We start from the raw sequence: 72089 nt of genomic DNA, 5'->3' as shown, positions 1-72089 counted from the left end.
ATTGAGTTTATGTCATCTTCATATCTTAACATAAAAGAATTTAAGAGACCCATAGAACTCATTATGAATCCCGTTTTGATGATATAAATTTTTTATTTTATAAATATCTCAATGTATATCATTCATGAAAAAGATTAGGTCAATTTAATAATTATAACATTTTTATTTTATCGTGTTTGTATCTAGAAATTGAATAATGTTAACTAGTGTACCAATTGATGATGTGACATAAGCAGTGTTTGGGAACCATTGAGATAGGTTATTTTAGCCTCAAATGAAAAAAAAGTCTTTTAGCCTCACCTATCCCATTGATTTCAAAAAATTAAAAAAAAAAAAAAAAAAAATATATATATATATATATATATATATGAAAAACAACACCTCACAGCAGCAGACAGCCTACACTGTCGCCAACACAGTGTAGGCTTTAGATAGTTAAATGACCATTTTACCCCTATAGATTAATTTTGGAAAAAATAAGATTATGGACAAATTTGTCATTTCAATCTTACACATCATTTCAAACATATTTTTTAATACAACAATCAACTCAAAAATTTAACCCAATTGCCCAAACACAAAAATTAAAATAACTTACTAAAATAGTCAAAAAACTAAAAAATCTAAAAAAATTACTTCCCAAACACCCACATAATTTAAGAGGTTTTTGGTATTTGTAATGTGATTAATGAGTGAGGTCAATAATAATGTCATAACTAGTGTTGGTACACTGGTTAGTATATTAATTAGTGCATGTAGCACCACCGCTAACAATTAGATGGTCTATTTTTTAAAATATATTTGCCATATATTTTTTTGGAAACAAATATAATAAAATAAAAACGTTACGATTATTGAAAATATACTATTTATTTTTTTAGAGGCAAATATGATAAAATAAAAATATTGCGATTATTAGGTTGAACTATTTTTCTTGTGAATGATACATTAAGAATATTATAAAATAAACACCTTACGGGCCCCACAACTTCTCTCACATTGACATATGAACATGAGATAAACCCAATACATACAAAAATTCAATACATTTTCTTATTTTTTTTTTTGTATTTATTTCTTCACAATATTTTAATTTTTAAGTGTATTTAGATTAAGTAGATCTAAAAAATATAATAATTAAAATTAATTAAAATATTTAAAAATTTCACTACGAACAAAAACATAAATAAATTGAAAACTCAAAAAATTACTTTTAAAAATTCAAATCAAACAGATTACGACATTTTTATTTTATTTTATTATTTTTAATATAAAAAATTATATTTTAGTTAAAAAATTATTTTTTAAATATACCTAATCTAAATAGGGGATTTTTTTTTTTTTTAGAGTTTCTGGTATTAAGATTTTATAGTATAAAGGACATTCAATATTTTCATAATGTCTAAGGTTTTTCAAATCGATCTAGAGAAAATTCAATTCAGAAAATTTTTCTGAAACCAAAATTTCTCTGGACTTCCCAGAGAAATTCTCCCCAAACCAGAGAAATTTGCCTCATTACGTGCAGAGAATTACTCTAGATTCAAACCAGAGAAAATTAAAATTTCTTTAGCTTTATTCACAAATTTCTCTGACTTTGTTTAAAGAAAATTAAAATTTTTCTGACTTTGTTCAAAGAGAATTTCTCTGACTTTCTTCATAAATTTCTCTATGAAGAAAATCTGTGTCTTAGCTTCTCTAATTCTACTCTAAAATTTATACCTATCAAAATAAATCAACAATTCACATAATAGCCAACTAATCATAAACTTCAAAGACCATCCGAAGTTTCCATTAACCGTATTTGAAATATTCAGTGCAATTTCTCTCTACACTTTGGGGTCTATTGGTAATAGGAAAGTTCAAATCAAATTGATTGCTTTTAAGGGTTGTCTTTTATTGAAGAGGGACTACAGTGATTGTGCAAATCAAGAACAAAAAAGCCTTTGCCTATTGATTTTTTTTTCTATAATATTGGTTTCAAGTGCTGGTTTAGACTTGTTCTTTTTTTAGGGACACTGACTATCATTGTTGATAAAAGCGAGCATATTGGCTATACATATCTGAGAATCGTATAGCTTTATCGGAGCTTTGGAGGGGACAGAGAAAGCACATAATAATTCAAATAATGTTCTGTTTTTGTCGTTTCTTATAAACTTTTGTGTGCTTTTCTGGGGTGTGGGGTTGTGGAATCATGAGATTATTATTGGGTTTGGAAGACTTGATCACAAATGGGATTTTTTTTTGATTAAAATAGTTATAAAAAAGTAAAATAGATTTTTTAATTTAATAAGATAAAATATCACATTTAAATCATAATCATTTTATTTTTTCTCTCTTAAAATTATAAAAAATTAAAAATTTTATTTCAAACGAAACTTTTTAGCCCCAGATTAAAATAGTCAAAAAGTCAACCCACATCCCAAACAAATCTTGAGAGAGAGAGAGAGAGTGAGTAAAATGAGATTTGATTTGAGAGAGTTAAATTTTTTTGTGATATATGGATGTGGAAATGAGGGATTTTAGACATTACAAAATAATATTATGAACTGCTTCCATTACTAAAAATAGGAAAGGGACCTTAGACTAATTTTCTCATCTAAATGTACTTAAAACATAAAAATAAAAATAACGTATTGTAAACAAATTGTAAACAAATTTAAAAAGAATTCAATAAATACAAAAATAAAAATGTACATTTTTTTTTTGTAATTAGTGTTTTTTTAAATATTTTCACAAATTTTGTATTTTTAAGTAGATCTAAAAAGTAAAAAAAAATATTTAAAAAATTCACGAAAAACCAAAAAATACAAATTGAAACTCAAATATTGTTTTTGAAAATATACTAGTTTAAAATTAAATGAAGTGAAAATTTATAAGAAAAGTTTATAAGATTTATTAGTTGATATAATATTTTTCTATATATTAATATATATTTGCAGAAAGAAAGTTAGACAACTAGGAGTGAAATTTGGTTTGATTTTCATAAAAATACAAGTTGCAAGACTCAAGTAAGCTGTTTAAAAAATTGAAGTATAAATCAAATCATATGAAATTGAAAATGACATCTTAAAAGAATAGCCTTGTCACATTTATTGATAAAATGAACAAATACTATTGTAACTGCTATATATAATGAAAAAATAACAACATATTTTAGTACATCCTACAAACTATTCTTATACATTCAAACTAACAATCCATTGTTGAACTCTAATAAAGAGTATCTATGTTACGACGAGCAAAAATTCTAGACCCATAAGTAGAACTAACCATATCGGCCAACAGAGGGAACTGCAAAAATGCAAATAATGTTACCGGTATGCAAGCAATTAGTGCCACGGGAATGACAACCCAAGCTAGTTGATGGCCAAGTACAATGAAAACGTTGCGCTAAAAGCTACAAGCATGGATGCTATAGAGAAGAAGAGAGTTGTAAGACCGATGATCAATCTCTTTAGTAAGGTCTCGAGGAAATCTTCTTCTGCATAGCGAGAAGTGAGGATGGACAAGAACATTGGTATAGCGGTAAATGAGGAGAACAAGGCAAATGCATCTGATATGGCGAAAAGCATGAATGTCTTGGCTTGAAGAAAATTTGGGATGCCATTGTTGTTATTGCCTCCTGGGACAGTGAAAATAGCAGCAAACATTACTGTGGTGATAAGTGCTGCGACAAGCATGGATGATGAGGCAGTGCCTTTCATCCACCTTTCCCCGGCTTTCACTAGTCCCATGTGCTCCTCGGTGAACACCATTCGGGGTGTTCGACCTTCCATGTCTCTCATCTCCTTGTATATGGTCGTACATTCTTCTCCACTTCCTTTTGAAATTGAAAAGAATTTAATCATTACACAATTAAATGTATGAGTCTTAAGTAAGGTGGTAATTAAATAGTTAGCAATGATCACATCTAAAAGTTCAAACTAGGAAAACTAGCAAGGGGTCCATAATTTATTTCTTTTCACCGGGGGCAATGAGTAAGTACTAAGAATACTATAAGGATTTTTTTTTCCACCAAAGTCAATATCTATAATTTAATTCCAATAATTTGACAAAGATAATTTAAATCTTTCAAATCACAAATTGAAGAAAATTTTAGCACATTCATATTAATTTTTTATAAAACAATATAAACACATAAAATTTTTACAATTGCCCTTGGTGAATTTTCATATTTTAAATTTTTTTCATAATCGCCTTACTATCATTACTATCAAATACAATATATTCAAAATATAATGTTGAATTGAACAAAACTTTAGAATTACCTTAAACCACAAGAGTTCTCGTTGCATTTGAAGTGCAGCACCAGAGACGATGTTAAGTCGATTGAATGGAGCCAATTTTCCAACCAAGTGTAACATGTTGGTATTGTTTGAATCTTTATAAGCAGTAATCAAATCTTTGTGAGCTCCAATGTCATAAATAAGGGTGAAGATCTTTTCTTGGCAATGGATGACAGCAATGTGAAAAATGCTCCGACTTTGCTCATCAACCTTCCAAATTAGATCAGGGTAAGAATGAAGGAGCTCAAATACAAACTCAAAATTTCCTAACTCAGCAGCAACAAATAATGGTCGCGAAGGGCTTTTAAGTATGTTTCCAATCTGTGCATCATCCAATAACAATATTTGTCCCCAGAAACGTTTCACCAACTCTAGAGATTGCATGTCTAGTAGTTTTTTTGTCATGAACTACCTTGAAACCTAACATCAGAGGAAAAGTAAATCACTCTATAGATTGTTGAAAATGTAGGTAAAAGATACAAAATGCGTGGCATACCAAAAACTTCTTCTGCGTGCTGAAGTAGTTTACTGAAGAAGCAGTTCACTGCAATTCCAATCACAACATTTGGTGAATAGAAGATTATGTTTCCAAAATATTATTTTCCAAATTGTAGCCATGTCGTTAAAGCTCAGGAAAGGTCAGTGTAATTTGCCTTAACTTATTTTATGTGTGTGTGTAACAATGTAAGGTAGATATATATATATATATATATGTGTGTGTGTGTGTGTGTGTGTGTGCGTGTGTGTGTGTAGAGAGAGAGAGAGAGAGAAGAGACAGTTACAACTGTGGATGGTTTTGCCACTCTGGTACTTGGACATAGTATAGAAGAAGCTGTGGGTCTGGGTGCAGCAGCAACTAAACTCCTTCAATTGTCCCACATGGACCGCTTTTAAGAAAAAAAATAGATAGACTTTAATTGTTTTGGCTGGTGATCAAATTTACTAACATGCTAAGCTAATCAGTTCACTAGTGGGTCACTAACTATGTTACATAGACTCGGGTACGGGTATCGGGTGCGGGTGCGTATCTAGGAGTCGGACACTTTAAAATTAAAAATTAAGGATACGTGAATTTGTATCCAAATTTGGATACGGGTACGGGGATACGTTAAATAATTTAAAAAATATATATATATTTATTATATGAAGATGAGTTATATTATATAAATAACACATAAAAATCTATGAAGATGAGTTATATTATATATATATATATATATATATATATTTATAATATTTTTATTTTAATATACATTAATTATTTAATTTATTTATTATATTTTTTAAACAATGTGTTCTAATTAAATTTTTTTATTTCATTTTACATACATGCATTTATTTATTTTTTATTAATATATATAAGTATATATTATCTTATAAATATATTATATGTTATATAATAATTATTATAAAATATATAATATATAATAATAATAGTTATTATTATAATTATTAACTATTAATAGTTATTAACTATTATTATTATTATTATATATTATTATAGTTATTATAATGATAGATAGATATACGAATAGATAGACAGATATGGTAGATCGAAAGGAGATCGAGAGCAGTACAGGAGAGAAGAGGAGATCGAGAGATCGAGAGCAGTATGGGAGAGAAGAGGAGATCGAGAGAAGATGAGATCGAGAGACGACAGAACAGGAGACATCGAGAGAAGAGGAGATCGAGAGACGAAAGAACAGGAGACGAGATCAAGAGTGAAGGATCGATTGGGGTGAGATCGAAGCCTGCGACTAGAGAGAAGTCGGCGACCAGGTTCTTGCTCTCTCCTCTTTCCTCTCTTCTGTATTTAGGGCTATTTCGTTGCTTCTCTATGTAGGGCAAAACATAGCCGTATCCATTTGTGATGAGCCGTATCCCGGCCGTATCCCGCACCCGTACCCGTGTCGTGTCGTGTCGACACGGGTACCTCCGAAATTTCAAAGAGTCCGTGTAACATAGGTCACTAATCACAATAACTATATGGAATAGTGAAATTGTAGAGTTGTCTAAAAGCAGCATGATGTATCAATTATAATTATAAAAATTTACAAAGAAATAGTGAAACTAACATGGATATATAAATCTATGCCAGACTCCCAGCCCACTTTTGGCAGAAAATGCCGAGCTTTTTCGAGCTAAAACATGAAGGGCTGTCTCCCCATTCGAATCTTGCTCAATTGCTAATCCTGGTCGACAATCAAGTATGTGAAGAGCGACATCTGCAAACAAAACAAGAGGGTTAATCACCTAGTCTGCAAACAATAAACAAGCATGTATAATATCATCTTACCATACAAATCTGAACTAATAGTAGCAACAAGTAAGCCGATGAAATCTTCTTTTGTTAGATCTTCATCCCTAGTCATCGAGCAGAGAAACAACACCATGTCTCTGTGATCTAACAATGCAGCCATGTGGACTGCTGTCAATCCCTTACTACCCCTCACAGCTGGCAAGTTAATGTTCTTTTTCACCATTACCTCAGCAATTCTCGTGTTTCCTGATGCGGCAGCAAAACAAAGCGCTGTGTTATCATGCTTGTTTTGCAATTTCAAATCCTTCATGTCCATCAATTTGACTAACTCTTCCACAAACTTGGTCTGTCTGGCTCCAGCTGCAATGTGAAGAACTGTTTCTTGCCCCTTTGTGATCCTAGCATATAGTGCAGATGGATGCAACCTGATAAATTCTTTGGCCTTTTCCCAATCACCATTAAGTGCCGCTTAGTACAGGGGCACGTACATTCTAAGATTTATGGTGGCTTTAGTCCCTGTCAAATGTTATATGAGGATAAAGAATCAAGTCATGGATTTGTGATCATGATACTTACTGCTAGCTTGATATATTGTTGTGCCCATTTAGTAATATTCTAGACTTTTGGTACAACTAGTGATTTAACAGGTATCAGAGTCTTGATTCCGTGAGGCATGAGATCAAATCTCGTTGTCTCCCCAAAAAATTAGGGGTTCTAAATTAGAATGTAAAAAATATGAACAATAATACATTCCTCTAATTTTGGAGTTCTAATTAAGCTCTAATGATGTGGTAGGGAATAAAAAAAAATTTAAAAAATAAAACCAAAATCAAAACATCACATCACAGTGGGGTTCACTCCTATTAGAAGTCATTAGAGCTCTTTTATTAGATCATTTTTCAAAAAATATTGGGCGAATGTTGTAAATAATGAAATTCTATTACTTTAGCACTTCCTCACCACGTCTCTCCTTTGCTGCAAAGGGTTCGAATCTCTCAAAGAAATTGTGAGAAACCGAAGCAATCGGCAAGGCATCTCTCTCTTTGTCTCACTCACTCTCTTTTTTTTTTTGCCCTTAATCTTATTTATGTACCATAATTATTTTTGTAAATTCACTATTTTTTTTTAAAAAAAAATACATTAGTTGAGGACATGTCTTATTAATTTAGTATTATTTTCTTTAATTATTGATTTCATTGCTTATTTATTGATTTATTTGAGGACTTGCTTAATTTTGATTTGTCATGCTTTTGTTTGTTTGGATCAGATATTGTCTTCATTGTTGGTGAATTTTGTTTTGTGGGTGTTCTCTTATTTAGTACTTTTGCATCTAAGAAGAATAATATTTAGTTGATAGTTAATTCGTTTAGTTTTTTTACAAACTGAATTTGCTATACTATAAAATAATAATATTATATTTCTGTCTTTTTATGTTCTTATAATTTTTCATATATTTTTTTTAATGTAAGTAAATTATAGTAATGTAAATACTTTTCATTTCCTATGCAAAGTTTTTTTTTTTGTTTTTTGTCATTATGGCCCTGTTTGGTAGGTTTATTTTCACCTTATTTCACTTTTAGCTTAATTTAAGCTATTTTGATGTGTTTGGTTTAGCTTAACAATACAACTTATAATTTTTTGTAAGTCAAAAATCAACTTATTCTTTGAGTGGGGAGGAAAAGCTTAATTTATAAGTCAAAAATTAATTTATGTTCACAGTTATAAGTTATAAGCTGTTAGACTATAAGTTATAATCACTTTCTCACAGTTCTGCCAAACGGCTATATATGAAAAGTTATATTTTAATGGTTCGCTTGGCTCTCCAAAAACTTGGGACCAGCCTTACAGTGTAGGAGACACATGGAACAATAGCGCGGTGGATCCTGTGAGGAGACGATTGTAATGGGAAGACTTAGGAGCTGTTTGGGATAAATTATATAAGTGTATTTTTTGATTTTTTGGTTAAAAAGATTAAAAAAAAATGTATGTTTGAGATAATTTTTTTGACTTTTTACGAAAAAATATGTAATAAAATATAATATCAACTAGTAAAATTACCAAATTACCCCTACTGATACATGCAGCAGTGTCGGTGCATTTCAATTTATGTTTTCTATGGGAATGTGTGGCTTATATTGAGCCACGCTGCATGTGGAGGAATTGTACTGCAGCATTGAGCTGCACTATTTATTTATTTTTATTTTTTTCTTTGAACCCATAAGTATAAACTTTTTTGTTTTTTTTGTTTTATGATATTTTGACTTTTGTAGGTGATGCCAAATCAGCCCTAAGTAGGAGTTTGGCATGTACTAAAAAAATGTATTTTTTTGGCATAATATATTTATTTAGGTCACATCAATTAATATCTATCAATATTTATCAATATCCCCTCTCTATTTTTCTACTCATTTTTTTTTTACTTTTTTACATATTTTTTTTTATAAAAAATCAAAAAATACGCTTATTTAAAACATCTCAAACCACTCCCCAGATTAGGAAAAAGATTGGGAGTTCTAAATATAGAATTTTAGAAGAGTTCTAATGAGTTGATTTCCACTTATGCTGTGATGTTTGTGTTTTTTTTTTTTTTTAGTTTTGTCACGTTATTAAAGCTCAAATTAAAACTCTATCTTTAAAATTCTGTATCATTTCCCCTCAGATTATAAGGGGAGTGGAATTAGGTCTCACATCCCCTAAAACTCTATCTTTAAATTCTGTATCATTTCCCCTCAGATTATAAGGGGAGTGGAATTAGGTCTCACATCCCCTAGCCAGAGAAGTTACTAGGCCACAAGGGCCATAGGCATAATGAAGACATTGCGTATTTAAGTGGGGTGCTATTAAATAACTTGGGTTTACCATTTTGTCATGTTAATAATATATGACATATAAGCACCATTAACAGAAACTTAAGTTTAACCATTAAAAGTTTTGGGGCCAACAAGTTACTGGGGGCATGGCATGGACTCAATGAAATAATAATGCTTAAACATGGATGCGAGTTTCGAATATATAACACAAGTTTTAACAAATACAGGTTTATTTTCCTCTCCCTTTTTTATATTAAAACGAATGAGAGTTTCAATCTTTTTATTACTATTTGTTTTAAAAAACACAACAAACCAAAAAGATACAGTTACGCTTCATTTGGAAATATGTTATTTTAATAATTTTTTAATTTTTTAGTAAAAATATGAATAAAAAAAAATTAGTATGTTTGAAATGACTTTTTACGAAAAGATATGTAAAAAGTGAAAAAAAAAATCTTTAACTTTTTAATATAAGTTATAGACTTTTTAATTTTTTTAATAATTTTTTAACTTTTAAACCAAAAATGTTGCAGGCCAAACGAGGCCTAAGTGTCCAAAATATACTTACTGACTCTTAGCAATCCACGGGGTGATGTGAGTAGAGAAGCAGAGGCAGGCCCGGATGTAACTTCACTTGGAACCATGTTAGAAAATGCTGCAATCACAGTGTTGGTACGGTCAGGGAGTTGTAACGAAACAACTGACCGGGAGGAGGGCTGTGGTGGAACCACTGTGGTTGCTAAATTCTTGGGTGGCATCTCAATTGTTGAAGGAAGGCTTCTGGCCGAGCTCGGTTGGCTTCTGGCACAGTTTGGTTGGCTCCTGGCAGACTTTGGAGTAGAGTTTCCTTCTGGGAAACATGACTGGATTGAAAGAGTTCGTTGCCACATAATGATCTCAAACTCTCCAAAATTAATTCACCCTTGTTAAAAAAACAAATTAACAACAATGAATAGACTGAAACAAGCAAACAATAATGAATGAACAAGCATACAGTTTTTAGCAGTATAAAAAAGAAGAAAAGTGAAGTGATGAAACAGCAAATAAACTTCCCAGCAGACAATAGGGATGAGCCAATTGCAATTACAAAGTAAATCATCCATAAAGGACCTGCCGGATTCCTGGAATTTGCTTGGTGTGGACATTAAAAAAAATTACTTAAAAAAAAAAAAAACTTTCTAGAACATTTGTACCCCATCCCATGTCGGTTCAAGTCTTTTTATCCCCTTTACATATTTATTTATGATAATCATATCACTTTTTTTTAAACCTTTTAGCAAGCTGAAAGTTATAAATCAAAAAGCAAAAACCAAATACTCCTCTCCACCTACTTCTCAACAATTAGTTTTTAATTTAATTAAATTATTTTTATCTTATAAACTGTAAACATAAATTACACCAGTCTCATTCTTTTATCTCCAATGCACTCTTAATTATGTTATCATTTGAAAATAAATTTTTTGAATTAACTTGTTGACTTTTTAATTATTTTAACTTGATATTAAAAGTTTGTTATCAGTTGACAATGGAACCAAATAGTCCCATTCTTTTATACTCAATGCACTCTTAATAGTGTTATAGTTTGACAGTAGATTTTTTAGTTAGTTTGTTGACTTTTTAATTATTTTAATCTAAAACTAAAAGTTAATTTGGATAAATTTTTTGACTTTTATAATAAAAAATAATTATAATTATAATTTAAATATGATATTTATTTTATTAATTTATTAATTTATTTTTTCTTTTTGTAAGATACATGGCAAAAGTCTCGAAATAATAAAAATGCATTAAAGTAGATGGATAAGACAAGAATCTAAGCCAGAAATTTTAATACAACAACGATAGGTGTCCCAAAAAATCATGGTTCGAAGAACCTCCTTCCCTTTCTCTCTCTCTCTCTAAAAACCTCCTTCCCCGGCCTCTTTTTTGGCCGGTTGGCCGCCGCCTTTGGCTATGGCGATCGGCTGGCCTAGCTCGTTTCGGTTTGCCTGTTAGTTTTTTCGTTCAATAAACTTGAGTCCCCTATTTTCTCCACCTAGGTGTGTCTTTCTTTGCTGTCCAGGGTCTTCTTCGGGGGCCGTCCAGGTTTGTCCTCAGTTGTTCAGATATTTCATTCGTGCGCTTTTGGCGAGTTGGAGCTTGAGGGATGCATTCTGGTTCAGAGTTTGAGGGGTCGTCCTGTTCTGTCCGGTTGTCACTCGAGCGCTCCATTTCGTGTAAGAGTTTGAGGGGTGATCTTCTTTCATTTGTTTGGTGACCTGGTGGGAGATGTTATGTGGGTGTGGTGGCAGTGGGTGTTGTGTTTTCAGCAGGGGGTGGTGATCTGTGGGTGTGGTGTCATCGGCAGTGGGTGTTGAAGCTTGGAGTCTTCTTGGCAGTGGGTGTAGCTGTCTTCAGCAGCGGAGTTGCAGTAGCTTGGAGTTTTCTTGTGTTGCAGTAGGGGTGTTGAAGCATGGAGTTTTCTCGGTGGTGGCTATGGAGTATTCTCGGCCGGTGTGGGCATGGAGAGATGGGAGTTGCAGCAGCCTAGGGGTAGCGTGAGCTAGTAGCTGAGGTGTGGGGCTTTGGGAGTTGTAGCAGCAGGTGGAGTGGGTCTTGGCAGAGGCGTGGTCTGTTGCTTTGATTTGGTGGGTTGACTAGCTTAGACTAGATTTTGTTTTGGGTGGTTGGGGCTGCTGGGGTGTTGTTTAGTTTCTATTTAGTTTGTTTTGGGGGTTTTGGTGGGATAATTATGTGGGGATTCATGTAGTTTAATTTTTCAGTTAAATTCTTCTTAACTTGGTTGTTTAAAAAATCGAGAGGCTTAAGGGTTGGTTGTATGGGTGCGAATAGCAGTAGTAGGGGTATTTTTATACTTCCGAATCTCTCTCGATGCATGTCATCTTCCTGTACCTTTAATTTCATGCTGTTAAATGAAATTTTTCTTTGCTGATCAAAAAAAAAAATCATGGTTCGAATGGTTCGAAACACCTAAAATAACGTCGTTTTGAGTATGAAACGACATCATTTTAACACATTCAAACCTTTCAAACCACAAAAATTCGGGCCATCAAACATTTTCCATTTTAATGTAAAGAGAGAATCATGATAAAATCAACATATATATTAAATTTTCCTTGTCATTTTGTGTTGACTGGCAGGTCAATCAAGAACCCTGAAATGGTTAGGAATGGGACCAACTAAACTCTATCAAAATAAATATAAAACAAAAAAAAGTTTAAAATATGAGAATGAAATTTAGGTTCGGTAAATTACATTCACACTGTTGAGATTTGTCCCTATTTCATTAGTACTCTTAACTTTCTAAAAATTAAAATTTCTTCACCAAAATTAGTAGTCGCATTACACATAACCCCTCCCCCTCTCTTTTAACCTTTCATTAGTTGACCTAACAATTTTTTGTAATGTCACCAATAGTATTTTTTTAAATGTCAATTTTATCTTGTAGATTATCTAATTTAACCAATAATGTTTTTCATCCGATTTTTTTTAAGGTGACACTTTTGGCATATAATTGTACACCATTGGAATATGCAAAAGTGAGTTAGTAATTGGTATATCTTAAACAATGTCAAATTTGACATCGCAAAAAAAAAAAAAAAAAAAGGGGGGGGGGGGAACTACACCTCAATGGTGCTAGAAAAAATAAATTACAAAAAAATGGTAAATATTATTAAAAAAAATGGTAAATTACAAAAAAAATATGTCGCTTTTTTTATTAAAAAAATAAATTATTTTAAGGGTAAATTACATTGACCTCCCTTGAAATTTAAGAAATATATAGTAAGCCCCACAAGTTTAGCATAATTACATTGGTTCCCCCAAAAGTTTTAATTCATGTAACACTTGACCCCCTTTCATCATAATTCGTTAGTTGTATGATTAAAAAATGATGTTATCATTTCTTTTGGATTAAAATGTATATTTTTCCTTGTATATCTTTATATTTTATAGCATTTATATTAGTTTTGATCACTCTAACTAGGGGTGAGCATGGTCCGGATTGGACCGGATTGGGATAAAACCAGAATCAATCCGTTATCTACGGTTCTTGAAAAATCGGAACCAATCCGATCCGTTTAAATATTGGAACCAATCCGAACCAATTCATTTCAACACGGATTGGATCGGTTTAGGACCACGGATTCACATAATTAAATAACAAAATATATATATATATATATAATACTTTAATTTTATAAAAATATAAACATAACGCTATATTAGTTCTACAATAGCAACATGTTTTTTTATAATAGCGACATAATGTTTTAGAATTTAAACAATCATAAAAAAACTAGTTTCATCATAAGTATTTAGATCATTACAAATTAAAACTAAAAACTAAAAAACAAAAGTAATAAAAGAAGATATTATACGAGGTTTAGGTTTGAGTTTAGATTTTATATAGAATAAGAGAAGATACTATGGGGGAGGATGTATAATAAAAATATAGACTATTTGTATACGGTCCGGATCGGTTCCAATCCGGAACCGTGAGGTTCAATCCGGAACCAATCCGTGGACTACGGATTTTTAATTCTTCAATCCGGAACCGAACCACGGATTCGAAAAATCAATCCAAACCTATCGGATTGGACTGGACTGGATCGGATTACGGATTTTACGGATTTCTTGCTCAGCCCTAACTCTAACTTTATTAAAAAAAATATCATTATAATGATGTCAAAATTATATTTTTTTTTTAATCATTAGGGTGTAGTATAATTTGCTCATATGTTAATTATAAGGACCTATTAAAAGCGTTTAAAAATTATTAAATAAAAACTAAATTAAAGTAATGAATTTGATATATTGGGTGGAATGTTTGATGTGATTAAATATTTTTAGGCAAATTATAAATACACTCTCTAAAATTTGTTTAAAAAATAATTTGTCCTCATGGTTCTAAAAATTATATCTCGTCTATTGAAATTTATAATTTCATAACAAATTATCTCTTTTATTAATAAATTATCAAGTTAATTAATAATTTTTAATAATGTTAGAATTTATTTCAATTAATAATTCAAGTAATTTTATCATTATATAGGAAAACAGATAAACATTTTATTTTTTTAATTAATTTTATTAAATATAAAATTCTAATAAAAAATATTTATAATTTTTCAAACCCTAAAAAATATTAAGTCTTAAAATATGCATTTATAATTTATCAAAGGTGTTTTAGGTACTCCTTGTCTCCTTCCTCTGTCATTCTTCTATCTCTCTTATCTACCACCAATCTCTTCCAAAACGATGCCCACCGCCTCCGACTTTTCCGTACCAAATCCACCGTTCAGCACCACCACAAATCATCAGAACCCTCCCAATTTCAACAGAAATTATTGGTTTCATAGAATATCGTCATGTGGTGTCTTAATAGAATTGTGATTGATAAAGACCCTCCTAATTTTAAGAAAAATTATTGATTGGTCTTAAAGTATCACCACGTGATATCTTAATAGAATTGTAATTAGTACAGGAGGTAAAATTCACGAATTTATGTTGAATGATTGCAAAACATAAAGGAATATATTGAATTGTGATTTATAGGGAATATGATCATATGATGCTCCTGAAACAATCAATAATTTTTCCAATTTCATCATCAGGTATCCCAATTCCATTTGGATGGTAAGATAAGAAAAGGAAAAAAATATTGTGATTTAAATAGAAAAAAAAAAATAATAATAATTATATTTTTTCATCATCATATTTAGATAGTAAAGAGCAAAACATGTGAGAATTTCTTTTTTTCCTTTTGTATTTTAAAGGACAATCTTAATATTATAAATATTTTATAACCATCAACTTGTTTCTCACTAAATAAGCTTATATCTCACTATTTTTCACTCAAATTACAAATCAAACATGAGAAAATAATTTTCGTTCTTATCATTTTTCATCAAATCACTCAGGAATGATGAAAAATAAATATAAATAAAAATAAAAAAATGAAGTGAGAAGGAAGGAGAGAGGTGCACGCACTTGTCCATGTTGCCATGGGGATATCTGGAGTGTTTGAAAATATTATAATTATGAAATTGATTTAATTTTCTTAATGAAATATTCACAAAATGTTGTAGAAAATGAATAATTTGAATTACTCAAATAAAATCCATAGTAAATCCTATTATCCGACAAAGTCTAACATAATTGTTAAGTTTATATTTAAATTTAACTTTATGCTAAATAAAACCAATAAATTTTTTAAAAAGAAATTATCCAATATATATATATTTAAAGTTTGGGTTCAGCAACAAATCAACCTTTAATTTTTTAATTTAAATCTTGAACTGTTAAAACCGTAGCAGTTCTAACCGTCTATTTATCCATTAGTTATAACTAACAATAATATGCAATTTAATTTTTTTTTCCTTCATTGTTGTTAACAGACAATCATTTATCACCCTTATCATCGTTCATCTGCTTCCCTTTTCTTTCCCAATTCAGGGTTGGTTTGGGAACTGATTTAATTTTTTTATTTTTTAACTATTTTAACCTAAGGTTAAAAAATCTTATTTGAGAAGGACTTTTTTCACTTTTTTAACTTTTTGTGAGAAAAAATGTAATAATTATGAGTTAGATGTGATATTTTATCTTATTAAAATAAAAAAACTTATTTTATCTTTTTGTAACTAAAATAACCCCAAACTCAACCCAACCCTTCTTTCCAAACGAAGCCTTATTGTTATCCCTTTTTATCATTCACCACTACTTCTCTCCTTCCCATCATTATTGCTGTTCATCACTATCTTTTCTCTTTTCCAATCTATTGTCATTCCTTTTTACTATCTAGGGGTTTGAAAACTTATTATTTTAATAGGTTATTTTAGTTTTTTGTTATTTTGATAGGCTAAATTTTTTGTATTTGAAAAGGTGATTGAATTTTTTTGTAGTTGGATGTAATATTTGTGAGAGAAAAAAAAGTACAATAATTATGAATTTGATGTGATATTTTTTCTTGTTAACTATTTTAACATATGTTGTCTTTTGGTACATTTTAACCAAAAAAAGGCTAAAATCTAACTTGCCAAACACCCCCAACATACTCCTCTACTTCTCAAACTCACTACCACCTCTATCCTACCTTCTTTAGTCCATGGCCATTGAATAGGAAAAATATAAATGGGTCGGATCCATGCCTTAGGCCGGCCCAATTCATTAAACCTAAGTCCAAGTGGGTCAAATAAACATGTGGACAAGCTAGTTAAGCCCAATTCCATGATCAACAGTCCGCCTAAGTCCTCAAGCACTTGGGCCCAACTTGCACTGGAAATGTCAGTCCAGTCGTAAAGCTGGGCTAGGCCGAGCTCCAAGACTTAACTTTAGACCAAACTGATGGGCCGAACCCATCACCAAAAACCAAAGTGGGCTGAGCCCACACAAAGATATCTAAATGGGTCAACCCATCTCTATAAGCAGTCTCACAAAGGGCTGAGCCGAGACACAACGGTACCGAGCTGAGGGAACTTCTCAGAGAAACGTGAAAGTTGTGAATGCATGCATGTGCAGGCTGCCACCTCAACTGGTCCCCTCCCCCTATAATCATAGAAATGGTTGATCAAGGGAATGTGGTCTATTATCAGCATGGTTACAACAAGTATATGTACCTAATGTCAACTACCAAATGGTCCCCTACCTTGAGCAAAGCGAAAAGAAGCCTGGCAGCACCAAAGCTTCATGAAACCATCTGGGGCAACAAGTAAGGAGTTCTATATAAACTACAAGGACTTGACATTGAAGGTAACTAAGTTAAGCTGAACCATACTTATTAAAACATAACTCTCTACACTTAGAGAGCATATTCCATCTTCTTCGATCATTTACTCCCACATCGAAGGGGTTATCTAGCTAACTCCAGCCTGACAGCTCTAATGGTGCTCATTGTTGCAAGGTCTCAGTTCCTGGATAGTCCAATCGGTTGCAGAACTCCGGTCCACAATCATCTAGTACGGTATTCGGTACGCACAATTGGTGCGGTAAGCGTAGACCCTTCATCTCTAAGTTTTACATTTAATTCCGGCGATGGGAATTGAGGATATTCCACCCTTATCATTGACTCCACAAACAGAGAAGACGAAGAATAAAGGCTTGGCGCTGCCGACAGTTCTAGAGGAGCAAACCGGAAACAACAACCGGACTCCCGAATCTGTTGAGCATCAACAGTCCTTTGCTGGTGGTTCTTTCCACCATTTTCTGTTAAAGAAAGATTATAGAGATCATATCATCGATTCCATAGGAATGGAGATACAGGAACTGAAAGCACAGCTCAAAAGGAAGATGGGTGACCCGACAGAGAAGATGACCGACGCAGAGCCCTCTCGTCTGTGCCAAAGGAGCCCATCCCGGGAACCACCAGTGAAGAAGGTCTCTAGAAATAAATCTGGGTATCAAAGTCAGCCAATCCCGGTGCAAAGTGAAGCAACAAGCAGCGACACCTATGGTTCACACCAGAGAAGGGCTAAGAGACAGAAAACGGCCAGCCAGCAGACAAAGTATCCTCCTCAGGATCTCCACACTTGGTTGGTCGGCAACAGACAAAATAAGCCATGGCGAGATCATCAGGCTCAACACCTTGACCGTATTATCCATCAGAGAGAGCACTAAGCATTGGATCAGCTCGTCTTCTCTCATTTCTCCCCGGAAATCGAAGCTATGAGACCCTCCAAGAAGTTCACTCTACCAAAATTCACATCATACGATTGAAAATCGGACCCACTAACACATATCAGCCACTATAGACAGATAATGTCCTTGTAAAGCCGAGACGAGGCGTTGATGTGCAAAGTCTTTCCATCCAGCCTGGGAGAATCCAGACTCCGATGGTTCGATCGTCTCCCCGCCGGATTGATTTACGATTAGAAGCAGCTCTCTGAAGAGTTCCTGGCTAGATTCGTTTCCAACACAAAAATCCCAAAAAAAGCCAAATACCTTGTTCGGCCTCTGAAAGGAACAAGAGGAAATGCTGCGTAATTATGCTAGAAGGTATTGGGAAGAGTATAATGATTTGGAGGAAAATGTTTGCAGTGAACAGATGGCTGTAATGTCTTTTAAACATAGTCTGCGTCCGGAGAGCAAACTGAGACAATCACTTACCAAACGCCTAGCCACAACACTGAAGTACTTACGTGCCTGGATTGAGCAGCACGCTCACCTTGAAGATGATCAGATTCCCATTGAGGTGGCATCGACTGAACAAATAACTCGAGGGAACAAAAGAAGAGCAGACCGAGAGGAACCCCGAGGACTCACAGTGAATGAAGTAGATAAGTCTAAATCCTATGAAGCAATTGTTACAGTCTTTAAGGAATCTATCTGTCGTATTATGGAAAAAATCAAGAAAGAGATGTTTTTTACTTGGCCACCAAAGATGCTAGGAGACCTAGCTCGGCGCAACCAAAAGCTCAGATGCACCTATCATCAAGACAGGGGGCATATGACTCAGAATTGCAGAGCATTGAAGCAACACCTGGAGGAGTTGGTAGCTGCTAGGCACCTCCAAGACTATATTGATTCGGACAAAGTAATGACCGAATAGGGGAACCCCATACTAGAACCGAACATCAAACATCCACCTCGATTGGTAATAAATGTAATTCATGGCACAACTAGTCACGAGTGTGAAAAGACACTTCAAGAGGAAATTGCAAAAGCTGTACAAATTCAGTAAGTCATGTCAATGGGACTAGCACCAAAAAAGGTATAAACAATACCTAAGACCCCCTTATATACTGTTTCATTTACTAAGAAGGATTTGGAAAGCATTCAGCACCCACATGCTGACGCATTGATTATAACTGTGGGAATTGGGAAACGATTTGACGTGAAACGAGTTTTGGTAGATCAAGGTAGCGCATCAGATATATTGTATTACGACTTGTTCAGGAAGCTCGATCTCTTTGAGCAGCACCTCACCCCAGCGGCAGCTCCGTTGGTCAACTTTAATTCGCAGCCTGAATGACCACTTGGTAAGATAGTGTTGCCAGTTATGGCTGGGACAAAGACGCTTCAGATAGAATTCCTAGTTATTAACATGACATCTCCTTACAATACTATACTTGGTCAGCCTTGGATTCATCAAATGGAAGCAGTCCCCTCAACCTACCACCAGCTCATCTGCTTCCCGACAGAACATGCAGTAGAGCAGATCTCAGAGGACCAAGTTGCATCAAAGTATTGTTTCATGGCAGCCATAAAGGCTAAACAACTCTATAATCGGGTCCAAACAGTTGAAGTAGCAGAATAGCCGATTCTGAGGATGTCGGGGGAACCCCAGCTGAGAAGATAGTAGAGGATCTGGAAAAAGTTTTAGTGAAGGAAGATGACCTGGAAAAATACTTCCTTATCGGTACCTCGCTAGGTGCTGATGAGAAACTTCAACTACTAGATTTGCTGAGGAAAAATGTTGAGGTATTCATATGGTCAGCATATGATACTCCAGGGCTAAATCCAGAATTTGCTTGCCATAAACTCAACGTCAATCCTTCCGCTCAACCTATTGTGCAGAAAAGCTGAAGATCTTCAGTTGAGCACAACGAAACAGTAATTGCGGAGGTCGACAAGCTCTTACTGGTAGGGGCAATTCGAGAAATTTAGTACCCACAGTGGCTGTCCAACACAGTTACAATAAAAAAGAAGAACGGAAAATGAAAAGTCTACGTTGACTTTACTTGCCTCAATAGAACCTGTCCAAAAAACAACTTCCATTTGCCTCACATAGACCAGCTAGTAGACTCAACAGCAGGGCATAAGCGTATAAGCTTTCTGGACGCTTACAGCGACTATCACCAGATACCACTGTTCGGCCCAGATCAAGAGAAGACAACATTTATTACTCCGAGAGGCACCTACTGTTATAAAGTAATGTCGTTCAGCCTTAAGAATGTCGGAGCAACCTACCAGCGTATGGTAACTCGAATGTTCAAGAAGCAGCTCGGCCGGACTATGAAAACCTACATAGATGATATGGTAGTAAAAAGCAAGCTTGTTACAAATCACCTCACGGATCTGAGAGAAGTTTTCAACATCCTGAAAACCCATTAGCTTCGCCTCAATACCTCGAAATATGCTTTCGGTATAGAAACAGGGAAGTTCTTAGGATACATGGTGACTCACTGAGAAATTGAGGCAAATCCGGATCAAATCAAAGCAATACAAGGAATTAAGATACCAACAAAAGCCAAGTAACTACAGAAACTAGTCGAAATGGCAACAGCCTTAAATCGATTCATCAGCAAGTCATCAGATCAGATGAAGCCTTTCTTTCAACTGTTAAGGAAAAAGTCTGCGTTCAAATGGAGTCCAAAATGTACTGAAGTGCTACAGGACCTCAAGAAATATCTCAGTAAACCACCTCTCCTTTCCACTCTAGAACTAGGGAAAGAGTTGCAACTACACCTAGCAATCTCAGATCATGCGGTAAGCGCAGTACTGGTTCGTGAAGTTGAAAAGGAACAGAGACCAGTGTTCTACATCAGCAAGACTCTCATCAACGCCGAAATACGGTATCTATTGTTGGAAAAGCTAGCTTATGCTCTGCTCATTGCCTCAAGGAAACTACAACACTACTTCCAGGGTCATACCATCAATGTCCTCACTGAATTCCCCCTCAGATCTGTCATCGGCCGAGCTAATTTCTCGGGCCGAACGGTGAAATGGACGGTTAAGCTTGGTGAGTTTGACATACGGTATCAGCCTAGAATAGCAATCAAGGCCCAGGTTTTAGAAAATTTTGTCGTTGAATTCACCCCCGCTCAGAGCATCGAACATCAGAACTCCAGCTCGGTATAGGTGCCACGCACCACCGAACTAAACAAACAGTGTACTTCAGAAGCATGGAAACTTTTCATTGGTGACATCTAACAGCTCTGCGTCGACGAATCATCCAATAATCAAGGCTCGAGAGCAGGAGTATTACTCATATCTCCAGAAGGATTCATTTAGGAACAAGCTCTAAAGCTTGGATGGAAAGTCTCTAACAATGAGACAAAATATGAAGCCCTACTAGCTGGGTTGCGTAGTACCGAACACTTCAGTGCAGATCAACTACTGGTATTCAGTGATTCTCAGTTGGTTGTCAATCAACTCACTGGGTTCTACAAAGTAAGAGATGAAAGAATGGCCATGTATGAAAACAAGACAAGAGACTTACTTAAGAAATTCCAATTCATACAAGCGGAACGGATCAATCGGGACAAAAACAGTCATACTGATGCCCTCGCTTGTCTTGGTTCATCAGGGGAGCCAGAACCGAGCATTGCATCTCCAAATCCAGTACTCTGCACTAACCTGGGACCGAGCTGGATGGATCCAATACTTGTTTTTCTAAGATTAGGCACTCTCCCTGAAGATAAGAAAGAAGCCAAGAAAATTCGGCACTGATCAGCTCGATTTTAGATTTCACCATCTGGGAAATTGTACCGACGCTTCTACCTTGGCCCTTATTTGCTATGTGTGCATCCAAATCTAGTTGAGAATGTTCTCTATGAAATTCAAGATGGGATTTGTGAAAGCCACATTGGTGGAAGGTCACTGGCACACCGTGCCCTCACTCACAGGTACTGGTGGCCACGGACGCAGCAAGATGCACAACAGTACATTCAGAAGTGTGATAAGTGTCAGAGGTTTGTTCCGCTAATTCATCAGCCAACCAAAAATCTAACCACTTACTAGCCCATGGCCTTTTGCTCAGTGGGGTTTGGACATCGTTGGACCTTTGGCACTAGGCACTAGAAACAGACGTTTCTTCATCATTGTAACCGATTACTTCACTAAGTGGGTGGAAGTTGAAGCCCTGCCAAGCATCAAAGAAACAGACACAAAGTGGTTTATGATGAGGACTGTCGTGGTTCGTTTCGGCATCCCACGGGTACTGATTGTGAACAATGGAACGCAGTTTGATAGAAAGATTTTCAGGAAGTTCTGTGCCAATCTCAGGATTAAATATCGGAACTCCTCTCTAGGTTACCCGCAAAGCAATGAGCAGGCAGAGTCCTCAAACAAGACCATCAATAACGGGGTGAAAAGGCGACTTGAAAATGCAAAAAAGAAAATGGGTTGAAGAGAAAACACCTTATTCCTTGACCTACGGAATGGAGGCTGCTATTCCACTCGAAGTCGATCTCCCAACCATTCGGTCAAAATTGTTTGAAGATGTAAGTAATGAAGAAGCCATTGCGCAGGGACTGGACATGGAAGAAGGCCGAAGAGAAGCAGCACCGATCAAACTTGTAGCCTATCAGCAGCAGCTTATCAAGAGTTTCAATCAAAAAGTATTCCCAAGGCAATTCACACCAGGCGAATTAGTTTTGAGGAAAGTTATGGATCACAAAAGGGTGCCTGGTAAAGGCAAACTGGGACCTAACTGGAAGGGTCCTTACAAGGTTACAATCGTTGCTGGGAATGGAGCGTACTACCTAGAGGATCTCAAGGGCAGAGCCATACCTCGGCCCTAGATTGTAGCAAACCTCAAGAAGTACTATCAATAAAATTGTCCCCCAACTTATCTGTCGAAGTGTAAAGACATTTATCTTTTGATTAATGCAAATGTCTCCCCACTTTTTTGAATTTTTTGTATTCAATATATGAATATCTTCATTACAAGAGATTTTCGGAATTAGCTTTGGTGTTTACCGAACGTATTTAGCTTTGGTATTTACCAAACAGATTTAGCTTTAGTGTTTACCCAATGGAATTAGCTTTGATGTTTATCAAACGGATTAGGCTTTGGTTTTACCCAAACGGACCTAGTTTCGGAGCAACTGAGCGGAATTTAGTTTTAGTTATCGCTTGAACATGCCAAGTGGAATTGCTTGGTGGAATTATGTTTGGCAACTAAAATGGACCTTAGCCAAGTGGAATTGCTTGGTAGAAACCGCACTAACGTATTTTTCAAATAATCAATTTTTTTTTTTTGAATTCATAAAATTTCCTAAGTACAAACATTAACACTTCAGTACTACTGTATGCACCCAGAGTTGGAACAGACTTGGATCATTCTTTCAATACTGAACTTCCAGCATCAGCCTTACTCAGCTCCAAGTGAGGGCAACCAATTGTTTCTCAAAGACCAAACCTGGACCTGAGTAAGACTTCATTTCCTCATATCTTTTAATTAGCACCCCTACCATAAGAGTTGGAACAGACTTAAACAGTTCTGCCACAAAGAACAGATCTTCAGTACCAATCTTACTTAGCTCTAGGTGGGGGCAAACAATTGTTTTCTTGGAATCAACCTGGACCTAAGTAAGACACTCTATTCCAATTACAAGGCAATCACAACCCTATAGCATGTCAAATAAACCAAACCGAGCATCTATTTGGCCCTTTAGTCCTAACAATGCTCGGCCGGGGGCACACAGCACAGATAACACAAAGATTAAATAGCAGATTCCAAGGTCTAAAAAGTGAATTTCATCATCCAACAATAGGCACAACTGGCCACAACAAAAAGAAGTAAAAAAAGAAAAATTATCTTAGCACGCATCAGGGGGCAACTCATCAGGAAGACCGAGCTCCAGTACATCAAGGAAACGAAAAGAAAAGGAAAAAATGTGTATAATAAACTTCAAGTCTTTTCAGATGAAAACCACTCTAACTCTCATCAGCAGAAGGAACTTCAGGGACAACATTCACAGTTTGGTTCACATCATCTTAGGAAGGAAAAGTAGAGGTAGCTCTAACTTCTTGAGAAGTAGAAGGCTCCTTAACCACGTCTCCCACAACTTCAGTCTCCAAGATTTCATCTCTTTCAACATCCACAGTTTCATTGATAGCACCGCCCTCCGGAGTCTTCCTTGCAGCATCAGTCTTTGAGGGAATCTTTGTTGAAGGAGTAACAAGGGTGGTATTGGTCTTCAAACCCGAGGACTTTGAGGGAATAGGAACATTCTAAAACAAAGAGGATTCTTTAGGAATCTGAGCAGCAGCAAGAGCACTCGTCCAGCCTTTAAGAAAAAGCTTGTCACGTAGCACCAACACTTCTTCTTTATAAGCGGCTCCAGCTTTGTCCCAGTCCTACTGCTAGTGCTTAGCCTTCAAAGTCAAACGTTCAGCGGCCATCACTGTTACAACTGCCTCCAGTTCAACAACCTTGCTCTCAAGTTGGGCCTAAACCCCAACAGTAGCCTCTTCTAATTTTTCAGCAAAGACAACAACCTTGTTCAAGTGGAACACTTCCCTTTTAATAGTCCTTTGGCCTTCCTTTTTGGCCTCCAAATTTGCCATCAGCCTTTCAGCATCCATGGCGGCCTCCAGTACGCTCCTCTCTAATTCTTCAACTCGGATGATAAACAGATGCATCCTCTGGATACACTATAGCAGATGACAAGGTATTAAAAGAAAGCAAATGGCACAAACCAGTAAAGAACACCAAAAGGAGTACAGAAACACTTACAGCAGCCATCATTTGAAGGGTCCCCTTCAGGATTGGAATATCACGGGGCCCGTTGTGACCCGCAATGTCTACTGACATCAACGAAGTCTTGGTTAGGTCAAAAGCAAAGTCCCCAGAAGCAACAACCGGATCAGAGGTAGAAATGGGCATGCCTTGATGCAACATAGACGACTCCCACTTCTCAAACGACTCATCCTCAACAGGATCCTCAGAAGCTTCTCCAACTATGGTCTTGCCAGTCTCCCTCCTCATTTTCTTCGCCTTTTCAGCGATTGAAGTAGAGGGTTCAGTAGCAGCAACAGAAAGGCCAGAAGCCCCTATCTCTAGTTTTACATCCATAAGGCTCTTTTGCTCGGCCTTGACCAAAGAAGCCTCCAGAGCGTCATAAGAGCCAAAAGCCTCCACCTTCAAATCCACCAGCACTCTCCTTTTCGACATTAATCCACCCGTATGAAACTGGGGGCAGAAGAATGTGTCCTCTCAATCGGCAAGCTTTGGCCGCGACGGCGGTTTGTGACTAGAGGGACAGGGGATGTGTCAGTCACAGTATCGGAATCAATAAGAGATGTAGCAAGCCTTGCTTTTTTCTGGATTGTGGTACGATAAGTTGCCTGGTAGTCCAGCAGTTCGAGCGTAGACCTTTTTTTGTACCTCAAAACAGCCTTGATCGCCTCAGCATTCTCTCGGTTCAGCCTGCGTTGGAAAGGGAAAGCCTCTACAGAGATGAGGAATAACGTTAGTATAACATTCAAAATAAAACAAAAGTACAACAATAATAGGGCACAGGACTCAGACCTGGGTAACTATTTTTTTGGGGCATCCATTTAGATTGGAACTCGGTCCCAGCAGGAAACTCCCAGTTACCACCAACTTGCAAAAAATCATCATTGTGTTTGTCAGAATTAGGTAAGCCGGTGACAAGGTGACAGTCAGTTGAACGGACACAGAGATAATAGGTGCTATGATCTATATTGTGTGAAAGGGTATAACAACCCAAGATGTCTCAGATGTCCAGATTCAGACCCAATCGCCTGTTAAGGGTGGAGACACCACATGTAGCGATCTTGATTTTTTGTAAGTCATCATTTATTTATTATTACTTTATTTTATTTTGAGACTTCATTAATAGTGTGGTTACATGAGAATTTAATGTGATATTTAGTTAATTTAATGTATTAGTTAATTATATATAATTAATTTGAATATTTATATTTATATTTATATTTATATATTTTAAATAAATAAATAAAAAGAATTATTGATATAAATTTTATATAAAATATTTATATTTATATATGTTATATTTATGATTTATTTGTATAATATAATATAATAGGAAATTAGGTTATTATATATTTAGACTTAGGTTTATAATATACTTTTAGGTTGTAATCATGTGTGAAAGAATTGTCAACTTAGCAGCAAAAGAGAGAGAGAGAGAGGAGTAACCACAGAGAAAGAGAGAAAAGAATAAAAGAAAAGAGAGACAACAAGAAGAAAGAGGAAAGGTGAGAAAAGAAAGGGTTATGGTTTTATTTTGGTAGCTCTATTAATTTTCTAAGTGATTCTTTGATCTTCAAAAAAATATTGTGAGTACAAAATCTGCTTCTCTTGATTTATTTTTAATTTGTTGTTTTATTTATTTATTTATATTTATTTGATGTTAGTTTGATTTTGTATTTACATGAAGATGATAGATTGATTTTAATTATTTTGATTAGTTGTATATGTCAGGTTTACGATTTTTATATGTATATATTTTATGATTGTAATCACACTCATGGTTATATGAAATTAAAATAAACTTAGAACACATAGATAAATTCCTTAAATTCCTTACACTCCACCATGACTCCATGGATTGTTATTTTATGTGAGTGTTGGTGAGAAATAGTGTATAAATAATAAAAAATAAAAAGGTGAGGATTTTGAGATTTATTTGAATGCCTTAGGCTTGGCATTGATATGTTTGTTCTCATAAGTAGATGAGAGATTGTGTATATATATATTGTTGCCTCGTTCTCATGAGTATACGAGTGCTTTGATTTACGCACGTACGTATATGCTAACCATCCGAGGAGTGTAGGTCAAACTCGGAACGATATTCCCGTGCAAGTTTGGGTTCAAAGCTGTGTTAGGTATACGGGAGGCACATGAGATATATGTGTAGGCTGGAAGTGAAGGGCTAAAGTGGTAGAGTTAAGGTACAAATAATTAAATATGAGTTTATTAGTATAGTGTGAATTGTATTGATTTGTACAACTTAAAAAATAGTAAACGATCTTGATAAATTATGAAATTTGGACATAGGCATGTATACGTTGTAACAACTCGAAAATTTAAGTTGTCCTTTAAATTTTATACTAGTATTATATATGGTTGTATGTGATGATATATTATTAAATAAATAATAATAAATACAGAATCTAATTTGACATTGGAATATCAAATATGTGATTAATTAGGGATTATTATTTGGAGCCAAATTAACAGAAATATGGAATTATAATACTAGTTAGGCCAAATTAAAGTTAAAGATAGTAAATAAATAAATATAAAAGTAAGAGTAAATAAATAATAATATTGATAATAATAATGATAATAATGGGTGTGGTAGTAAAATAAATAATTAATTTTTTGTTGGTATACGATAGAGTGTAATTTAATTAGAGATTAATTTATTTATATAGTTATATTAGAAAACTGGATTAAAGTGTAATTATCTTAAATATTTATTAAAGATAAGTACAAATCCGTATAATTTATGATCAAATCTGTGGGAGGATATGCATTGGCCACGTGTTGGCCAACAAATGTTCTTACCTCCCTATAAATAGGGAGAAGGTGATCAACTATGTGGAAAGAAAAGGAAAAAAAGAGAGAAAGGAAGAGAAAAGGAAATAGAAAGGAAAAGGAGAGCAAAGAAACATCCGTGAGAATGTAGTAAAAATAAGAAGAAAATAGTAAGGGTCAATATTAAGATGAATTATATTATACTTTGAGTTACCATAATGTATTTTACATATATTTTGACTTACCATAATTTATTTTATACAAGTTTACGTTTTATAAATTATATTAATATTTCAATTACGTGGGTTATTTTCTGAACTCTATTTGTTTAAAATGAAACCCGTGGATATGTTTGTTTAAATTTTAAAGACTATTTGACTATGACCTTATAAACAATTATGTTTTGAAAGTATCACCACGGGAGTTTCACACATTGGGGGACTTAAATAATCATTGGCCTCTGTTTGGTCACTCTGTGACCATTTATTGTCATGGATCTATTGACCTCTGTTCTGTGCGGAGCAAAGTGCTGTGCGGAGATAAGTGCTACACTATTGTGAGAGCCACTTTTATAATCCATACGAGCCACCTATTGAATCCGTACCTCTGTTCTAACTGTCACTCTTGTGACCTCTGTTCTGTTCTATTCTGTTCTGTTCGATACAATGGTTATGGTTATTTATTTACATAATCTTAGTTTTGTTACTTAAATGATTATTTGTTCAGACTAACTTATCTTAAATATTTTAATTACATAACTATCCATGGTTATTTTGTGTCGCTTATACCTTTGGCATAATATTTCTCACTCTGCCATGTGCTTATAGCTGTTTACCAATTTTCAGGAAACAATGCAATTCAGAAATAGCTTTTTGGAAAGTCTTAGATGCAGGGCTACGGAATAGACACACACAACACTTTTATGATATTTTTATATGTAAATATCAACCTTTTGATCAACAAATTTTGTAATAAAAATAGAAGCTCCAATGATTATTTGGGTACCCTCATTTAAATATTATTTCCGCTCATGTTTATTAATTTGTTCAAGAATTGGCTAGAGATAACTTCAGTTACTAGGCATCAGGATGCTTAACCCTTGGGTACGAGAAACGGGTCGTGACAAATGGTAACAAAGCAATGGTTTATAAAAAAATAAATAAATCATCATTGGAGCATAGGACACATTTAAGAAATAAGATAGTGGGTAATTAGTGCCTAAATATTATATTTTGTTAGTCGATTTAATTATATTATAATTTTATATGATTTTATATATATATATATATATATATATTATTTTTTTTAGGATAATTTGTGAAGGATATTAGACATAATTTATATTTTTTATAGCAAAAGGAGGAAAAGAAACAAAAGGGTGTCAGGCTCATGCATCTACCAAAATTATAGTATAATTAAATACGTATAATTTTTAGTTCAGTATTCAAAAAAAAAAAAAATTTATTTCGACTTTTTAAAAGTGGGTTCAAATTATAAAAATATTAATTTTGAAATTATTTTCCATCAGTGGAAAGTTCACGGATAAAAGAAATGGAAGCTTATCTCAAATTCCTTCAACTCTTGCATGTAATTCTGTCATTTCATTTCCAATCGCTTGTTTAATTATGTGCTCATTTTTTTCTCTTTCCAGAAATAAAACCAATGAAAAGTTTTTAAAGTTACCGATTGTTTCTCATTATTGGGCCAAAAAAGTTTTGACAAATAAACAGTGAGTTGTTTTTGGTAAAGTTTCTTTTGAAGTAATATTTTCTATCAGATTAATCATCTAATATATTTATCAGAGTGTGCAACGGTTAATTTACATATATATGACAAATTTCGAGGACGGAATTTTTAAAAGGAAGGAAAATTGTAACAACCCGAAAATTTAAGTTATCCCTTAAATTTTATACTAGTATTATGGTTGTATGTGATGATATATTATTAAATAAATAATAATAAATACAGAATCTAATTTGACATTGGATTATTAAATATGAGATTAATTAGGGATTATTATTTGGAGCCAAATTAACAGAAATATGGAATTATAATACTAGTTAGGCCAAATTAAAGTTAAAGATAGCAAATAAATAAATATAAAAGTAAGAGTAAATAAATAATAATATTGATAATAATAATGATAATAATGGGTGTGGTAGTAAAATAAATAATTAATTTTTTGTTGGTATACGATAGAGTGTAATTTAATTAGGGATTAATTTATTTATATAGTTATATTAGAAAATTGGGTTAAAGTGTAATTATCTTAAATATTTATTAAAGATAAGTACAAATCCGTATAATTTATGATCAAATTTGTGGGAGGATACGCACTGGCCACGTGTTGGCCAGCTAATGTTCTTAGCTTCCTATAAATAGGGAGGAGGTGGTCAACTATGTGGAAAGAAAAGGAAAAAAAGAGAGAAAGGAAGAGAAAAGGAAATAGAAACGAAAAGGAGAGCAAAGAAACATTCGTGAGAATGTAGTAAAAATAAGAAGAAAATAGTAAGGGTCAATATTAAGGTGAGTTATATTATACCTTGAGTTACCATAATATATTTTACATATGTTTTGACTTACCATAATTTATTTTATACAAGTTTACGTTTTATAAATTATATTAATATTTCAATTACGTGGATTATTTTCTAAACTCTATTTGTTTAAAATGAAACCCATGGATATGTTTGTTTAAATTTTAAAGACTATTTGACTATGACCTTATAAACAATTATGTTTTGAAAGTATCACCACGGGAGTTTCACACTTTGGGGGACTTAAATAATCATTGGCCTCTGTTTGGTCACTCTGTGACCATTTATTGTCATGGATCTATTGACCTCTGTTCTGTGCGGAGCAAAGTGCTGTGCAGAGATAAGTGCTACACTATTGTGAGAGCCACCTCTATAATCCGTACCTCTATTCTGACTGTCACTATTGTGACCTTTGTTCTGTTCTGTTCAGTACCGTGATTATAGTTATTTATTTACATAATTTCAATTTTGTTACTTAAATGATTATTTGTTCAGACTAACTTATCTTAAATATTTTAATTACATAACTATCCATGATTATTTTGTGTCGCTTATACCTTTGGCATAATATTTTTCTCACTCTGCCATTTGCTTATAACTGTCTACCAATTTTTAGGAAACAATGCAATTCAGAAATAGCTTTTAGAAAGTCTTAGACGCGAGGCTGCGGAATAGACACACACAACACTTTTATGATATTTTTATACGTAAATATCGGCCTTTTGGTCAACAAATTTTATAATAAAAATAGAAGCTCCAATGATTATTTTGGTACACTCACTTAAATATTATTTCCGCTCGTGTTTATTAATTTGTTCAAGAAATGGCCGGAGGTAATTTCAGTTACTGGCCATCACTATGCTTAACCCTTGGGTACGGGGAGCGGGTCGTGACAAATGGTATCAAAGTAATGGTTTATAAAAAAAATAAATAAATTATCATTGGAGCATAGGACACATTTAAGAAGTAGGATAGCGAGTAATTAGTACCTAAATATTATATTTTGTTAGTCGATTTAATTATATTATAATTTTATATATATATATATATATATTTTTTTTTGTGCATAATTTGTAAAAGATATTAGATATAATTTATGTTTGTTATAGCATAAGAAAGAAAAGAAACAAAAGGGTGTCGGGCTCAAGTACCCACCAAAATTATAATATAATTAAATACGTATAATTTTCAGTTCAGTATTCAAAAAAAAAAAAATTTATTTCAACTTTTTAAAAGTGCGTTCAAATTATAAAGATATTAATTTTGAAACTATTTTCCATCAGTGGAAAGTTCACGGATAAAAAAAATGGAAGCTTATCTCAAATTCGTTCAACTCTTGCATGTGATTCTGTCATTTCATTTCCAGTCGCTTGTTTAATTATGTTCTCATTTTTTTTTTCTTTCCAGAAATAAAACCAATGAAAAGTTTTTAAAGTTACTGATTGATTCTCATTATTGGCCCAAAACAGTTTTGACAAATAAACAGTGAGTTATTTTTGATAAAGTTTTTTTTGAAGTAATATTTTCTATCAGATTAGTCATCTAATATATTTATCAGAGTGTGTAGCGGTTCATTTACACATATGACAAATTTCGAAGACGAAATTTTTAAAAGGAAAGAATATTGTAACAACCCGAAAATTTAAGTTGTCCCTTAAATTTTATAGTAGTATTGTGGTTGTATGTGATGATATATTATTAAATAAATAATAATAAATACAGAATCTAATTTGGCTTTGGATTATCAAATATGGGATTAATTAGGGATTATTATTTGGGGCCAAATTAACAAAAATATGAAATTATAATAGTAGTTGGGCCAAATTAAAGTTAAAGATAGCAAATAAATATATATAAAACTAAGAGTAAATAAATAATAATATTGATAATAATAATGACAATAATGGGTGTGGTAGTAAAATAAATAATTAATTTTCTGTTGATATACGATAGAGTGTAATTTAATTACGGATTAATTTATTTATATAGTTATATTAGAAAACTAGGTTAAAGTGTAATTATCTTAAATATTCATTAAAAATAAGTATAAATCCGTATAATTTGTGATCAAATCTGTGGGAGAATACGCACTGGTCACGTGTTGGCCAGCTAGTCTTCTTAATCGAAATCCTTGATACTCTTAATAAAATAAAGACATTTAGAATAAATGATAGATTACTTTGTGGCTAAGATTATGTACTTTGACAATTCTTGTCACATGCTTTTCCGTGCATGTATGATTCAGATTTTTGATTACAGATTAACATGTCAACCTTAACTAAATTCTGCACAAGAAAATCAAAAGACATTAAAAATCCATTAGTCAGTGTTGGTAGCTAGGAGGGATGAATTGGGTACAGGGTACAGACTTTTAATTCTGGCATTACTTGCACGAAGTGGAGGTCCTTAGACTTGAACCCACATTCTTAGGCTTGACATTCCAACAAACAATGTTCCCATAATGCAAAACAGTGTCAAAGAAGCATTTTATTTATCAAAAAAAAAGTGTCAAAGGAGCATTTTATCCAATATGAATCATGCACAAAGAATGTTCATCATGTTCTGAAAGCCCAAATAATCCTCAAAGAACTTACCAGAAATTCCACCTAAATAAGGCACTGTGGCTAGTGGAAAATTAGTGAAGCTATCTGCCGCCTCAAAGCCAGTGCTTTCACTCATCAGTGGATAGCCAGGATCAATTTGTCTCATGGATTGATTCAAACTGACATGGGTACCACTTCCTCCCACTTGTCGAACAGTGGCCAAGTTTGAATCTATTTGAAGTACTTGAACACCAGGATTAGAGTTCTGCGAGTGGGAAATCGATGGGTACAAATCACTAATTTCTGGTGGCACTGCCGGAACAGAGTTTACCGCTATGGGAAGCTGGTGAAATCTCATGGTCAACTTCGTGTGGCGAGATGTTGTCCTCGTTATATAATTCATTGTAAGAGCATTTAATGCTTATTCTAGTATCATTATCCTCAGGAGACTTCGCTTCTGCAGACTTCGCTTCTGGGATGCAAGATTGAAAAGAGAGACTCCTTCCAAATCGGGATAGAGCAAACTTGTTTGATGTCATACCCGCTCTTCAGCATATGAAACAGATGTGACACGATAAGTACATTTTTTAAATTAGATAAAGCATGGTGTCAAGGATATACAACACAAGGGTCGCCAACATTAAAATCCTTTCATTTACCATTATGATAATGGGCCTGAGTTGACAATTCATACTGACCCAGAGTTCAATAGGTAAATACAGGGCTTCTCATTTACCAAAAGGAGAAAAATAATACAGAATGAATCCAACTTCTCTCCATTTGGGGAGGAGACTAGACCCATCCAGTTCGGTCCATTGGGCTCACCACAAGCCCTAAATTTGATATTCCAAACTATTTATATTTTTGGACTCTATGAGTAGATAATTTGTGAAAAAAATCAGAATTGATCCAATAATTGTGGCCACATAATTCATCATACTTCTTTTCAAAAAAAATGGATGACATGTATGATTTTGAAAATAGACGGCCTATTTTTTTAAGATAAATATGATGAAATCACATCATATATATATATATATATATAAATTAAAGTAGTGTTTTTTCTATGCTTAAATAGCACATTAAGGGCTTACCTTTTGTTTTTTTTCTTCCTAAGAGAGCCACGTCAGCATATATTTTCTTAATTACATATAGAATTCTATACAAATCCAAACCTAATTTAAATTATACTAACTTTATCCTATGAAGCACGTACATGGACACGTGACACGACACGAACACGAACAGGGACACGCGGACATGTAAATTTTCAAAAAATGGGGTACTATGACACGCTGGGGACATGTTCAATATATATAATTAAATTTATTTATTTTATGTCATAAAATTATAAATAAAAAAAATTAAAAGGCAGAGAAAATAAATAAATAAATAAACTAATCAATCAAAAAAGAATATAAATAAATAATAAATAAACAAAAAAAGAATATAAATAAATAATAGAGATAGAGAGAAAAGTCACACACACACACACAAAAAAAGAAAAAAATAACAATATAACAAAGAATATCACAAAGAGAGAATGAGAGAGCACTACAACAAGTTGGGTCTTAAATGACAAAAAAATTTTGTCTCAAAAGAGCTAATTTCGTCACTATAGATATTTGTGAGGAAATATTTTCGTCACTAGTTTCGTCATTGAATGTTTGTCACTAAAAACCACCGTGACGAAAAATAATTTCGTCACCAATGAAATTACTTCAATGACAAAATTTTTTGTCACCAATAAAACAAGATTTTGTCACCAAAAATTCTCATTTTCGTCACCAAATAATTATTCAGTACCCTATTTATAATTTAGTTAACGAATAAATTTGTCACAAATGTTAATCATTGATGAGGAAATAATTTTGTCACAGTAAGATGTAAAGGTGGCGAAATGTTTCGTCTCCAAAAGTCATACATGGGTGACGAAATATATTTCGTCGCAAATATATATATATATATATATATATACATGACAAAATATATTTTGTCACCAAACAACAAAATCAATGAAAACTTTCATATATAAGTTGCAATAAATTTTGTCACAAAAAATGTTTGTTAACGACGAATAATTACTTTGTCATAATAACAGGTACAAATGACGAAACAAATTCGTCACTAAACTTCCATATTTTATATTTCAATTTCAATTATTATTTCACACATATCCCTACTCATATCCCAATAGTCTTTTAATTGTACTAAAAAATCCACTAGCTATTATACATCACTCCACAAAAAAATTCACTGAACAATTTATATTATAAATCAAAATATATTCATCAAACAACTTTAATAATATAGACCATTAAGTATAACAAAAAAACTATCAAAACAGATCCCAAAATGAACTAACGCTGAATCCACACAAAAAAAAAATCAACACTCAATCTTGATTTGCAACTACAACTAAGTATCAGTCCAGGAAACAAAATTCAACAGTTGATCTTCATTTGCAAAGTATGCTTCTAAACGTCATCAAAAACCAATCTGCAAAGAAAATAAACAAAGAAAACATTAATATATTATCAATTACATCTAAACTCATATATAAATAATTTTATTTTATAAACCAATTTAGTAGAAATGCATATAACAATTCAAAACTTCAAAGAGTTTAGGTGATCCTTGATTATAAAGCAACACAGATAACATAAGATGTCAAAAGATTGCAAGAATACCATATATCACTATCACTAATGGAAGAATATATATATAATAACTTCAAAATATAACGTAGCATTGAGGTACATTTGATTCACGACAATGGGCCGTTGACTTCTTCAATGACGTAAATTTAATCAGTGAAATTCAACACAAGAACCTTATAAGATAACACAACAACCTTGTAAGGCTTTTGGATTGTACCATTGAAGCCCCTCAATGCCTTTTTGTTTATGAATTTGTACCCAACAAAAGCCTTGATCAAATCATCTTTGGTAAGGAATCATTGTGATTTTTCAATTTTTATTTATAAACATGCTCATGATTTTTTTGGCTCTTTAGTTTTTAATTTTGGCTGCTTTTGGCTAATATTATTTATATATTTCTTTGTATACATTTTAAAGAACATGAATCTCACACAAATGAGGTGCAAATAAATTTATCTGAGGCAAAATGACAACAGCATGGAAACTGAATTACAAAGATTAGTTCTTCTCTGATAGAGTGGGTCCTAACAGGGACTTGAATTATGCACCTCCCTTTTTGTGGGTGTCAGGAGATGCAACTCAAGCTAACACCAGGTAAAAATAAGGTTTGTTAAATATTCCTCATTTGCTTCTTATATAGTCCAATCGAGCACAATGAAGACAATATATGATTCGTTGGCTAACACGAATTGAATGTTTGTGTCAAATAACAAGGACAACACCACTAAGAGGGAGAAGTTGAAGCCTCGAGAACAAGAGATAGACCAACAGATATGAATGTAAGTTGTGAGAAAGCACATGATCTCAAGAAAAGACTTCTTTAGCTAGGACAAAGTGGTTGAAATGTGCCTTAAACTAAGTTGAGTATAGGGAAAACCTTCAAATGGATCAATCTATTAAAAATCCTTATTATGATAAACCATCCTAATGATATATACAAAACAACAGCAATCATAAAGTGATATACAAACCTGACCAACCCATTGCTTGAGACTCAATAAATGTTCCTTCATTTCTTCTACTGTGAAAAACTCAATCAAAGACACACCCATTATTAATCACATCACTCACTAACTTAGAGCAACTCCAACACTGCCTAGCAAAAATACACAAAAAAATAAACACATAGTTTTGTCTTTACTTTGGTTAGTGTGTATTTTAACTAGGGTCATGCTAAGTAAGAATTTTGATAATGAATCTATTTTCATTAAATAGATCTTCAAACTTGTTAAATCTTAGTTAGTAAGTAGTCAAACTACTGTACTTTAACTAGTATATACTAACCAACATGAGAAAAATAAAAAGATAAAACAAGCGAGACTTACCGAAAAAGCGATGTACAAGTTCATGAGATACCTCCTCCTCTAAATTGTCTTTTGAAACCTTGCTTCTTAAGAAACTCCATGATGCTTGACGTCATCTCAAAATTCTCATCAATCGACCCAGTTCAATTAATATATATGTCTGACAAAGAAAAACTTGATACATCTACATGGAAAATAAAAAGAGAGAGAATTCACTCTCAAATTACAAATATGTAAACATACTTGGGGAAAGAAGGTTTTAGAAAGACGTTCTGTTTTCCCATCAGCATATATTGCTTGGATAAGGTATGATATGCCATAGTTTAAATAATATATATGTTTGATGAAAAACTTGATATATCTTCAAGTAAAAAATAAGGAGAAAAAAAACACTCAAACTACAAATATGTAAACATACTGGGGAAAGAAGGTATCATTAGCAAAAGACACAGAAAGTCATAATATATTACCCAGACGTTCCCTTTCCATCAGCATATCTTACTTGGATAGGACGCACTCCCTGAAAAACACAAGAATGATCAAACTATTAAATAAAAGCTAGTCAACTCACATGACAGACCATGCATAGCAGCAAAAGACCTCACCCCAGGCAAAGTGTGTTGGTTGTGTAAAGCACTCATTGCCCTGTCAGTTTCTTCAGAAGTAGTGTATTTTACAAAACAACATCCTACATAAGTAAAAAGTTCGTAGCCTGATTTCATTTACTTCTACCTTTTCTAGTGTGAGACAAGTAGATGTGAACACTCGTACCAGTTGACTATGCTTATGTGATAAAAAGATACATAAAAATTATTGAACAGTAAACATCAAGAAAAGTAATACTGATACTACATCAAGGATAACATATCAAAATTCACAAATCCAAGACATATCAAGCCACGTTGTTCGAAAGTAGCAGCGCTGTGTTGCTATCATTAAATAAGATATATATAGTTTTTTTTTTTTTTTAAAAAAAAAAACACACCGAAACTTCTGGACAGACATAAACAACAACCAAAATTAATGTGCAAGAGCTACATATTGTGTATATATTCGTCAAAACAATAGGTGCTAACAAATTTAAATATGGCGTTCGCTATAATCAACAAAAAAGTTCACTTCAGGCTTCTCAAATTAATAAGATTGGTGATTTGAGTGGGATTGGTTGAGTAGGATTTGGGTGATTTGAGTGAATTTTCTCAACTACTACAATAAAAGAACAGGCATGAATTGTACAGAGAGAACAAATGCACCCACACAAATTCCAACATCCAATACACCTTTAAAAAGGAGAAATTAGTTTATATATAATTGTCAGGAAATTAAAAATCAAAACATCCGGAGGAAGCCAACACATAGACCATCATCTTTAGGATAAAATTTAGTCACTCTAAAAATAGAACCATGTTGAAAATTACTCGAATATTAACAGGCACAAAAAAATGCATTAGAAAATAATAACCAAACCAAAATAAGCTTTGTGTCCCAATCAAGTAGGGAAGGCTATGTGAATCCTTTTTCTCCATTCTACTCCAAAAAACAAAAAAAAAAAAAAAAACTAGGAAAAGAATATCAAGCCACATTGCATTCACCACAGTAGTCATTCAAAATTGATTCCCATTCAGAATAAAAAGATGAATGGCTATTAAGTCTGCACCACCTGATTCACTTGTCTAATTGTTATCTCATTCTTTTCCTCCATTTATTTAGATCTAAATGAACACAATCATAGAAGGAGAACATAATGAAATCTGACAAATATATGCATCAACTGATATACAGAATCTAAGTGATTCAATATCTGAAAGGAGAAGGTCAATTTAATACTCAGCAATTCAACATCACTAAAACATGTTGGTGAATAAAACTAAGATATACAATATCAATTTTCAGTCCTAAACAAAATATACATTATTGCAAGGAGGGAGGCCAAGGCCAATCCACTTGGTTGGCAAACTAACCAGCCATGAGAAGGACAAGTCCTAGTTTCTGTTGGCTTCACATTAATAGCTTTAATCAATCTCCATGTTCTGCAATCCATCAAAGATGAAGATGGATACCCTTGTCCCATTCACAAGTTTCATAATTCATAAATAAAAACTCAAAGCTACACTAGGCCATTCGAAAACATGCAATGACTAAAGTTGCTTCAAAAGTCGCTCTCAATTTTGCCTTGTCAACATGATGATTGACTGAAACACCAGTCACAACACCAAAGAAAATATTGTTGCATCATGCCAATTCAAACATTATCAGCAACATATTAAATTATTGACATGTTTTGGTGAAATTTTGCTTACTTATTATCAGCAGCATATTAAATCATTGACATGTTTTGGTGAATTTTTGCTTGCTTACAAGCTTTCCCATGTATTTTCCATCATAGGAATGTCTGGCTAATGTAGTTTACCATGTATTGAACAGAATTTTTCATCTCATATATTTCTAAATAACAAACTAAATGTCTATCAAGGGCTGTTTATCATTTGATCAAGTCATTACAAGAGAAAACAACAAAATAAATTTGGGCCACGTTCAACTTTTCTAAACCAGGGACTTATGATATGCAGTATAGTTTTGAGATGATAGTTTTCTGTAAGGAATCTGATGTAATATATTAGATTGTCTCAATTGACTAATAGATGTTAGTGGATATATGCACAAAGGATATCTCTCAGACCTCTCTCATCTTTTTAATATGGAAGAAACTATGAATACTTAAATAATAATATGTGTGATATTACACTAGATTAGATTCTCTCTGCTGTACTTAAACTAAGGATACATTGTTTTACCCCTAACCAATAAAACCCCCTGGCTTTGGCATTTTTTTTTTTTTTTAAATTTCAGGTAACATTAGCTATACCCTAAACTGATAAAATCTACATGTGCTAACTGTGAGACCAAAAAGCATCCTAGGGAACAAAAGTGAAAAAATGGAAGCTTTACCTGCAACATGTAGGTGACTATTCAACCCTGTCAAATACAAAACAGAAACACAGATTCAATCCAATGTCAATCTCTTAACAAGCAGATAATCTTTTCTCAAGAAATATACATAGTATTTTGGAGGGAAAAATAAAATAAAACAGTCAAGAATCAAACCTGTGTGAATGATTAGAAAAAAAAAATAAACAGACAATTTAAGTGCTAACATTGGTTCAGGGATTGTTTTGCATTTTCGCCCAAAAAGCCAAATCACAAGGATGCTGCCTGTGACAGCCATACATTGGTTCAGGGATTGTTTTGCATTTTCGCCCCCTGTGACAGCCAAATTTCCTTTTTCTAGAAAAGTAAGAGGGGGCCAGACATAAAAAAGTTAAAAGTGTACAATGTTTGGTTGCTACTAAACAAAAGAACAACCAACATGATTATGTCCAAGAAAAATTATCTGTTATGACCAACTAGAAATTAACAAACAGTAAACAATAAGCAAACTTCAACCATATGAAAGTTTGCACAAACATTAAATATAAATAAATAAAAAAAATAAACCTATACAAATATACTTGATATATTATTAAAATAAACATTAATTTATATATCTTTGTGTCTACGAAACCATTCAAACCAAGCTCTCTACTCAAACTTGACTCGATTATTAAACAAGCCAAGCATCAAAACAATGCGTAATTTTTGTCTCAATTTTTGGTGAAATTTGAAATTTCAAATCCGATAACTACTCTATTCATTACCTTGCCACCCAAGAGCCTTCTAAGTCATGCCTAGTTGATTTAAGTTCTTCAGACTGATGCAAGTGATTATTTCTGACACTTACAACTTCAATAACAATGAACCAAATCAGCACCCCAAACATGATTTAGCAAATAAAACCAAAAATATTAGTTGAAGTTCCATGCATGACAGATTGTATATATACCAACAGTAATAGCCATTTCATCATAAGCCACAATCAAGATGAGCCAAAAACAAAAATTACATGAAAGATGACAAAAGAAATAGTGTAGAATCAAACCAGGTGTAAAGCATTTTAATTGTCCTTTTTAATTGTCCTAGTGGTTATTGCTCCTACAGTGAGCATTTATTACACAGGCAGGGTTGAGCCACATTAAAACCATAAAAGCATAATTTTTGTGAGGATGAAATGGTCTGAAACCAAAGAGGATCAAAATAAAGTTAAAGCTATCATATTTCTGCCCCAAAAAGCACAACATAAAAGATTAAAATCTATTAAGTCCAGTCCAAGCCCTCCATTCTTGAAGCCTACACTACTGCCCTTGAAATTAACTACCACATATGGTTTATTATGCAAGATACTGAAAACAATCTAAATTTTACAACATCCATGAAATAGAAAAAGATGAAACTACAAAATACTCATAGACTACCTAGGCTTACTCAACTAACGTATTTCTAGAAGCAATGCTCACAACACACAGACGCAACATATGCACATTGACAGAACAAATGTGAAAAAGCAAACATTAAAGGTTAAGTTCTATTATTAAAGCCAAAACACTCATTTCCTCAAATCATAATACTACACTGAAACTAACCATACATAAAATTTACCTAAGATACCAGAAGGTAAGGCATTAAAAAAAAAAAACAAAAGACTATCAAAGTATCCAAAGATTACTGACCGGTGCATAAAGGACTTTTGTGCCTCGCTTTCCATATTGGCTATTTTATCCAACAATGTCTTTGCAGTACCTTGGCCATCACCAGCATCCTTTTCAGGAAAACAATGCCTAATCAATATATCTGAAAAATGTTGTGGGATGACAAATAAGAAAAAGAAACCTATAACTGAAAGCAACCTTTTGCTCCTGCTTGTATCCAGTATCAAATTTAACATAGAAGTCTAAACCATCATTCTTTATCCACTTCCCACCTGACACAAGGACAAATGGCATGCCCACATAACTGCCATCTTCAATTTCTATTTCTAAGGAGTGAACCTAAACATTTAATTGAGGATGAGCTTGTTGCCTATAAATCACATTGTCTATTAATTCACAGGCATATGATCAAATCAAATGCATCTTGGCACACCTTGTCAATTGAAACATAGTTAATTTTTTTTTCAAACAAATTTCACCAAATTAACAACAAAATTCTTTAAACAAATTTTTTTTTTGGATCTGTTTTAAACAGATTCATACAAACTTTTTTTATTTAAAAAAAAAAAAACAAATTCACCGAAAACAACAGCATTAATCAATTTCAAAAAAATTATTGGTAATCTCAAACAAATTTTAACAAATCTCAACCAAACAACAACAATCTCAACCAAAGATTCCAAAATCTAAAGTAAATTTTAAACAAGAAATACCTATATTTCAATATGCTTGCGAGTTTGGGCCTGTAATATGTGATCTATGAATAGGGCTTCGATTTGCGATGTGGGTTTGTGATCTTTGATCTTGTCGACTGATGTTCATCGAAGAGGGGTTTGTGATGTTAGATCCTCGTCAACTGTTGTTCACCGAAGAGAGATGAAAGAGATAGAGAGAAAGAGGGGGGTAGGATGTCGACTATGAGAGACCGATCGACAACGAGAAGAAAAGGTTCTGGATTGGGAGAAAGACTCTCACAATCGTTGATGAGATAGAGTGAGGGGGTCGGTGATGAGAAGGTTCTGGGTTGGGAGAGCACAAATGAGAGAGAGATGAGAGAATGAAAAGGATGGAAAGAGAGACAGACCAAGTGGTCTGATGAACTCAAAAAAAAATATTTTTTAGAGAATTATTTTTTTCAAACAATAATCTCAAGTAAATTTTATTTTTCAATGGTGGAGTGAATTATATATGTATATATATTTTAAATTTTAAATTTTTGTTTAGTCAGATATAATATATATATTTAATTTTTTTAAATTTTTAAATTTTATTTTTCGAATAAGCAACATCGGCGGCGCTAATGATTGCTCGGAAGAGAACGTGGGTGACGTCGGTGGTGGCACTGAAGGAGAACGAGTGATGTCGGTGGTGACGCTGAAGGAGGAGAAAAAGTTGAAGGAGGAGAAGGGGGGCTGATGGCAAAGACCGTGTGTTTTGCAAGAGAAGAATGAAAGGAAAACTGAAACACCAAAACAAAGGAAGGGGGGAAATTAGTAGGTTTTTTTTTTTCATTACCGCTAATATCACAAACTTCTTCCTCCAATATTAGTGATAAAATAATTTTCTCCCCAAAAATTTTAAAATGTTAAAATATTGACGACAAAAATATTCATCAAATAGTTTCAAAATATTTAAAATCAAAAATTTCAAAAAAAAATATTTAAAATTATTGGTGGCGAAATTCCTCACTAATAATTTTATTATTGGTGATAAATATTTTTCTCACCAAAAGTCTCAAAATTTTGGCGCCACCCAAAAAAATTAGAAAGAGAACCTTTGGTAACGAAATTTAATTTTTCTTCACCTAAAAAGAAGTATTTATTGACGAAAATAAATTTCGTCACTTATTATTTTCACTTTTTTATTATATGTAGCAAAATTTTATAATTCGTCATGGAATATTTCTATTTAGTGACGAAATTTATTTTCTTCACTACTTTTCATCACCATAGGTTACTTAAAGGGCTAATTAACTTGTGTTTTGTTTTGAGAGAGAGAGAGAGAGAGAAAGAGGGGAGAGGAAAACTGATAAAAAAAAAAAGGGAGAGGGGGAAGTTAGTAGTCTATTTTTTTCATTACCGCCCAATATGTCAAAATTTTCCCTCCAAAATTAGTGACAAAATAATTTCCTCACTAAAAAGTCTCAAAATATTAAAAATTATTAATGACAAAAATATATTTCTCACCAAATGGTCTTAAAATATTTAAAATCAAGTTTCTCAAAAAATATATAAAAAAAATTATTGGTGACGAAAATATATTCCTCAATAATAATTTTACAATTGGTGACAAATTTTTTTCTCACCAAAAGTCTCAAAATTTTGGCGTTACCAAAAAAAAATTAGCGGGAAAACCTTCGGTGACGAAACTTAATTTTTCCTCACCTAAAAAGAAGTATTTGTTGACGAAAATAAATTTCGTCACCTATTATTTTTATCTTTTTGTTATATGTGACAAGATTTTATAATTCGTCACGAATTATTCTTATTTAGTGACAAAATTTATTTTCTTCACTACTTTTCGTCACCATAGGTTACTTTTGTTGTAGTGGAGAGTGAATCAACGTATAAAAAGAAAAAGAAAAAACAAAACAGAGAGATTGAGAGAGAGAGAAGTCAAAGAAGAAGAAGAAGATCGAAAGAAGAAGAAATTGAGAGAGCAAATCGAGAGAGAGAGAGAGAGAGAAAGAGAGCGACTGACATACTGTAGACGTCCCCGAACGTCCCGGGAGGGAATCTCGTTTCGTTCTTTTGAGCTTACTACAGTTCGGACTCAATGTCATGGTCCTGTATCTAATCTCGCGGAGTGCAATGCAAGACCGATGAATCATCAAAGAGTCCAAATCCGGCAAATCATTTTGAAAAACTGATTTTTAGAAAGAAATGCCAAACATGGACTGCTTTGCCAGATACAGAGTCGCCACCTAAATATTTTATTTTGGGGAAATTTAGGAAACCCTGACTCGTGCCTAAGGCCACGTGTCCGTCATCACTAAAGTTGCCTCGGCTCGGGAACTTGGGTACAATTGGGGAAGGTCATTTCATGAGTACCCCCACTCGCCCGATCAAAGATCGGCCACTACTAAGCATGATATCGAGTTTTGAAAACATATGTGCTCTTATTCCGGTTATTAACCAAGAATTACTATGTGATGCGCACAGCATACATGTATAGACTAGATTGCCTAAGTTTGAACAAAGCATCGCATATCCGTTTGTTTTAAAAATGGATTGAAGTTTGCTACTCGCAAGTAGGCTAAAACACGGGTTTCGACGAATTATTCCAATTCAAGCAACCCAACCTTCACCTACAGGCATTTAGGCAGTTATATCACATAAACAAATAGCCTCATGGTAAGCATGCTATCATGGCAGTCACTCACACGCATGCAAGGATGCTAAAGCATAAATACTTACCTAGTACTCCGAGCCAAAGAAATAAGCTAATTAGAAAACATGCATGAATCCTAACTATGCTGAGATGCCTAATGCAACACATGCAAGAATGCAACTAAGATAGGCTCGGCTATTCTAAAATGACATATGAAATGCAACAACTGATACATGTATTCAACTCGAAATTGAAATACAATGCAGTTAGTATGATGCGCCGAGCTCGGTGCATGCAAGACAGATAAATGGATGCAAACATGCGAGCATAAGTATGCTAATTGAAACATGCCCTAAACTAACCATCAAAAGCTAGTAAATAAAAAGGGAGAAAGACGTGGAGTTGGAAGGCATGCATCACACACACACGCACACTTATTACAACATTGCCCTCCTCGGAGGGTCCGAATAAATAATACACACCAAATAATTAATCAACTACCCTAGCTAATTAAATATTACAAAGCCCTTAAGGAATTAACAAATTAATTACAAAACATTCTAGGTATAAAATTAAAGAGGCCGCCTCAGCTCCGCCTCAGAATGATTGGATGATGCATGCTCGATTCACCTCGCTCAGAAACCCATTGCCATGCCTCTGTTGCCTCTGTTTGCACTGTTCTGCACCTCTGAGAATTGTGAAAATCCTAAGATTGCTTCAGAGCCACTCCTTGAGCACTTTGGGATGCCACCGACCAAGAGAAAACACCACCGGCCATGGAAATATGGTCATTGACCAAAAATGGGATCACTGGCACGATTTTGGTAGTCGGCCGGCACTGAAAGTTGCCGACCGGCCATTTCTTCCTGCAGAACACTAGTTTTGCTACAACAGAGGACAGACAGTGCATGGCATGGAATTTGCAAGCCAAATGTAAGCATGACCACCCTCCCTATCATGCTATGAACTCAAGGGAGTATGGCTCCTGACCCTCGGGCCACCAATCACGCATTTCAATTCATGATGGCCAAAGATGTCAAGTGTGCAAATCAATATGAATGAATGCAACAAAACAAATGAATGGTACACACTCTATCATGTTGAATCAAGAGTGTCGGCGACCGAGGATTGAGGTACGTTTCGTCACTTCAAGTACGAACGTCTCTCATTCCTCATGTTTGGTTTGACACCCCAAACCAAACCCAATGCAATGCATGCAAGTATGCCAAATGTAGTGCAATGCATGCAAACGATGCAACATGAGCATGCTAACTCAAAGTAATGCACTGTAACATGAATATGCCAAGTGCAACATGGCTCAAGCATGCACACAAAGGCTAAAGTAGCGAGCATGCTAAATGCAAAGCAACCTACACAAGCATGTGACAAAAGGTAAACTAACAAGTATGCGACAAGATGTACCATGTTAAGCATGCGGCTATATACAAAGATGGACTTAGACCATAGTGGGAAGACCTCAGCCACGTCCAAAACAGTAGCCAAAGTGATGAATTAAGGCGCCGAAAGGGCAAAACATGCATGTTCACACATTGATCTATAAACTATGCAACAGTGCACAATCCTCAAATATGAGTGAGATGTGATAAACATGAGAATATGACAATGCAATAAGTTCTGAAATCATGTTAAGAGTGATGCCAAATCAACTAAACAAGACAAACATGGCATGCTAACGGACTTAAAGCTTAAAGCTAGCCAAAAGACTTGAACCATGACCATATCAACCAAGCCCCAAACGACCAAGGTGACCCAAAATAGTCCCATGGCAGGCTAAAATAATGCTAGAACATGCATGGGATGAGGCCAAAACATACTAGGAAATGGGTGCAAAAATGAGGGGCATTCAAAGCCGCAAAGAGAGCACTCCACTACAACTACCTCAACCACACATGGCATGGATTATGCAAAGAAAAACAGAGCTATAATATGCCAAAAGGAGCCCCAAAACCCACTGATATGGCAGTCCAAGGACTTAAACAAAGAGGCATGCACAATGACCTATTTTAAGGCACAAAAGAACAACTCTTCAAAGCTTTTGAAAGGATGGAAAATGCAAGCATACAAGCATGGAGCATGGACTGAAATAGCATGATAAATGATTCCAAATCACTGAAATAGCCCAAATAAAGCATGCTCATGACTCATACACTCAAAGCTAACAAGTTAGGATACATGGTGGCTATACGAAACATGGAAAACATCACCAAATCAACACCAAACAGAGCTTAAACATGTCAAAACATAGATACAAGCTTCATGAAGTCAAGCTAAAACATGCAAGTATGATGGTCTAAATGCATGATACATGTTATGACAATAGAGGGGATTACAAAGCAAGTGCATGATGCAAACAATAGGCCATTGAAACAACATGAAACTGAGGTCTAACATGATAGACTAACACCAAATGCCCTCTAAAATGGAGCCAAATAAAGCTATGCAAACATGCTACCTTTATGAGCCCTAAATGCAAGCAAATGAGTCACAAGGGGAGAGGGGTGTCCCTCCCCTATACAAGACCTCAAAACCACTTCTCCACCACTGAAAATCCTCTGGATTTCAGTGGTGAGAAGGTCAAAACAAAAGGGTTACAAAGCCCAAAGAGGAAGGCACAAAAAGAGGCCAAACAAGGCCTAAGAGGGGGTGGACGACCCCCAACACAAAAGTGATCTTAATGAAACATCTTAAGCATGAAAATATAGAACTTTTATCAGTTATACACTAAGCTCAAAACAATATGAAAATAGGTCTAAAACCTTAAGAAAAAATGGGGAATAAAAAGGTAAGTTCTCACATTTGAAGAACACTTCAAGAACACCAACTCCAGCACCTCTTTTTGATCAAAAACCAACTCAAAACTCTGAAATCAACCTCTTAAAAACTCAGCAACCAAAGTATAGTGTAACACTAGGTGTCTTAGTGCAAAACTAAGAACAAAAACCCCTTTAGAACACTATTACACACACAACTATAGAGAGAGAGAGAGATAGAGAGAGAGTGATATATATCATATATCACAGGTTGTTCAACCTCTGGAAAGGGAGAGGAGGCCCTCATTTTATAGGAATTCAATTCTTAAGCTTCTTGGAGAAGCTAACACAAGGGAGTAAATCCCTCCATACACATGTATGGAGGGGGTGTATTGTGGATGCCAGCTGTGACAGCTGGCATAAAACATCTGCCAAAAGCAGATGGAAAGGGGTCGGCTGGAAAATATGGCCGATTGACTGACAAAAATGGCCGGCCAACCAAAAACATTGCCGACCGACCAAAATATTTGGCTGGAGCAAGAAAACAAGGCCGGTGGCCTCAAGCCAAGGCCGGTGAGGTGTGGGGATGGCCAACAAGCCATTCCCTGCCCTCAGAAGCAAAAACACAAGTGTTTGGTATACAACCAAGCACAAAACAAACAAGTCGAGAGGTCTTGAGGCAAGGCGCGCGACCGAAACCTTCGAGAACTCAAGACGAACACGAACATGGATGATCATCGAGCGTTCAAACGATGACGTCCAAGTCTTGAGGACGGTCAAAAATGGGGTGTCTACACATATATAGCCCAAAAAGTAGAAGAAGATCGAAAGAAGAACGTACCTTCGCAAGAGCAAGGAGTTGCCTACAGCCTTCTCTCAACCTCTTCTCCTCTTTCTATTCGAAAACAAGGTTAGGGCTTAGTTTGATTTCGTCAATTTTTGTTTTTACAAATTGAACCCCACTTGAAGTTTCAAAAATCTTGTTTTTAACCGCACGGTGTCCGAAACGTGTCCGGCTAAAAAAAAAAAAAACACTTTTTGTGATGTGTCGGACACCCCGTCCACCGCGTGTCCGACACTGATACGTAACCCTCGAGGAGGTGTCTGTGCTTCATAGACTTTACCTATTTTATATAAAATTTATTTGACAAATATATTTTTTCCATATATTTTGATAAATTGAAACAATCCACAAACCCAATATCAATTTTGGGTTTCATGTTTTTCTTCTTAATTCTTTCAATTGTATTATTAGGATATATTTTTTTAATGCTAAATTGCTTTTTTTTTCTTCTTATTTTCCCATTCATTATTCTATATCCAATACCAATTCTATATTATTTTACATTATGAATTTGTCATTTAAATTTTATAGTGATTATATATATGAAATTATACTTCATTCCCTACATTATTTTATATAATCACAACTCACAGAAAAAAAAAAAAAAAAAAACTACACAACAATGATACTCTCGAGGAACCTCTAAAGTTTAGATTTAATGCTTGAGTTACTTTTTCAATTGTTGAACAGTAAATTCTTTTATGTTTTGATATTATATTACAGGTGATTAATCACTTCACGCACTAAGTTGTATTTATCATTTGAATATTTTCATTATTTTTTCTTTTTAGGTTTAGATATTGTTATGTGATTCTTTCTTGGTTAGTCGTTGTTGAATTTCTCTTATATAGTTAATATTTTAATTTAATTAAGAGTGTTTATTTTACAATCTTATAATTTAATATATATATATATATATATATATTAAATAAAATCATAATCCAACTACAACATATTTATATTTAATTTTTTTAATAAATTTTATATAATTTCTATTTCTACATATTTTTATTTTCTAAATGAATATAAAAGAAAAATAAATAGTTAGAATTACTTTTAATTTTATGTTACTAATTCTTCTTCTAATTTAACTATTATTTTTAATATCAAAATGAATATTTATTTTACTATTTATAATTTAATATATATAATACAAAATTATTATATGATAAATATACTTTTTCAATACAATAGAACTAAAATTATCAAAATACACAAACAATTTAACTAAAATTAATATATAAATATTCCAGTAATAATTTTATAGAACGATAGTGTCAATATTATCAAAATAAATAATGAAAATCATATTTTAATTTTAATTTTAATTTTAATTTTAAATTAAAATTAAAATTATTCTTTTACAATGCACGTTATACCATCAAATATATATATATATTTTTTTTAAAATATTACGCCCATTGCATAGGTCAACTGTTAGTGCCTACTATTATTGAATCAATCTGATTTATTTCATTGATGGCACACAAGAGTCCAAAAGATAAACAAATGTATCATCAAAATAAGCCTGTGGTAAGCCCATAGGGTCAATTTGAACGTGGACATCTTTCATTCGAACATGGGACCTTCTCAATTCGAATGCTTGTTCGTCTTACGGAAATATAGCTTACGTCATATAGTTGTTTTTTATTCCTATTCACTACATGGTTCCATTGGACCTACATATAATTGTTGGAAAATACTATTCATACAAAATCTTTACACAAAATTCGTCACCAAAGTCATTTCACATTGCACTCATCAATTCATATTTTTTTCCTTTTTTATTTTATTTATTTATTTTATTTTATTTTTTTGGTGCAAAAAATAGTTCCTGAAAGAATTTTAGGAAACAAATTCTGAAAACGAAATCAAACATAATGGAATTTTTTGAAAAAATACAAAACAAAACAGAACATGGTTATGTTTTCTGTTGTTGTTGGAACAATCTTCTATATACAACAAATAAAATAAATAACGTACCAAATTTATTTTATTGAACCAAATAAATATTTTAAAGATCAAGTCGAGTATGTGACACTCTATCCTTAAGACAGATTCACCTCGCTACGATGCTTACGGACTAATGACATCTATCTCCCAGGATACAATGATCTTCACAAATTAGTAGTAGCACTCCAAACAAATTTGTCTGGCAAACCAGAACGTTGTGTTCTATACTCTCTTTAATTTTTTCCTAAAATGATATGAAGAATATACAAACAAAGATAAAATTCTGCACAACAAAAGTGTATTTTTCAGACTGTTTTTTCAATCCCAAGAGTGCTGGAAATGACAGATATTTATAGGCACAAAAACAGACCTGAACAGGTCTGATTTTGAACATGAACAAGTGCAAAAAACTGGACAGATTCAGTTTTGAAATTCAAACAGATTCAGTGGCAGTTTCAATCTGTAACTGCTGGCAGTTTCAATCTGTAACTGCTGGCAGTTTAGAACAGATAACTGCCTAGCAGTTTGGATCTGTTCGGGTAATCTGTAAACAGTTTGAATCTGTTGAACTGCTAGAAAATGGACTAAAAATCAGGTACAGTTTGGACAGAAATTTTGAATTCAAATTTGAATCAATTTCCCACAATAATTTTTAGGAAAAAAATTCAAATGATTTTTTTCCCAAAATTTAATATAAGAACTGATCCGACCCACAATCCACACCCGCACCCGGCATGGCTCGACCAATCGAACGGCGGCGGCAGCAGCGCGCGTGTGTGTGTGGTGGTTTGGGCTAAGGTTCATTTTATCCATAACTCCTCCCTTCTACAAACTTGAGGTGCCCCTTGGGGCCCAACGCAAGTGTTGTCACCTAGAACTTATATACACACATAAGTTCTCTTCAAATTTCAATCTGGGACTAGATTTACAATGCAAGCTACATTTAAATCTTTAAATGTCCAATTTTCCGAACCCGAAAACGATGTCAACTTCCCATTCACTCATAAATGGTTTTGACGAATCGACTTTACCGTGTGACTTGCCATGTGGTAAGGAACACGTCACTTCTTCGGACCCACCCCAAAAGACGTTTGGGGCCTACTCAACTTTGGGCTCAAAGTTGGCCCAAAATAAGCCTTATAAAACCAAATTTTCCAACAATCCCCCACATGAATGGAATTTGACGGAGAGAAAATGCAAAAACATGATCTAATTACAGAGAGTACAGAAATTGAAAATATTCTGTAAAGGATAGGTAACTTTTGGCTTTGAACCTTCCCTTGTGAGACACTATCGGATTAACTAGCTAACCAGTGAACATGATGTCTTGAAGTGTTCAGCCGTTTGTGTAAACTAACACAATAAAACTCACACAGTATATCCCCAGACATAGTTTAGTTCTCACTATTGTGATCATTTTGGCCCTGAATAACCTGGCCTTTCAAGAGTGCTCTAGAGAATTGTAGCCCTTCACAAATCTCATAGAACTGGCCCAGTTCACACTCATATAGGTGATTCTCATGAAGAGTATCATGCCATACTCCACTAGGTATACCTAGATATAAGAATCATTAAAAGTATTACTTAATCTAAAACGCTGCAGACATCACTATTTCATCATAGAAATGGGTAGGAGTTTGACTCCCCAGTGATCCTTCTGAGTCATACACAACTCGATTGTCCCTTTGAACCTAGATTTTGGGATCTCCAGTCAACTAGGTTGGGTTGCCGTTGTGGTAACTCTTGTTTAATAGGCTTAAATCTCATTCCACTCAATGAATTCTCAACTAACTCTCTTGCTAACCCTTTGGTTAGTGGATCCGTTATGTTGTCTTTAGACTTCACATATTCAATGGAAATAATTCCATTAGAGAGTAGTTGTCTCACGGTGTTATGTCGACGACGAATGTGTCGTGACTTACCGTTATACAAATGACTCTGTGCTTTACCAATTGCTGATTGACTATCGCAATGTATGCATATAATAGGCACCGGTTTTGGCCACATTGGAATATCTTCAAGGAAGTGGCAAAGCCATTCTGCTTCTTCCCCAGCTTTATCTAAAGTTATGAATTCTGATTCCATAGTAGACCTAGCAATGCAAGTCTGTTTGGAAGATTTCCAAGATACAGCCGCCCTACTAAGAGTAAAGACATACCCACTAGTGGATTTTGAGTCTTTAGTATCCGATATCCAGTTTCATCACAGTAACCTTCAAGTACTGCTGGATATCTAGTGTAATTCAGCTCAATGTTACGAGTAAATCGGAGATATCTTAGAACACTTATAATTTCTTTCCAGTGTTCTACTCCCGGATTACTCGTATATCTACTTAATTTACTTACTTCATAACCTATATCCGGGCGAGTGTAGTTCATCAAGTACATTAGACTTCCAATAATTTGGGCATACTCTAATTGAGAAATAATTTCCTGTACATTCTTAGAAAGAAACAAATTAACATTCATAGGTGTTCTACCAAAATGATCATTATCTTTGCTGAATTTGTCAAGTATTTTCTCAATGTAATGAGATTGTGACAAAACATATCCTTCTAATGTTTTGGTAATTTTCATACCAAGAATTACATCAGCAATGCCCATGTCCTTTACATCAAAATGTTTATTCAATATTTTCTTGGTAGTTTTAATCATATCATTATTACTACCTATGATGAGCATATCATCCACGTAAAGGCATATAATGACATAACATTTGTCTGTGTTTTTAATATAAATACATTTGTCACACTCATTAATTTTAAATTTATTTGACATTATTGCCTTGTTAAATTTCTCATGCCATTAATTTGGCACTTGTTTTAAACCATATAATGATTTAACCAATTTACACACTTTCTTTTCTTTTCCTGGAACAGAAAAACCTTATGGTTGTTCCATGTAAATTTATTTGTTTAACTCACCATTTAAGAAAGTGATTTTCACATCTATTTGACAAATTTCTAGATTGTATGGAGATGCAATGGTAATTAGTATTCTAATGGATGTTATTCTAGTAACCGGTGAGTATGTGTCAAAATAATCAAGACCTTCTTTTTGTTTAAAGCCTTTGACCACAAGTCTTGCCTTGTATTTGTCAATTGATCCATCCGCTTTCATTTTTCTTTTGAAAATTCACTTATATCCAAGAGGTTTACAACCTGGTTGCAAATCCACCAATTCCCAAGTGTGATTTTGCAAGATAGATTCAACTTCACTATTGACACCTTCTTTCCATAAAAGAGCTTCAAGACTGGACATAGCCTCTTTAAAAGTTAAAGGCTTATTTTCTAACAAATATGTTAGAAAATCTAGACCAAAAGATTTTGAGGTTCTAGCACGTTTACTACGCCTAAGTTTCTCTTCCCCATTTTGATCTATCTTTTGCTCTTGATCTTGTTCTTGATCATTACTAGTAATAGCATTAAAAGATCTTTTATTAGTACTAGTCTCTTATCCAGTCTTATTTGGAAATACATGTTCAAAGAATGATACATTCCGAGACTCAATAACAGTATTTACATGCATTTCGGTATGTTCTGATTTATAAATCAAAAACTGATATGTACTACTATTCTTGGCATAACCAATGAAAATGCAATCAACTGTTTTAGGACCTATCTTAGTCTTTTTAGGATTAGGAATAGCCACTTTAGCCAAACACCCCCACACTTTTAAGTATTTGTATGATGATACTCTTCTATGTCACAATTCATAAGGTGTTTGATTCACTTTCTTTCAGGATACTTTATTAAGTATATAATTAGCAGAAAGTATTGCTTCCCCCCACAAGTTCTGAGGTAATCCAAAATTTATTAACATAGTATTCATCATTTCTTTTAAAGTCCTATCTTTTCTTTCAGCAATTCCATTTTGCTGAGGTGAGTAAGGAGCGGTGGTTTGATGAATTATCCCATATTCTTTACAAAATTCACCAAAAGGTGATTCATATTCACTACCTCTATCACTTCTAAGTTTCTTGATTTCCTTACTAAATTAATTTTCAACTTAATTCTTATATTGAATGAAAGTTTCCAAAGCTTCATCCTTGGTTTCGAATTAAATAAGCATAACTATATCTAGTATAGTCATCTATAAAAGTAATAAAATACTTTTTCTCACCTCTTGTTTGAATTGATTTAAAATCACAAATGTCACTATGAATTAATTCAAGTGGTTTCGAACTTCTTTCAATTGAATGAAAAGAAGTTTTGGATAATTTTGCCACAACGCAAATTTCACATTTATGATTTGAATCAATATCAAATTTATGTAAACATTCCATATTCATTAATCTACGCAAAGATCCATAATTAACACGTCCAAGTTTACTAAGCCATAAATTTGAAGACTCAAGTAAGTAAGAAGAAGATGTATCTTTATTAATACTAGAGGGTACAACAAACATTACATTCATTTTGAAAAGGATATCAGACATGTAACATTTCCCTATATACCGTTTTTGGTAAGTACAAATTTGTCACTTTCAAAAACTAGCCTAAACCCATTTTTACTTAACAAAGATCCAGAAACAAGATTCTTGCAAATGTTCGGTACATACAGCACATTGTTGAGAGTGAGTTCCTTTCCAGATGTCATCTTCACAATAATCTTTCCTTGTCCTTCAGCTTTTAGAAGTCGAAAAGTTGCCCATAAAAAGTTGTTCACCATTGTCCACCACTGAATAACATGTGAACATCTTTTTGTCGGCACAGATGTGGCAAGTAGCACCAGTGTCCATCCACCACTCTTTAGGATTTCCGACAAGGTTTGCCTTGAAAACAACTGCAGAAAGATTTATGACATCTACACCATTGAAAATTTTATCCATTTTGGCCATTTTGGCTTTAGCAACCTTCTTACTTGATCTTCTTTTGCCTTTGCAAAAATCAGTTCCTAAGAACTTCTCTGGCTTTTTACCATGATTCACTGGTACAGTCCCAACATAAGAAGAGGTAGACGCAATGGCAATCACCATACCAGTACCGGTTTGAACATTAGTTTGACCAATTTCAATAGCCATGAATTCTAAATTATAAAACACAATTAGAATTAGAATTTTGTACTACATAGAAAATTTAAACCAAAACCACATAATTAAATTCTGTAAAAATAAAAGAAACAAGAATTGTGACTTTTATTTCCAATTAATTTGAAAAGAAAATAAAATTATATTTAAACAAATTAATTCCACACAGAAAATTAAATTTCTGTAAAAAATAAAAGAAACAGAAAATGTAACTTTTATTTCCAATTAATTTGAAAATAAAAAATTTATTTAATCAAATTAATCAAATTAAAATACTGAAAATAGAATTTTAATTGATGAATACTCAGAAATAATTTCTGAAAACCAAAATTAATTTCTGACAAAATTCCACAAATAAATATTCTGAATTGTTAATAACACCAGTATATTACTACTAGTTGTCAAAGCAAAGAGACAGTATATTACTACTATCTGTCAAACAGTATATTACTACTATTTGTTTTCCAACCAGAATATTATTTTGTAAATCACAGAAAATAATTTCTGTAAGAAGAAGAAAGAGAACAAGAAACAAACGAAAAATTTTGTAAACAGAATAATTTGAATCTGTCTTAAGATTGTTGGAATAATCTTCTGTGTACAATAAATAAATTAAAACAAAATCAAACAAATAAAATAAATAACGTACCGAATTTATTTTATTGAACCGAATGAATATTTAAAAGACTAAGTCGAGTGTGTGACACTCTGTCCTTAAGACAAATTCGCCCCGCTACGGTGCTTACGGACTAATGGCGTCTATCTCCCAGGATACAATGATCTTTACAAATTTGTAGTGGCATCCCAAACAAATTTGACCGGCGAACTAGAACCTTGTATTCTATACTCTCTTTAATTTTTTCCTAAAATGATATGAAGAACATACAAACAGAGATAAAAGTCTAGAAAACAAAAGTGTATTTTTCAGACTGTTTTTTTAATCCCCAGACTGTTGGAAATGGCAGATATTTATAGGCACAAAAACAGACATGAACAGGTCTGATTTTAAACATGAATAGGTGCAAAAAACTAGACAGATTCAGTTTTGAAATTCAAACAGATTCAGTGGCAATTTCAATCTGTAACTGCTGGCAGTTTCAGATTGATAACTGCCTAGCAGTTTGGATCTGTTCAGGTAATTTGTAAACAGTTTGAATCTGTTGAACTGCTGGAAAATGGACTAAAAATCGGGTACAATTTGGACGGATATTTTGAATTCAAATTTGAATTAATTTTCCACAATAATTTTTAGGAAAAAAATTCAAATAAATTTTGTCTAAAAAATTAATATAAGAACTGACCCGACCCACACTAGGCACGGCTCGGCCGGTCGGACGGACGGCGGCGTGCGTGTGTGGTGGTTTGAGCTAAGGTTCATTTTGTCCATAACTCCCCCCTTCTACAAACTTGGGGTGCCCCTTGGGGCCCAACCCAAGTGTTGTCACCTAAAACTTATATATACACATAAGTTTTCTTCAAGTTTCAATGTAAGACTAAATTTACAATGAAACCCACATTTAAATCTTTAAATGTCCAATTCCACGAACCCGAAAACGACCCCAAGTTCCCATTCACTCATAAATGACTTTGATGAACCGTCTTCACCGTGTGACTTGCCATGCGGCAAGGAACACTTTACCTCTTCGGACTCAACCCAAAAGACGTTTGGGGCCCACTCAATTTTGGGTTCAAAATTGGCCCAAAATAAGCCTTATAAAACCAATTTTTCCAACAGTTGTAAAACTGGCAAGTTACGAAATTTACACTACACACTCGTTCCATACAAATTCAATGCTGAACCATGTCATCCCCTCAACTTTCTTGGCTACCAAACAGTTAATATACATACATACATTCATGCGCAGGCTTCTCTCAATTTCAAATCTAAACTTCAAAGCTTAAGAGGCTTGTAGGGCCCACCACAATTCCAGTTTTCATAATCCAAATAGTTCATTTTGTAAAGCACATCGTGTCTATCATCCATTGAAAAAAACTAGGACAATCCGATAATCATAGTCTTTTTAGTTTATTATATTTATCTCCAAAAAATTTAATTACCTATTTTTAAAAGCATATTTATAATTTATTAGAGCGAGAAAAAAATAAAAACATTACGAATATTAGATCAACATAATTTTTTCATTCGGACCATCAAAACGGAACCGTGTTTTGGGGGGGGGGGGGGGGCGGGATACACAGGCCTATCAAGTTCTGTCCAAGTTCAGATTTAAACTTGAAACCCAACGCTAGATGGATATCTCAAAGTAGATGCACAGCACAACACAATTTAAATCCCATCAAAAGAGAAAGAACCCAATGAAAGAATTGAAAAATAAATGGTAATAAATACCTGGGGAGAGACCCAGCAGATCGAAGACTGTGCAGTTTGGGGGAATTGTACAGAACACAGACCCAGAGGCTGAGGCAGAGAAAACAAAATTCAAGTTAGTTCTCTAGTTGCAGAGTTTGAAATAGAAAATACAACAACAGAATCTATATACATATATATATATATATATGTATATATATATAAAGAAAGAAATGTATGATTGGTTTGGTTGTTGGAAGCAGAGTCGTGAATTTGAGTCGATGACAAAAAAGAGTGAGTGAGGAGTGAAATGCACAGAAATTACAAGGCCGAAAGGAGGGAGCAAAGACTTCTGGGAATCCATTGTTGGTTTTGGAAGGGGGGAACGATATCTCCGCGTAATTTCTAGCCCTAGTTGGCCAGCAGAGAACGACTCAAACTCAAACTCTTCTCACTTTGTGTTGAAAAACGAGTGGAGCTTTCGAATGTTCACAATGGCCTCGTTTGGGAAGTGGCTATTTTAGTAGGCTATTTTAGTTTTTGGCTATTTTAGTTGGCTAAAATTTTTGTGTTTGGGAAGATGATTGAATTTTTTTGTGGTTGGACGTGATGTTTGTTAGAGAAAAAGTAAAATGATTATGGGTTTGATGTGATATTTTGTCTTATTAGCTATTTTAGCCTATTTTGTCTTTTTGTGATTTTTAGCCTAAATTAGGCTATTTTTTTTCTTCCCAAACACCCCCACTGTTTGTTTGATTCTGTTTGCTTTGAATTTTACAAAATTAATTTTTTAATTAATTTATTTTATTTTTTAGATTTACGTATAAAAATTGTAGACTAAAAAAAAAATTAAAAAATTCACTAAATATAAAAAAAAGTTGAGTTTATGTCATCTTCCTATCTTAACATAAAAGAATTTAAGAGACCCATAGAACTCATTATGAATTCCGTTTTGATGATATAATTTTTTTATTTTATAAATCTCTCAATGTATATCATTCATGAAAAAGATTAGGTCAATTCCATAATTATAACATTTTTATTTTATCGTATTTGTATCTAGAAATTGAATAATGTTATATGTACTAATTAGTGTACTAACTAGTGTACCAATTAATGATGTGACATATGCGGTGTTTGGGAACCATTGAGACAGGCTATTTTAGCCTCAAATAGCAAAAAATCCTTTTAGCCTCACCTAACCCATTGATTTCAAAAAGTAAAAAATAAAATATATATATATATGAAAAGCAGCAGTTGCCAGCAATAGACAGCCTACACTGTCGCCAACACAGTGTAGGCTTTAGATAGTTAAATGACCATTTGACCCCTATAGATTAATTTTGGAAAAAATAAGATTATGGACAAATTTGTCATTTTAATCTTAAACATCATTTCAAACATATTTTTTAATACAACAATCAACTCAAAAATTTAACCCAACTGCCCAAACACAAAAACTAAAATAACTTACTAAAATAATCAAAAAGCCAAAAAGTCAAAAAAAACCACTCCCCAAACACCCACATAATTTAAGAGGTTTTTGGTATTTGTAATGTGATTAATGAGTGGGGTCAATAATAATGTCATAACTAGTGTTGGTACACTAGTTAGTATATTAATTAGTGCATGTAGCACCACCGCTAACAATTAGATGGTCTATTTTTAAAATATATTTGCCATATATTTTTTTGGAAACAAATATAATAAAGTAAAAACGTTACGATTATTGAAAATATACTATTTATTTTTTTAGAGACAAATACGATAAAATAAAAATATTGCGATTATTAGGTTGAACTATTTTTCTCGTGAATGATACATTAAGAATCTTATAAAATAAACACCTTACGGGCCGCACAAGTTCTCTCACATTGACATATGAACATGAGATAAAACCAATACATACAAAAATTCAATACATTTTCTTATTTTTTTTGTATTTATTTCTTCACAATATTTTAATTTTTAAGTATATTTAGATTGAGTAGATCTAAAAAATATAATAATTAAAATTAATTAAAATATTTAAAAATTTCACTACGAACAAAAACATAAATAAATTGAATACTCAAAAAAATATTTTTAAAAATTCAAATCAAACAGATTACGACATTTTTTCTTTTTGTATTTTGTTATTTTTAACATAAAAAATTATATTTTAGTTAAAAAATTATTTTTTAAATATACCTAATCTAAGTAGGGGATTTTTTTTTTTTTTTAGTCTCTGCTATTAAGATTTTATAGTATAAAGGACATTCAATATTTTCATAATGTCTAAGGTCTCTCAAATCGATCTAGAGAAAATTCGATCCAGAAAATTTCTCTGAAACCAAAAATTTCTCTGGACTTCCGAGAGAAATTCTCTCCAAACCAGAGAAATTTGCCACATTACGTGTAGAGAATTACTTTAGATTCAAACTAGAGAAAATTGAAATTTTTCTGAATTCAAATCAGAGAAAATTAAAATTTCTCTGACTTTATTCACAAATTTCTCTGGCTTTATTTAAAGAAAATTAAAATTTTTCTGACTTTGTTCATAAAGAATTTCTTTGACTTTCTTCATAAATTTCTCTGTGAAGAAAATCTCTGTCTTAGCTTATCTAATTCTACTCTAAAATTTATACCTATCAAAATTTATCAACAATTCACATAATAGCCAACTAATCATAAACTTCAAAGACCATCCGAAGTTTCCATTAACCGTATTTGAAATATTCAGTGCAATTTCTCTCTACACTTTGGGGTCTATTGGTAATACAAAAGTTCAAATCAAATTGATTGCTTTTAAGGGTTGTCTTTTATTGCAGAGGGACTACAGTGATTGTGCAAATCAAGAACAAAAAAGCCTTTGCCTATTGATTTTTTTTCTATAAAATTGGTTTTAAGGCCAAGTTTGGGATATTTAAAAAAAATTAAAAAGTCAAAAAGTTACTTAAAAAGTTAAAAAATTAACATTACTCATCAAAAGTCAATAATTACGGCTGCACAACTCCCAATCTTAATTTTCCTCTACAAATCAATTTTTACAATTTTTTATTACACATTTTTTCATAAAAAGTCAAAAAGTTAATTCAAACATCAATATTTTTTTTCTCAACTTTTTAATTTAAAAAGACAAAAAATGTACTTATTTAAGACACCCCAAGCAAACCCTAAGTGTTGGTTTAGACTTGTTCTTTTTTTAGGGACACTGACTATCATTGTTGATAAAAGCGAGCATATTGGCTATATGAGTAGTGATTGGGAGCCCGAAAAAGGTTGCCCCGAATGCCCCAAATCTACGAAACGACGTCGTTTTGGCGTTGTAATTTTTTTTTTTTTTTTTTTTGTCTGTTTTGGATCAGAAATCAGAAGCAGAGGAAGACGAAGACAGAAGAAGAAGAAAGAAAGAAGAAGAGAAGAAGAAAGAAGAAGAGAAGAAGGCAGAGGGGAGGCGACGGCGGCCGGGCGGAGGCAGCCGGACGAGCTGCGACGATCCGCCGGGCTGCGACGATCCGCCGGGCTGCGACGATCGCCCGAGCTGCGACGATCGGCCGATCGGCCGGAATGCACGGGCCTCTCTGTGTGTGCGCCTCCATTCCCTCTTCTCTCTTCTCTCCCTCTCTTTCCCTCTCTCCTCTCCTCTCTCTTTCTCCCTCTCTCTCTTTCTCCCTCTCTGCAGGTCGAAAATGGCAGAAAAAAAAAAAAAAAAAAAAGAAAATTTCGAGCCACATTCGAGCCAGACATTTCGGGCCCTGAAGCATTTTCCTTGGCTATATAGATCTGAGAATCGTATAGCTTTATCGGAGCTTTGGAGGGGACAGAGAAAGCATATAATAATTCAAATAATGTTCTGTTTTTGTCGTTTCTTATAAACTTTTGTGTGCTTTTCTGGGGTGTGGGGTTGTGGAATCATGAGATTATTATTGGGTTTGGAAGACTTGATCACAAAATGGGATTTTTTTTTTGAATTAAAATAGTTATAAAAAAATAAAATAAATTTTTTAACATAATAAAATAAAATATCACATCTAAATCATAATTATTTTATTTTTTCTCTCATAAAATTATAAAAAATTAAAAATTTTATCCCAAACGAAATTTTTTTAGCCCCAAACTAAAGTAATCAAAAAGTCAACCCACATCCCAAACAAACCTTGAGAGAGAGAGACTGAGTGAAATAAGATTTGATTTGAGAGAGTTAATATTATGAACCTCTTCCATTACTAAAAATAAGAGACAGACCTTAGACTAATTTCTCATCTAAATGTACTTAAAACATAAAAATAAAAATAAAAAAAAAATTGTAAGCAAATTTAAAAAGAATTCAATAAATACAAAAATAAAAATGTACTTTTTTTTCTAATTATTGTTTTTTTAAATATTTTCACAAATTTTATATTTTTAAGTGGATCTGAAAAGTAAAAAAAATATATAAACAATTCACAAAAAACCAAAAATACAAATTGAAACTCAAATATTGTTTTTGAAAATATACTTTTTTTAAATGAAATGAAGTGAAAATTTATAAGAAAAGTTTATAAGATTTATTAGTTGATATAACATTTTTCAATATATTAATATATATTTGCAGAAAGAAAGTTAGACAACTAAGAGCGAAATTTCGTTTGATTTTCATAAAAATACAAGTTGCAAGGCTCAAGTAAGCTTTTTAAAAATTGAAGTATAAATCAAATCATATGAAATTGAAAATGACATCTTAAAAGAATAGCCTTGTCACATTTATTGATAAAATGAACAAATACTATTGTAACTGCTATATATAATGAAAAAATAACAACATATTTTAGTACATCCTACAAACTATTCTTATACATTCAAACTAATAATCCATTCTTGAACTCTAATAAAGAGTATCTCTGTTACGACGAGCAAAAATTCCAGACCCATAAGTAGAACTAACCATATCGGCCAACAGAGGGAACTGCAAAAATGCAAATAATGTTACCGGTATGCAAGCAGTTAGCGCCACGGGAATGACAACCCAAGCTAGTTGATGGCCAAGTACAATGAAAAATGTTGCGCTAAAAGCTACAAGCATGGATGCTATAGAGAAGAAGAGAGTTGTAAGACCGATGATCAATCTCTTTGGTAAGGACTCGAGGAAATCTTCTTCTGCATAGCGAGAAGTGAGGATGGACAAGAACATTAGTATAGCGGTGACTGAAGAGAACAAGGCAAATGCATCTGATATGGCGAAAAGCATGAATGTCTTGGCTTGAAGAAAATTTGGGATGCCGTTGTTGTTATTGCCTCCTGGGACAGTGAAAATAGCAGCAAACATTACTGTGGTGATAAGTGCTGCGACAAGCATGGATGATGAGGCAGTGCCTTTCATCCACCTTTCCCCGGCTTTCACTAGTCCCATGTGCTCCTTGGTAAACAACATTTGGGGTGTTTGACCTTCCATGTCTCTCATCTCTTTGTATGATGGTCGTACATTCTTCTCCACCTCCTTTTGAAATTGAAAAGAATTTAATCATTACACAATTAAATGTATGAGTCTTAAATAAGGTGGTAATTAAATAGTTAGCAATGATCACATCTAAAAGTTTAAACTAGCAAAACTAGCGAGGGGTCCATAATTTATTTCTTTTCACTGGGGGCAATGAGTAAGTACAAAGAATACTATAAGGATTTTTTTTCCCACCAAAGTCAATATCTATAATTTAATTCCAATAATTTGACAAAGATAATTTAAATCTTTCAAATCACAAATTGAAGAAAATTTTAGCACATTCATATTAATTTTTTATAAAACAATATAAACACATAAAAATTTTACAATTGCCCTTGGTGAATTTTCATATTTTAAATTTTTTTCATAATCGCCTTACTATCATTACTATCAAATACAATATATTCAAAATATAATGTTGAATTGAACACAACTTTAGAATTACCTTAAACCACAAGAGTTCCCGTTGCATTTGAAGTGCAGCACCAGAGACGATGTTAAGTCGATTGAATGGAGCCAATTTTCCAGCCAAGTGTAACATGTTGGTATTGTTTGAATCTTTATAAGCAGTAATCAAATCTTTGTGAGCTCCAATGTCATAAATAAGGGTGAAGATCTTTTCTTGGCGATGCATGACAGCAATGTGAAAAATGCTCCGACTTTGCTCATCAACCTTCCAAATTAGATCAGGGTAAGAATGAAGGAGCTCAAATACAAACTCAAAATTTCCTAACTCAGCAGCAACGAATAATGGTCGCGAAGGGCTTTTAAGTATGTTTCCAATCTGTGCATCATCCAATAACAATATTTGTCCCCAGAGACGTTTCACCAACTCTAGAGATTGCATGTCTAGTAGTTTTTTGTCATGAACTACCTTGAAACCTAACATCAGAGGAAAAGTAAATCACTCTATAGATTGTTGAAAATGTAGGTAAAAGATATAAAATGCGTGGCATACCAAAAACTTCTTCTGCGTGCTGAAGTAGTCTACTGAAGAAGCGGTTCGCTGCAATTCCAATCACAACATTTGGTTAATAGAAGATTATGTTTCCAAAATATTATTTTCCAATAGAAGATTATGTTTACCTTAACTTATTTTGTGTGTGTGTGTGTAACAATGTAAGGTAGATATATATATATATATATATGTGTGTGTGTGTAGAGAGAGAGAGAGATAGAGAGACAGTTACAACTGTGGATGGTTTTGCTACTCTGGTACTTGCACATAGTAGAGAAGAAGCCGTAGGTCTTGGTGCAGCAGCAGCTAAACTCCTTCAATTGTCCCACATGGAACCCTTTTAAGAAAAAAGACAGCTAGACTTTAATTGTTTTGGCTGGTGATCAAATTTACTAACAAGCTAAGCTAATCAGTTCACTAGTAGGTCACTAATCACAATAACTATATGGAATAGTGAAATTGTAGAGTTGTCTAAAAGCAGCATGATGTATATCAGTTATTCAATTATAAAAATTTACAGAGAAATAGTGAAACTAACATGGATATATAAATCTATGCCAGACTCCCAGCCCACTTTTGCCAGAAAATGCCGAGCGTTTTCGAGCTAAAACATGAAGGGCTGTCTCCCCATTCGAATCTTGCTCAATTGCTAATTCTGGTCGACAATCAAGTATGTGAAGAGCGACATCTACAAACAGAACAAGAGGGTTAATCACCTAGTCTGCAAACAATAAGCAAGCATGTATAATATCATCTTACCATACAAATCTGAACTAATAGTAGCAACAAGTAAGCCGGTGAAATCTTCTTTTGTTAGATCTTCATCCCTAGTCACCGAGCAAAGAAACAACACCATGTCTCTGTGACCTAACAATGCAGCCATGTGGACTGCTGTCAATCCCTTACTACCCCTCACAGCTGGCAAGTTAACGTTCTTTTTCACCATTACCTCAGCAATTCTCGTGTTTCCTGATGCGGCAGCAAAACAAAGCGCTGTGTTATCATGCTTGTTTTGCAATTCCAAATCCTTCATGTCCATCAATTTGACTAACTCTTCCACAAACTTGGTCTGTCTGGCTCCAGCTGCAATGTGAAGAACTGTTTCCTGCCCCTTTGCGATCCTAGCAGATAGTGCAGATGGATGCAACCTGATAAATTCTTTGGCCTTTTCCCAATCACCATTAAGTGCCGCTTGGTACAGGGGCACGTACATTCTAAGATTTATGGTGGCTTTAGTCCCTGTCAAATGTTATATGAGGATAAAGAATCAAGTCATGGATTTGTGATCATGATACTTATTGCTAGCTTGATATATTGTTGTGCCCATTTAGTAATATTCTAGACTTTTGGTACAAATAGTGATTTAACAAGTATCAGAATCTTGATTCCGTGAGGCGTGAGATCAAATCTCGTTGTCTCCCCAAAAAATTAGGGGTTTTAAATTAGAATGTAAAAAATATGAGCAATGATACATTCCTCTAATTTTGGAGTTCTAATTAAGCTCTAATGATGTGGTAGGGAATAAAAAAAATGTAAAAAAATAAAATCAAAGTCAAAATATCACATCACAGTGGAATCCACTCTCATTAGAGCTCTTTTATTAGATCATTTTTCAAAAAATATTGGACGAATGTTGTAAATAATGAAATTCTATCACTTTAGCACTTCCTCACCACGCCTCTCCCTTGCTGCAAAGTGTTCGAATCTCTCATAGAAATTGTGAGAAACCGAAGCAATTGGCAGGGCATCTCTCTCTCTCTCTTTTTTTGCCCATCTTATTTATGTACCATAATTATTTTTGTAAATTCACTATTTTTTTTTTTAAAAAAAAAACATTAGTTGAGGACATGTCTTATTAATTTAGTATTGTTTTCTTTAATTATTGATTTCATTGCTTATTTATTTATTTATTTGAGGACTTGCTTAATTTTGATTTGTGCCCTAAATCTAATTTGCCCTATTTTTTAAATCTAATTTTTGTGAGATAATTTTGTTAATTTCTATTTAATTTAAACTTTGTCATGTTTTCGTTTTGTTTGGATCAGATATTCTCTTCATTGTTGGTGAATTTTGTTTTGTGGGTGTTCTCTTATTTAGTACTTTTGCATCTAAGAAGAGTAATATTTAGTTGATAGTTAATTTGTTTAGTTTTTTTATAAACTGAATTTGCTAAATTATAAAATAATAGTATTATATTTCTGTCTTTTTAAGTTCTTATAATGATTTTTCATTTTTTTTTTAATGTAAGTAAATTATAGTAATGTAAATACTTTTCATTTCCTATGCAAAGTTTTTAGTCATTTCCTATGCAGTAATGGTTCGCTTGGCTCTCGAAAAACTTGGGACCAGCCTTACAGTGTAGGAGTTTGATGTGATTACCCACAAGGGGACACATGGAACAGTAGCGCGGTGGATCCAGTGAGGAGACGATTGTAATGGGAAGACTAAGGAGTTGTTTGGGATACATTGTATAAGTGTATTTTTTGATTTTTTAGTTAAAAAAAAAGAGAAAAAAAATATGTATATTTTGAATAATTTTTTGATTTTTTAAAAAAAATATATAATAAAATATTGTATCAACTAACAAAATTACTGAATTACCCCTATTGATACATGCAACAGTCTGTCGGTGCAACTCAATTTATGTTTTCTATGGGAATGTGTGACTTACATTGAGCCACGTACTGCATGTGGAGGAATTGTACTGCAGCATTGAGCTGCACTATTTATTTATTTTTATTTTTTTCTTTGAACCCACAAGTATAAACTTTTTTGTTTTTTTTTAATGATTTTTGAATTTCTGACTTTTGTAGGTGATGTCAAACCAGTCCTAAGTAGGGGTTTGACATGCACTAAAAAAAGTATATTTTTTAGCATAATATATTTATTTGGGTCACATCAATTAATATTTATTAATATTTATCAATATCTCCTCTCTATTTTTCTACTCACTGTTTCTACTTTTTCACATATTTTTTATAAAAAATCAAAAAGTGAACTTATTTAGAACATCTCAAACCACTCCCAAGATTAGGAAAAAGATTGAGAGTTCTAAATATAGAATTCTTAAAGAGTTCTAATGAGCTAATTTTCACTCATGCTGTGATGTATGTGTTTTCTTTTTCTAGTTTTATCACATCATTAAAGCTCAAATTAAAACTCTATCTTTAAAATTCTGTATCATTTCCCCTCAGATTATAAGGGGAGTGGAATTAGGTCTCACATCCCCGAGCCAGAGAAGTTACTAGGCCACAAGGGCCATAGGCATAGTTCTAAATCGCGGTATCGGGTAACGTAACGGTATCGATCGCGGAGTCTCGGTATCGGTAGTATCGGCCGGTACGTATCGGGAATCGGGTGTCGCGGCCGTGAAATTTTAAAAATCATTAGCAATCCCTCTAAAACTCAATTTTATGCATTTTTTTTACTCTTTTAGCCTTAATTTGTCACATTTTAATCAAAATCTTAATATGTAGGAGCACTTTTGACTCATTTTCAACTAAATGATATGTATTTATTTTAGTCACAATTATAACTTTTAATTATCTGCAATATCATTTTCAACTAAATGATATGTATTTATTTTAGTCACAATAAAATATTTAAAATAAAAATAAAAATCTAATTAGAATAAACCTCTTTAAAAAAAAAATTCTAAATCTTAAACATCTACACCAAAACAAGACACAAATAAAAAAAATAAAAAAAAATATAGTACAAAAACATGGCACCAAAATAAATAAATAAATAAATAAATAATAAAAACCAATAACAAACCTTTCCACTGATCCAACTTTTGACATATTGAATTGAAGATGTATTTTTCTTATTTTTTTTCCCTTCTTCTGCTCAGTAGAAATATATATATATATATATATATATATATTAATATAAACAGTGGTGGTGTAGTGTAGAAGAAAAGAGAAAACAAAACAGGGGGGGCTCTCTCTATCTCTCTCACTCTCTCGGCCTCCACTCTCTTTCACCCCGAAATTCTTCTTTGGAGCCATACATGAACTTCTCTATCTCTTTGCCTCTTCTCTCTCTCTCTATATTTCTGATTTTTGGTGAGACCAAACCCACAGCAACAGCAATGGTTCCAAAAAACAGAGCATCAACAACTCACCAAAAACAGAGCATAAACACAAATTATAACTTGCAACTCAGGGACACAAACCGTCTTTGAAGAAGCTTGAAGATCAAGTGAACTCCATAGCCCAAAGAAGCTTATCGGGCTGATACGTGTCGGGAATCGGCCGATACAGACGTGAAATCCAATCTCACCGGTATACCGGTGAGTATCCGACGCGGCCCTCCCATTTTCCGGTACGAATCGGCCGATACGGAACGTACCGGCCGATATTTAGAACCTTGGCCATAGGCATAATGAAGACATTGCGTATTTAAGTGGGGTGCTATTAAATAACTTGGGTTTACCATTTTGTCATGTTAATAATATATGACATATAAGCACCATTAACAGAAACTTAAGTTTAACCATTAAAAGTTTTGGGGCCAACAAGTTACTGGGGCATGGCATGGACTCAATGAAATAATAATGCTCAAACATGGATGAGAGTTTCGAAAATAGAACACAAGTTTTAACAAATACAGGTTTTTTTTTCTTTCCCTTTTTTATATTAAAATGAATGAGAGTTTCAATCTTTTTATTATTATTTTTTTTCAAAAACACAACAAACCAAAAAGATACAGTTACGCCTCATTTGAAAATATGTTATTTTAATAATTTTTTAATTTTTTTAGCAAAAATATGATATATAAAAAAAATATATATATATTTAGAATGACTTTTTACGAAAAAATGTTTAAAAAGTGAAGAAAAAAAAAATTGACTTTTTAATATAAGTTACGGACTTTTTAATTTTTTTAATAAGTTTTTAACTTTAAAATCAAAAATATTGCAGGCCAACCGAGGCCTAAGTGTCCAGAATATACTTACTGACTCTTAGCAATCCACGGGGTGATGTGAGTAGAGAAGCAGAGGCAGGCCCGGATGTAGCTTCACTTGGAACCATGTTAGAAAATGCTGCAATCACAGTGTTGGTACGGTCAGGGAGTTGTAACGAAACAACTGACCGGGAGGAGGGCTGTGGCGGAACCACTGTGGATGCTAAATTCTTGGGTGGCATCTCAATTGTCACCATTGTTGAAGGTTGGCTTCTGGCCGAGCTCGGTTGGCTTCTGGCAGAGTTTGGAGTAGAGTTTCCTTCTGGGAAACATGACTGGATTGAAAGAGTTCCTTGCCACATGATGATCTCAAACTCTCCACAATTAATTCACCCTTGTTAAAAAAACAAATTAATTAAATAACTCGCAACAATGAATAGAATGAAACAAGCAAACAATAATGAATGAACAAGCAGACAGTTTTTAGCAGTATAAAAAAGAAGAAAAGTGAAGTGATGAAACAGCAAAGAAACTTCCCAGCAGACAATAGGGATGAGCCAATTGTAATTACAAAGTCAATCATCCATAAAGGCCCTGCAGGATTCCTGGAATTTGCTTGGTGTGGACATTAAAAAAAAATTACTTAAAAAAAACAAAAATAAAAACAAAAACAAAAACTTTTCTAGAACATTTGTACCCCATCCCATGTCGGTTCAAGTCTTTTTATTCCCTAAACTTTTTTATTTATGATAATCATATCACTTTTTTTAAAACCTTTTAGCAAGCTGAAAGTTATAAATCAGAAAGTAAAAACCAAATACACCTCTCCACTACTTCTCAACAATTAGTTTTTAATTTAATTAAATTATTTTTATCTTATAAACAGTCCCATTCTTTTATCTCCAATGCACACTTAATTGTGTTATCATTTGAAAATAGGTTTTTTGAATTAACTTGTTGACTTTTTAATTATTTTAACTTGGTATTAAAAGTTCTTTATCGTTTGGCAATGGAACCAAAGAGTCCCATTCTTTTGAATAATGTTTCAGAGCTCGAATTCTTTCCCCCCGAATCCCCTTAATGCCCAAAACGACGTCGTTTTGGACTTTTTTTTTTTTTTTCGTTCGTCTTCTTCATGCAGCTCTGAGACAGGGAGAGGGAGAGGGAGAGGCAGGTCGTAGCTCGTCACCGTCGCAAGGAAGAGCTTGTCGCCGTCGCAGGGAAGAGCTTGTCGCCGGGATGTCGCAGCTCGTTGTCGCAGCCCCGCTCCTAGTAGCCCCTGCCTCTGCCTCCGCCTCCGCCTCCGCTTCCACCCCCCGCCTCCGCCTCTACCCGATTTATTTGGCCCCCTCCAGTCCTTCGCCGCCGTCTGCCTCTGCTTCTTCTTCTTCCTTTCTTCTTCCCTTCTTCCCTTCGTCTGCTTCTTCTTCTCTGATTGAACCAAAAAAAAAAAAATTCAAAAATACTAAACGACGTCATTTTTCGTTTCGGGGATTAGGGGGACGCCCTTTCGAGCTACGTAGCACGGCCCCATTCTTTTATCCCTAATGCACTCTTAATAGTGTTATAGTTTGACAATAGATTTTTTAGTTACCTTGTTGACTTTTTAATTATTTTAATTTGAGATTAAAAATTTATTTGGATAAATTTTTTTACTTTTATAATAAAAAAATTATAATTATAATTATAATTTAAATATAATATTTATCTTATTAATTTTTTAATTTATTTTTCCTTTTTGTAAGATACATGGCAAAAGTCTCGAAATAATAAAAATGCGTTAAAGTAGATTGATAAGACATGAATCTGAGCCACAAATTTTATGTAAAGAGAGAATCCATGATAGAGAATCATGATAAAATCGACATATATATTAAATTTTCCTTGTCATTTTGTGTTGACTGGCAGGTCAATCAAGAACCCCGATTAATTCTATTTTTAGTCAAGTTTGACATGATTGAAAAAAGATAAAAAGTTAAAAAGTCACTATATTTTATAAAAAGTAAAAAAATACACTTATTTAGTTTTTCCAAACTAGGCCTAAAACAAAAAAAAGTTTAAAATATGAGAATGAAATTTAGGTTCAGTAAATTACATTCACACTCTGCTGAGATTTGTCCCTATTACATTAGTACTCTTAACTTTTTAAAAATTATAATTTCTTCCCCAAAATTAGTAGTCACATTACACACAACCCCTCCCTCTCTGTTAACCTTTCATTAGTTGGACCTAACATTTTTTGTAATGTCACCAATAGTATTTTTTAAAATGTCAATTTTATCCTGTAAATTATCTAATTTAACCAATAATGTTTTTCATCCGATTTCTTTTAAGGTGACACTTTTGGCATATAATTGTACACCATTGGCATATGCAAAAGTGAGTTAGCAATTGGTATATCTTAAACAATGTCAAATTTGACAGCAAAAAAAAAAAGAAGGAAAAACTACACCTCAGCGGTGTCAGAAAAAATAAATTACAAAAAGATGGTAAACATTGTAAAAATTTAATATTAAAATTATAAACTTTTTCATTAATGTGTAATAAATTTTCAAAATTCGTGCTGAATAGTAATTTTTCCAAAAAAATATGTCGCTTTTTTTATTAAAAAAATATTATTTTAAGGATAAATTACATTGATCTTCCCTGAAATTCAAGAAATATATAGTAAGCCCCACAAATTTAGCATAATTACATTGGTTTTCCCAAAAGTTTCAATTCATGTAACACTTGACCCCCTTTATCATAAATTCGTCAGTTGTATGATTAAAAAATGATGTTATCCTCTCTTTTGGATTGAAATGTATATTTTTCCTTATATATCTTTATATTTTATAGCATTTATATTAATTTTGATCACTTTAACTTTATTAAAAAAGATATCAATATAATTATGTCAAAATTATATTTTTTTTAATCATCAGGGTGTAGTATAATTTGCGCATATGTTTATTATAAGGACCTATAAAAAGAGTAGGGGTGCAACTCGGGCGGGTTCGGTCGGGTTGGGGGTCTGCCCAAGCCCGACCCGAATTGTATTTGGCACTGCCCAAGCCCGCCCAAGCCCGACCATGAACCCGAACATTGTTGCCCAAGCCCGGCCCAAGCTTTGTATTTTGAACTCGGGTTGCCCGAATTGCCCGAGTTCAGAAACCTGTAGGTAGATCTAAGGGTAGACATAAAAGATGCTAATCTAATGGTAGAAAACTAACCAAAAAAAAAATAAAAAATAAAAATTAAGACTAACTCTTTTACTTAATAGAAGACTAACCAAAAATAAAAATAAAAATAAAAATTAAGACTAACTCTTTTACTTAATTTATATATATTACATAATTTATTAAATTATATA

General features: G+C 33.4%; 5 protein-coding genes and 2 long non-coding RNA genes across 10 annotated transcripts; 2 read left to right on the top strand and 5 right to left on the bottom strand.

The window, feature by feature from the left end:
• Positions 1–3045: 3045 nt before the first annotated feature.
• On the bottom strand, positions 3046–10559 carry LOC114284947 (uncharacterized). The gene is made up of 7 exons (XM_082888777.1): positions 9925–10559; positions 6583–7062; positions 6362–6511; positions 5069–5173; positions 4783–4830; positions 4269–4706; positions 3046–3869 (listed from the first exon to the last, which is right to left on the bottom strand). Exons 6-7 carry the CDS (start codon positions 4689–4691, stop codon positions 3357–3359), a joined length of 936 nt encoding a protein of 311 aa, XP_082744903.1. The 5' UTR covers positions 4692–4706; positions 4783–4830; positions 5069–5173; positions 6362–6511; positions 6583–7062; positions 9925–10559; the 3' UTR covers positions 3046–3356.
• LOC145799239 (uncharacterized) lies at positions 6357–6862 on the bottom strand. Its single transcript, XM_082888776.1, has 2 exons — positions 6583–6862; positions 6357–6511 (listed from the first exon to the last, which is right to left on the bottom strand). The coding sequence occupies exons 1-2, from the start codon at positions 6860–6862 to the stop codon at positions 6357–6359; spliced, it is 435 nt and encodes a 144-aa protein (XP_082744902.1).
• A 7765-nt stretch (positions 10560–18324) lies between the features above and the next one.
• Positions 18325–19323, top strand: LOC145799237 (uncharacterized). The gene is made up of 2 exons (XM_082888775.1): positions 18325–18885; positions 19114–19323. Exons 1-2 carry the CDS (start codon positions 18325–18327, stop codon positions 19321–19323), a joined length of 771 nt encoding a protein of 256 aa, XP_082744901.1.
• Positions 19324–22453: 3130 nt separating this feature from the next.
• Positions 22454–22816, top strand: LOC145799236 (uncharacterized). Its single transcript, XM_082888774.1, has one exon. The coding sequence runs from the start codon at positions 22454–22456 to the stop codon at positions 22814–22816; it is 363 nt and encodes a 120-aa protein (XP_082744900.1).
• A 17337-nt stretch (positions 22817–40153) lies between these two features.
• Positions 40154–42311, bottom strand: LOC114257170 (uncharacterized). Its single transcript, XR_014341017.1, has 3 exons — positions 41890–42311; positions 41198–41286; positions 40154–40373 (listed from the first exon to the last, which is right to left on the bottom strand). It is a non-coding gene; the product is annotated as an uncharacterized LOC114257170 (long non-coding RNA).
• Positions 42312–54434: 12123 nt separating this feature from the next.
• LOC145798481 (uncharacterized) lies at positions 54435–57906 on the bottom strand. Its single transcript, XR_014339371.1, has 3 exons — positions 57736–57906; positions 57453–57521; positions 54435–55101 (listed from the first exon to the last, which is right to left on the bottom strand). It is a non-coding gene; the product is annotated as an uncharacterized LOC145798481 (long non-coding RNA).
• Positions 57907–62112: 4206 nt separating this feature from the next.
• LOC114284955 (uncharacterized) lies at positions 62113–69300 on the bottom strand. Of its 4 annotated transcripts, none has more exons than XM_082886111.1 (7): positions 68790–69300; positions 64589–65068; positions 64368–64517; positions 64062–64166; positions 63830–63877; positions 63317–63753; positions 62113–62868 (listed from the first exon to the last, which is right to left on the bottom strand). In XM_082886111.1, the coding sequence occupies exons 1-7, from the start codon at positions 69097–69099 to the stop codon at positions 62257–62259; spliced, it is 2142 nt and encodes a 713-aa protein (XP_082742237.1). In that variant the 5' UTR covers positions 69100–69300; the 3' UTR covers positions 62113–62256. The 4 variants fall into 4 exon arrangements, with proteins under 4 accessions (XP_082742237.1, XP_082742235.1, XP_082742236.1 ...); XM_082886109.1 differs by having other exon boundaries at positions 64056–64166; positions 68790–69244; XM_082886110.1 differs by having other exon boundaries at positions 64065–64166; positions 68790–69244.
• Positions 69301–72089: the final 2789 nt, after the last annotated feature.

The sequence above is a fragment of the Camellia sinensis genome, chromosome 9 (assembly GCF_055761805.1).
Source record: "Camellia sinensis isolate YWXY chromosome 9, ASM5576180v1, whole genome shotgun sequence".
Classification (NCBI taxonomy): Eukaryota; Viridiplantae; Streptophyta; class Magnoliopsida; order Ericales; family Theaceae; genus Camellia; species Camellia sinensis.
Note: the sequence above shows the minus strand (reverse complement) of the source record. Positions and strands in the feature narration are given on the sequence as shown.

Bases quoted from the DNA above. Each gene is read 5' to 3' on its own strand.
- LOC114284947 (XM_082888777.1), bottom strand. From the start codon at position 4,691: ATGACAAAAAAACTACTAGACATGCAATCTCTAGAGTTGGTGAAACGT. The intron at 3,870-4,268 runs GTAATTCTAAAG...ACCTTACTTAAG, and splicing joins GAGAACTCTTGTGGTTTAAG to ACTCATACATTTAATTGTGT.
- LOC114284955 (XM_082886109.1), bottom strand. From the start codon at position 69,099: ATGTGGCAAGGAACTCTTTCAATCCAGTCATGTTTCCCAGAAGGAAAC. The intron at 63,878-64,055 runs GTCTCTCTATCT...TTGGAATTGCAG, and splicing joins AACCATCCACAGTTGTAACT to CGAACCGCTTCTTCAGTAGA. The intron at 63,754-63,829 runs GTATGCCACGCA...CTCTGATGTTAG, and splicing joins GCACGCAGAAGAAGTTTTTG to GTTTCAAGGTAGTTCATGAC.
- LOC145799237 (XM_082888775.1), top strand. From the start codon at position 18,325: ATGCTGCGTAATTATGCTAGAAGGTATTGGGAAGAGTATAATGATTTG. The intron at 18,886-19,113 runs GTAATGACCGAA...TTTACTAAGAAG, and splicing joins ACTATATTGATTCGGACAAA to GATTTGGAAAGCATTCAGCA.
- LOC145799236 (XM_082888774.1), top strand. From the start codon at position 22,454: ATGGAGGCTGCTATTCCACTCGAAGTCGATCTCCCAACCATTCGGTCA.
- LOC145799239 (XM_082888776.1), bottom strand. From the start codon at position 6,862: ATGGACATGAAGGATTTGAAATTGCAAAACAAGCATGATAACACAGCG. The intron at 6,512-6,582 runs GTAAGATGATAT...TTTTGTTTGCAG, and splicing joins TATTAGTTCAGATTTGTATG to ATGTCGCTCTTCACATACTT.